Source organism: Glycine soja, chromosome 18 (assembly GCF_004193775.1).
Source record: "Glycine soja cultivar W05 chromosome 18, ASM419377v2, whole genome shotgun sequence".
NCBI classification, from domain to species: Eukaryota; Viridiplantae; Streptophyta; class Magnoliopsida; order Fabales; family Fabaceae; genus Glycine; species Glycine soja.
Window position 1 is genome coordinate 49816953 of NC_041019.1, and position 72089 is coordinate 49889041.

Sequence of the window (72089 nt, forward strand, 5' to 3'; positions counted from 1 at the left end):
ACATGATGCATAATTAAGTTTTTTAGTTTACGGAGAAGAGTTGATAAAAATTGATTACGTATCACCTCAAAATTGACCGAAACCACGGTGATCCAAAACCATATAATAGTCGAGTTTAATGATTATGTATTATATTGTCATTCTGTCAATCAATAAAAAATCATTGTTAATATAATTTTTAAGATACTTATTTTGTTAAAATCAATAAATTTACTCTACATAAAGATGTGTAATTAGATGATACTGAAAACTGTCTTATGGAGTTAATGCATAAGCTATTTTCTTGTAATAATTTCTCCTTTCAACATTTCAAGTCTCTTACTAAAAAATTTATTTCCTATACAGGGCACACAAGACATGTGTTCTTCCCATTCGACACATTAAAGGACACGGCTATTCAGGTGGCAATGGAGATGGTGCAAGAACTTGAGATTAGCCACTTGGAACCATTTGAGATTGGTGCAATGATAGATCATGAGGTATCAGCTCTAGTTCCAACTTGGAGGGACAGGGTGAAGTGTCACCACCAACGACAGTACAGCTTTAATTACGAAGAAGATGAAGATGTCAATAACCATCACCCTTTCTTCTTATCATCTTCTCCATCATCCCCTCGTGGTTCTGGCCACATGTCTGCTTCCAACTCCTTCAAGACCCATTTTCGTGGAAACCATTGCCCTTTTACTCAAGAATGGCCTCAAGGTACCTACTCCTTTTACCTTACATCTTAAGACTATATTTTGTATGCATGAACTATCTTTATCTCTCTTTTCTTTTATAACTTTCATACATATATAAAAAAATATAACTAAAAATCATAAAAAAATAAAGAGTTTAATGTCACACTATCATCCAATCACAAATTATCATTTGAATTATTTAAAATAATTATTTTAAAAATAAATAAACTTATCACATGAATTAAAATTGAATGATTATACAAAAAAATTATCCTATAAATACATAACTTTTTTTCCCAAAAAAAAATGATTTACCATCTTAATTTGAATAATTGCATTAAATTCTAAGTCTAAACCCTGTTATTGTAAAAAAAAAAAAAAATGTGTTCAATCATTCACAAAAAATATGTATATCCATGAATCTGGATGTAATAGTACCATTTAAGTATTTGTATATCTTTTTAGTTGTTTTTAAACTTATTTGTATTTTTTTACTTCAAACCTTTTTTTTTCACAAATTTTACTCAACAAATTAATCTGACCTAATTTGTCCTAACTTTTGAGAAAGTTACAAATTTTATCTTTTGTTAAGCTAACGTGACATGCTAGCATAATTGTTAATTCTACATCAACTTTTTAAAACTTTTGCTCTAAACTAGTAACTTCTCTTTGAGAATGATAACTCACTTCCAACACTCACTCTTGGCAGATGATCCATTCATGAACGACGACGCAAGCTCTCAAGCCTCAATGAACTCCTTCAAGTGTTCGAGTTTCCAGTTCTGCGACCCGGGCCACGAAGATGAGCACGCCACCCCAACAGACGGACCCGAACGCAAAAAGTGCACACCATTATTATCGTACCGTATCGAAGAACCAGAACCCAATTTCACGAAACCGTTTAACTACTACCCTCCTCGTATGAACTCTTCGTGCGGCTGCAGCAGGTTCGGGTCGAGCCACGCGTGTCCGAGGCTTACGAGGATCCGGTCGTGCCCGCACGAGCGGAGGAGCCAGCAGCAGCGGTCGATGATGTTGGAGGAGATGTACAAGTATAAGAGACGCTTTTTCAACACCGTTGGCGCTGTTGAGAACATCGGTTTTCAGCATCCAGATCGCGTGTAGATTAAGAAAGAAGCTCTTCTTCAGTGTCTCAAGGTTATTGTTGTTGTTGATGATGATACTTGTGTGCAATGCAAATATGCGCATACTTAATGAATCTAATTACGTGTGTTGTATAAGTTTAATAAGTTATTTGAATTGTGATTGTAATTGTGTTAAAAAATGAAAGATTTCTCTCCTATAGCGGTTCTGTCTAATTTCGAACAACATTATCTTCCACTGTTAAATTATGAAGAAAAAAACAAATTAGTTATTAATCAGATATTAGTTATATGATTATTGTTTACTCAAACAAATTTTACACAAAATAAAATTACATTCATGATTCATTTTATAATATTTTAAGAGAAGGGATCCGTTTTGTACATTATGTGATAAAAATATTTAATATTTCTGTCACAACATGACTCTTAATTCATTCCTTTTGGATATCTTACGGGTATTATTATTTATGATGTTTGTATTGATTTGAATAAAATATTTAATGTTACTCTTTTAACCCATATTTTTATAACTTACAGAATTTTAGCATAAAGATACTTCCTGAGTTTATTGAGAACAGTACTTACAAAATGAGAGTATTTTACTAACAATGTAAGATCTTTTAATACCCAATTTTTACACTCACATTACATTTTTATCTGCTTATATCTTTTTTATCTATTGTATCATTCAACATTTTTGTTATTTTCTCTCTTATTTTTTACCTTTTTCTCTCTAAGGTTGTATACATTCTGTAACGGTATCAACCAATCTTTATCCTATTAACAACCCGTCAATCACAGAAATATGTCAACAATGAGAAATTTCGTTACAATTCATACAGTCATATTACAAAAAATTAAATAAATAAATAAACATACACAAATCATTTTTAATTTTAAACATCCCATCAATATTTCTTTATCTTTTTTCTTCTTATAAAATCATAAATTTTATTATATATATAATTTTCTCTTTTTTCATTCTCTTTAGATGTTAGATAACACATTGGGTATCAAATATTTTCCAAAAATACTACAAAACACTTCACAATTCACACTAGTCATACAATTACATATCATCTCTAAAATACAACAGGGTGACGTTATTCCATAGCTATTTTCAATTGAAAAATAAAATCTGTCCTTTGCTTTATTGGTTTTCTATTTTTCTTTATGCTCCAAAGGAAAAGGTATATATACATTGTTTATAAGCTATCTTTTTCCTTTCGGTTCACATTATTATTCGTTTTTCTGACTGCATAAAGCTTGCTTTTTGGTGGCCCAAGCCAAACGGAACCTACACAAAAGCAGAAACAAGCTAGGCCCTTTAGCCAATAAATAGAATGGAGAAAAAGCATAACAGATTAACAGCACAAAACAGCATCTGCAGCCTTTTTTTATTTTATGGGTGCAGCTAACCGGTCGTTTTTATCATTAATTAAGAAATTAAAAAAGAAAATATTTATTATAAAAAAATATAATAGAGCTTAAAATAAAACTTATATAAAGTATAATTTTATATATTTTAATGAATAAAAAATTATTTTTAATTTTTTAACTAATATTTCAAAGAGATTGGTTAACATTTATTTTAATTTAATTTATTTTATTTTATTTTAACTTTACGTTCCTCAAAGTCAGAGACCATGACAATCCGATAGCAGTTAAAGCATACAGCAACCTCCACTTAAAACCCGCTACGAGGCCCCACACAACCAACCCAATTTTTGTGACAAAATTGTAAATTTGATTTTGTAATTTGTCTCAGATTTTGATTCTTCTATACTTTAATTTATCAATTTAGTCTCTAATTTTTTTAATCTTTTTATGTCAGTTTTCAAAAACTAAATATTGACTATTGATTAGTTTACTTAGATCGTCATATGTCATGTTTTTTTATTAAATGTTAACTAATATATATCATAATTTTATTAAAAGTTGATGTTAATTAGATATATAAAATTAACGTCTAATTAATATGTAATATGTGACGATGATTGACGTTTAATAAAAGCATCATATGTGATGATCAAAGTTAACTAACAACGGTTAATATCAAATTTTAAAATAAAAAATTAAAATAACCAGATTATAAAAGATTAAAAAATTAAATTCGTAAATTAAATTATAAAAAAATCAAAATAAAATATGAAATAAATAAAAAATTAAATTTATAATTTTGTTGAATTTTTATCCTCAAATACACACTTGGTGCTATAACAGGTGCACGTAGATGATACACACCATAGACCTCGATTGCAGGAAAGCACGTAACTCAAAAAGTCGTGCTCCCCACGCGAAATGGAGTGCACCCATCAAGGGTCCCTCGCGTTCCAATTTCAGCCTTCGAAAAAACCTCCTTTCTAACTCCAACCACCATTGCAATCTTCATCTTTATCGTTTTTCCTCCAACGACGTCGTTTCCATCGCAACGCTCCATCATCCTCATCGATGATTTTATGATTCATCCAACACACTCTCACGGCATAAATAAACGACGTCGTTATCGCAATAATTCTTCGTCATCGGCGATTTATTAAAATCAAACGCCTACTGAAACGACATCGTCACCATTGCGATTCTCATCGGTGATTCTGATTCATCTAATTCACGCGTGGAACGTAACTTTTTCGAAACGACGTCGTTGTCGTAGCAATGCCGTTCGCGCGATGCAACAGCCAGATTCCGGCGCCGCTGCCGTCGCCGATTCCTACCGGGAGAGGCACGCGGTCCGCCGCGAACGAGATCTTCAGCCAGTTTCTCGAGAAGACGCTGCAGATCCCGGAGCTGACGCTGCCGGGACCGCACCTCCCGCCCGCGCCGGCGGAGATCGACTTCCGGTCGCTGACTCTTGTCTCCACCGATCTGATGCTGCGCTCTGCCAGGGAGTTCGGCGCGTTCCGAATCCGGTGCCACGGGATCTCCGGCAGCGAACTCGGAACCATGGCGGACGAAGCCGAACGCGTCTTCCAGAAATCGCGAAACGTCGTCGTCGTGGAGCGCAACGGAACTGGCGGAGAGATGATTCCCTGTGTTCGCTCCAGCAAAGGTGCACTGGAATTCGCCGCTCAGACGATTACCGGCGACCAAACGCATCGGAACTTTTGGTATACATACACATACATACACACGCTCTTTGATTTCGAATGTTTTGTTTTGTGACTTTCGGATTCTAATGAACATTTTAACGTACGGTATATGTACGTATATTCTACTTGCTTTAACCGTATAAGTTTAGTGGCTTCCCTTGGTGACCACCACCATCTTTGCATGCATATTACTTTGTTTTTTGCATTGAAACTACTTAGGAGAAATCCTTGATCATTGTTACACTTACACTCTCCACTTTTACATGGATTCTATTCATTTTCTGTAGGTATATATTAAAACGAATAAACTATATTACTTATTTCTTAGTGATTTAGTTTAAAGAAAAATGCTGCAAGGACATCCATTGTGCTTTTTAACACCTAAAGAAGAAGAAAGATAAATATAGATATGATAGGATTTATAATGTGAGAAAAAAAGAAATAAAAACAAATGAAAAGTGTTAGAAGAATGTCTAAAATGATAAGATATTTGTACATAATTAATGTTTTAGTTTAAAAACACTTTATTAGGTTTATGAATTATGAAACTTTGATACTTATGTTTTAGAATATTAAGATTTATTTGGATAAATTTTTCTAAAAACACTTGTAGGAAAAGAAAATAAAAAAAATAAAATGAATTTTTTTATAAGTTAAAATGAATTTTTTTATTAGTTAACTATTAGTTAATTTATAAGTGCTCTCATCTTTTAATTTAAATAAATTATATAAGAGAGTTTCTATAAATTAACTCATGAATAATTTATTTTAACTTATAAAAAAAACTCATTTCATTATTTTTTTTTGTTTTAGGAGTGTTTTTAAAGAAACTTATCTAAATTAACAAACACTAATGCATCAAAATTCAACCCTGAAAAAAACAATTAATTTTGATAGAGCGGAATCGCCTTGTTCTTTTCTTACTTTTAATTCAAGTTTCATTGTTATTAACTGGTGTAGAGAAAGGCAACTTGTCAACGACATTGTCAATTGTCACTAATGGAGTTGTACAAGGTGCTAATTTATTTATTTTATATACCAATATATGATGCAGGGTTCACATGGGGAACGTTGCAAGTAGATTGGATACTATAGTTGAGCAAGTGACTATGGTTCTACAACACAAAACATCTAAAGAGTTTAAGGAGCGGATTCAAGATACAGAGTCTTGGATTTGCTTGTGCAGGTATCCGCATGATAATGTTCGCAAACAAAACGAAGACACCTCGGTTAAGAAAAAAGACAAATTATGTGATCATGCTTTGCGCTTCTACCTTCCTATGGAGCAATGTATATTTTACGTCCAAACTGAAAGAGGTCCCCTATCATTTGACGCAGGTCCAGAGAACATAGTTGTCACCGTTGGCAAACAACTAGAGGTAATTAATTTCATCTTTTGTTTCATAGTTTACTCAAATGGGTGTTTTCATATTTCAAGATCAAGTTTAAATTTCACGTAACTGTGACGTTTTTTATGCTATTACTTGAACAATTATTAAAAATGTTAGACTGGTAGCAATTGTGATGGTCAATTTTTTTTTTTAATGATTTGATCATACATGATAGAATTGATAGTGTAAAACGCTTTACAGTAACCAATGCATGGAAATTAAAGCCTTATATTTGATGAGATTAAGATAGAGATATTACCCCTTTCAAAAAAACTAGAGATATTACCCTATAGGAGCTATTTTCAACGAGTCACTCAACTTAAGAAGATATGGTAATTGGTACTTGGTAGGAACAAAACACAGAAAATAGGTAATTATGCTACTATTAATTTTTATTATAATTTTTTTAAAAGTCATATCAATTATAATTTAAGATTGATTAATATTAAAACTATTTTATATTATGGGTGTAAAACTATTAAACTCATTGCAAAAATTGATTTCCTATTTCTAAGTAGCATGTAATAATTAATAGACGCAAAAAAATAGAGGCTAAACTGCGGGAGGAAGTAAGAATTAGACATTAACTTAAAAAATTCAACTATTTTATTTGATCATTAGTCAGCTGCATATATAGTATCAAATATGTTCTGCACTGAGCAGAAACTAACCAAAATTTCACTTTATGAATGTAGGAGTGGAGCCACGGTGTATTCAAATGTGTTCCTGGGGAAATGATCTTCATGCCGAGTTTCCAGAGTAGCCCTGCCTCTTTCTCCATAGAGCTTGTGTGCTTGGCCTCTTCAAATGATCTAAGTCACAGTTTAGACAATTCTGACAACTGTGACAAGATAATATCCTTGGCTGATCAAATCCTTATTGTATTTTGTCTTGTATTTTTATACAATTTTTTATACTTCGTTTTTTCCTGATTCTCAGGACATGATTGCACCGTTTTCATTTATTTGGATGCCTGTTGCGTGGTCATGATGTAGCTCTCACCCAGTTACACGATTTTTTTTCCCTGTATTTTATTTATAAAAGCCATTCTGGTGTACAGTTTGAGTGTAAAGATTATGGGTAAAACACCAGTTACGACATGTTGACATGATGTTGTGGGTTGAAAGTAGTGAAAATGCTGTCTTCTTACATATTGAATAGTGTAAAAACACAGGAAGCAAAGATTTGTAGATTGACAATTTAATTAATTTTATCAATCATGGTTTGTATTATTATTATTATTATTATTATTGTATGATAATTGTTGTATCAGTCATACTGTGAGTAGCTCTGGGTGTTCTGTTCAGGTTTAGAACAATTCTCATTTCTTCAATCTAAAGGAAGTATACACCTTCAGTAAAGAGAAAGATAGGAAACGAAGAAAGAAAAGGAGTATAAATGTACTAAGTGAAATAATGAGAAATAAAAAGTATACATTTCAAACAGGTCATCTTGAAAGTAGACATGTCAAACGGATCAACTTGACTTGTTGGATCCGATTCATTTCGACTCATCTTATAAGCGGATTAATCCAATTTGACTCATCTCTTAGTGAGTCCTAAAATGTTGGTCTAGATCGGTCTATCATGGGTTGGTCCACCTAAATTCAATAAAAAAATCAATTTTTTTAAAAAAATAAAATCCACCAAAATAAAATATATTAATGGTTGCATTTTGCTCATAATTTGTTCTTAATTTGGCAATTCCAATTTCAAAAGAAATCAATTTTTTTAAAGTTAAAAATGAACCATTACAAGTTTAACAATTCAAATAATTCTATCACACAATAATTTTACGGTAAATACCCATTTAGTCCTTGAATTTGTAATGCGTTGACGCTTGGATCCCTAAATTATGGGGAAAAATTATCTCTCAATTGGTAAAAAGTGCGACAAATTCATCTCATCATTTATTTTCTCTATTAAACAAAATGGTCATACCTACATGGCATTGTTGGACGTATTTGATAGTGAAAACTTTGTTGTTTCTATTGCTGACTCGGAAGAACTAAATTGCTATTAAAAACTTTGATAACTAATTTGACAGGAAACTGTCTATTTTTTTTTTTATAGAAATCTAACCATTGAACTCCAACGGTTACTTCCTCTCCCCCAACTAAGTTTTATACCTTCATTTTTTTTTTGCACAACTCCTTCTCCCCCAAATCAAGCTTTATTTGTTCTTTTCTCCCAAAGAGTCGTTGTGTAACCCAAATCTCTCATTCTCAACGCCCACTAACTTATTTTCTTCTCTGGTTGTTACCTTCTTCTTTTGTTGTACAAATCAAGTGAGAGCAAATAGGTGGTGATGGTGAGTCGTCCAACAACGGTGTTGACAACCATGGTTGTGAAAGTCATGATTGTTATGTTGAATGTCATTGTTGGATGAAAGTTGAAATTAGAACTTCAAAACCCTTAAAAAATTCAAAGAGGTTGTTTTACACTTGCCATTGCCAAAGGTTGTTTCCAACTTCTCCTAATACTTTAACTATCCCATTTTTTTATTAATTGATAAACTGACTATTTTTTGTTGATTTGCAGGATGCTAGAAAATATAATTTTTTTATTGAATGAACAGGAGCGGCTCAAGGATTTGAGAGGCCTAAAGCAAATTTAAGAATGAGACCTTTTATTTACTCATAAAATAGTTTATTAAAATTATCATTATTTTATTTAAAATTTATTTTCAAATATAATTTTACAATAAATATTTTATGTATATCAGTACTAAAAAAAGTTGGGGCCTTTTTTTTGGGGGGCCTAAAGCCCTTGCTTGGACTTTAAGCTGACCCTATGAATGAATACTATTGAAGAAAGGTGGATGAGAAGTTGAAGGAGAGGATTGATGACTTGCAGTTAAAGATTACAAAATACTCAATTTTTCTTTGTCATGTATTATGATGGTTTCTTTATGGTTAATTTAGGGGTGATGTCTAAGTTCTTAGAAAGCACAAAAATGGAAATGTAATACTAGATCCAAGGTGTATTTTTCATGGTGAACTAATTTGGCATTTAGTTGTTAAATTGAGGAATTTAAATGACATTAAGCAATATTATTTAAAGACTGGTTTGTTAGTTTTTTTTAATAAAAAATGAGACATTAAAATTTTATTTCTTTTGCATCTTGCAACCTTGTTAAGTTTCTTTAATGGCAAATGAAAGTTCATTGAACTTAAGGAGTTTAACATTAATATTAATCAAACATAACATGGATAATGTCATTCTTAAACTATTAAAGATAGTAAAAAATTTCCACTCTGACAATACCAAAAAACATCAAAATTCTAGACAATGACAACCATAACACCTCCCAAAATGACAATAACGGAGATGTCATGGTGAAAATTCTCCAAAAAACAAACATATTACTACTTGTTGTTCCAATCAACATATATATCCCAAAAAAAACGTGAACAATAAAATATTATCACTTCTTCATGTCTTCCCTTTGTAGCAGTCCGAGTGTAGGAATGAAGCTCATGAAGTTAGGTTGTATCATCCTTGGTGATGATTCAGTTGGGAATGGTATCATCATAGGTGTAGGAGGCCTAAATGCAGGGGTTAGTTGTACAGGCATGAAGTTTATTTCGTGCAACGGATGAATTTAATGAAAATGATTAGTGTAGGTCATACATGCTGCAATAACAATTTCAAGTGTAACTCATAGGTTGTGGTGGAAGACTTGGTGATTGTGGTATTTGCATCGTTAATGGCTGAGGTTAACCTTTAGTGTCAATCATTGTTGGTGATTGTTCTATAGTGGATGCATATTGAGAGTTTTCAATCTCATCCTACATGAGTTAAAAACTAATATAAGTAAAGCTCCAACATGTATAATACAACATAAACAAAAAAAAAAAAAAGAACACAAGCTATTTTTATAGCTTGTTGCGATTGGGTGCTATCAAATTCCTATGGTGGTAGTGGTTGCCAATTTTTGGGTCTTGGTGGAACACCACCATTTGTGCATCCACTATTGTTATGACCAAAAACACCACATCATGTGCAAGTGGTTTCCTTGTAAGTTTTTTTGGGTCTACTATTGTCAACTTAACCTTTATTTTGATTCCTTCTTCTAGTTTTCTTTGGACGCTTAGGTCTTCTTTTCAGTAGGGGTGGTGTTGGCTTCTCAAAAGGAGTTTCTTTCCAATATTGTTGGCTCTTTCTTGGGTTAATGTAATACTCATAAGATGTATTGTAGAATTCTATAGTCAACATATCATCATAGTAATCTTCAAGTATGTGATTATTGAATTTGATGGCAGCAATTGCATGTCTACAAGGCACATTTTATAAAAGAACACATGATTGCCACATTCTACAAGTGTAACTATCTGTTGCCACACTCTACAAGTACATGTTAACTAAGCAAGTCCATATCTAGTTTGTTGTCATAAAAATGAACTTCAAACTTATTGCCTTCTGAATCACCAACCTAATATGGAGTCCATTTGTTTCTTTTCAACCCTCGCTTGCATGCATCAAGACACACATAAATTCTATGAAAATGTGGCGGTTCTTAGGGTATGGGAATGCAATTAATTTGAACTAGAGTTTCCCTATTACTTCTCTACAACTCATGTAGTAGTCCCATATATTTTCATATTGACGCTTAATGCTACCCTCAACCATATTCCTAGCTTATTTAAATGCCCAAAACATCTTCCTCCCATCAATGTGAATACCATTGTCCACCTTCATGTGTTCATGTGCCTTAACATGAGACAAAGTAGGGTGAACCCTTAATTTGTCAACCAACTTTTTAGCAACCTAATTCATGGTTGCTTGGTTGTTTTTAAACATTATAACGCAACTGCGTTACTCCACAAAAGGTTTAAACTGAAAACTTTTTTATTTGTCTGCCCATGCACAATAAATCTCCCAAGGACACTCATTCACTTTGTAAACAAATGTAGCTCTAATTAGATCCCTTTTCTTCCAATTAATATCCCTTCCATGATAAATTGTGTAATCTCTAACAACCTCAACAAAAACTTTGACAATGTCAAATTTCATCCCAATCTCCAACTGCACATTATCAAAACGACTTGTTGCATTAAATTGAGAGTAGACAACTTTGTTGTTACGATCTCCCTCATCTTCATTGTTGAGTAGAGAGTGGAGTTACTTAGAATGATAATTATAATAACTACTGTCAGTTGAATGTTAATCATCATCAGATAGAGAAACATACACATAATCAGGGTCACTTTCTTCAAATTCATTTGCAGCATCAGCCTGGTTTTAACCTTCAAAAACCTCCTCCATTAATTTGTTATCATGTTGATGTGCAACATGTATTTCAGCTTGTTTAGACACAATTCTACCCAAATATCAATACTTTGCTCATTTAAATCAGTTGTTGCATCATTTAAATAAGCTTCTGATTCATTTAAATCTACCTTATTACCAGACACAACTTCTACCCCATGACCAAACACAACATCTACCCTAGGCAAACCATTAACTTGATTACCATCTTTTCCATCAACATTATTCAAATCATCAGACATTTGTACACAATTCCTCCACCAAAGGCTCTTCTCCATTTTGTGTATCATCAATCACAAAGTCATTAACTTGATTCCAGATTTGGTTAGCATCTCATTAATGGATAGGATGACATAGTAAAGTGATTAAATCTCATAAGATAGTTGAATAAAAGCATTTTACTTTCACATGGTAAGAATTTATTTCATCATCACATCATATTATGATAACACATGCAAGACAACCATTATAATTCTAACAAGGCAACAAATAATTCTGACAAAAGTATTTCAAAATTACAAAATAATAGTTATTTTTAGGTTGGTCAGTTCGACCCACCACAGGTTCAACTCGGGTAGACAAGACCGTAGGTGAGTCAGATTCAATTTCCTAATCAATTGTGATTTTGATTTTTTTTTTATTGGCATGACTAGCCTAAACCCGTGGTGGGCCAGATTGACCCATGGGTTTTGGTTAGTTTTGAGGAGTATAATAAAAAGAACCATAAAAGAGTTATATATATATATATATATATATATATATATATATATATATATATATATATATATATATATATATATATATATTATACAACTATCTAATGAAATTTAATCACTTTACCATGTCATCCTATTCATTAATATGATGCGGTGATGAAATAAATTCCTATTGGATATATGTAGAATTATTTTATATTCATAAAATACATAAATTAAACTCATTATAAAAACATAAATGGTGAAAAAATGGGATATAAAACAAGTTTTTGTTGAACAACTTTTTTTCATTTATTGTTCTCACAATTTTTTAAGTAACAAAACAAGATAAAATAATCAAAATATTTTTTTTCTCAAACAAAGTAGGTGGAAGAAAACGTGAAAAAAAAGTTGTGTAAGACAATTCTTCCTTTCATAAAATTAACTAAGCTAAGTAAATTACAAAATAAAAAAATGCTGAGCATTGGGCCGAGAATATTTTGTAGATCTAAGATCTCCTGTTTGGGCTTTGCTAGGTGCACTAGGCATATTGCTTGTGCATCCAGCATTAAAACAAAATTCCAAAAATGCCCTTAAATATTTTTTGTTTTTAGGTATTACATAATCTATATAACTCATACGGATTATGTAATCTGTATGAATCACACACGTATTACGTAATCTATATGAAAGTGATCCATAAGTATTTTTTTTAATTTTTTTTCAATTAGCTAATCTGTATGTTTTTTAATTTATTAATAAATTAATTTTTTTAATAATAAATATTTTTTTATTTATAAAAAAATATACGGATTAAATAATTCATATGAGTTATATCAAAATTAATTATTTAAAAATTAATTATTTAAATTTAAATACTTATTAAATATATATTAAAAAATTTAGTGTTATATATAATAACATTATTTATTTTATAATATAATTGGTCTATTAGCTCAAATGGGTAGAGTGTTGTGTTAATAACCTGAAAATCACAGGGTCAACTCCTGCTTGGACCATTAATTTTAAATTACGGCTTACGGAATAGTTTATCCGTATCCCTTTTATAGAAAGGCAAAATTGGAAAATCCAAGGGTACACGTAGCAATGCCCCTCCTCTTTTCATTCGAAGAGGAATGAATGATGGACCCTGGATTCGGCCCATAATATCAGGTCTTCAGTGCTTAGGATGAGGTTTAAAAAGGTATTATTTTTCAAAATCTCTTTTCTTGTTATGCTTTTTTTTTTTTTTGAGACAAACAACATTAAAAACATTATGTAGTTGACAACTTGACATGCTTATGTAATAAGTAGGTATAACTCATTTTGAGTAAAATGTGTGAATTGATATAAATCTTTTAATATTTATTTGTCTTTTATTCTTACAAATAATTATATATAAAAAAAGATATGGTTATCTCTGTTGTTTATTGGAGTTGTTACCGAAAATAAAAATTTTGTATCGATGTGTAAATATTTCCATCTCATATTAATTGTGAAGTACCACTACCACCACTCTTAAATATATTTTATATTCATAAATGATTGTACATATACTTGAGGAGACTTTGTTTGCTTTTATAAAGCACAAGATTTGAGTAGTGTGAATTAGTGTAAATCTTCTAATATTTGTTTGTCTTCAATTCTTATAAATAATTATTATAAAAAAAAAAGACATGCTTATCTCCCATTGTTTATTGGAGCCTGTTTGACAATCAGAAACTAAAACCTTCTGTATTGACATGTAAATCTTTCCATCTCATATAATTGAGAAGTACCACTGCCACCACTCTTAAATTTATTTTATATTCATAAATGGTTGTGCATGTACTTGAGGAGACTTTGTTTGCTTTTATAAAGCATAGGGTTTAGAGGGGCTTAGAGAGGGAGGGACACACTGGGGTTATTAGTGGGGGGACCTTCATAGTTCATAGTTTAAAAGCAGAACTGGAAATCAAAATATATAGGAAAGTAGAGCAAAAAACTGGAGGACAGGGCTACGTTATTATCTCTTAGAGACCATGGCCCCCAAATTTCTTATTTTTCTTTATATATGTAAGACAGAGAGTTTTATTAAAATTTTATTTATTTATATGTAAAATTCATGATTTATGAATTAGTATTTTTTTTAACACATACATGTATTGTAGCATGACTGGTAGATCTTTTTGAGTTGGATTGATATCAGTGTGTTCATAATTACTTTTCTAAATTAAGCAAATTTGTTTTAGTGTGTGAAATTTGTGTGTAAATATTTACAATTTTTTCAAGTTTAATTTACTTGTTTTTTTAATTAACCGCACATATAAAATTGTTCTATACGTGACCCTAGTTATTAATATCAAAATTCTGAATTTATAAAATAATTATTATTCACAATATAAAATTTTAAAATAATAAAAGATCGAAAAATCTCTTGTTATTGCATTCGGTTATTCCAACAAAAATATTCTAGTTTTTCCATTGCCAACAAAAGAATGTGGAGATTATTTATTTTTCTTCCCGTTTTGGGTAAGGGCTGACATTCTACTCTAAAGATTGGACAAATATTCCCCACATTAACAAGGATCTCAGTGGTGGGTGAAAGCCTTGTTATTATGCTGGAGACGTTTTGAATTTAATTTTATAGAGTAAACTGGCTAGTTTATAATCTTTTTAATACTTTATTTTTATATTTACTTTACTATTTTTTATCCATCTCTTTCTTAAATACATCATATCATTTATTATTTAAAGATTGCTTTCTTTTTTCCATCTTTTATATATATATATATATATATATATTTCTCTTCCCACTTGAGGTACATATATTATACTTTCGATAAGTGTGAAATTAATTAATTATTCTAAAACTAATTACGATGAATAGTAGTTTGCCGTAAGCATACAGTACATTCACACTTAACATGAAATGACATTTTCTGAAAAGGAGAATGTTATATCACTAAAAAAAATCAATGAATTATCGATTAAATTCAATTATCAAAATTATTTTTTTCTCACAAATTTTAGTTACGAATTTTAAAAAAAAATATACATCACTAATTTGAATTTTTCCTTCTAGTGTAAAAATATCTTTAAGATATTAATTAAAGAGGGTACACAAAAAAAATATATTAATTAGAGAGCTATAAGTGATCGAGTAATTTTTACAACAAAAATATTAGGTTAAACAGGTTTCAGTCTTTTTTTTTTTAACAACAGGTTTCAGTCTTTATGAATAGAAAAATATTCATTTGTAATACTTCAAAGTAAAATTGTCTCGTTTTATTCTTTCATTTATAGAAATATTTGTGGTCCTTGTCTTTCATAAAAAAATCTTTTTGTCTCTTATTTACAAAAATAAGAATTTATATCATACATTTTCATAAATAAGAGACTAAACACGAGAATTTAATTTTAACTAACTAAAAGTGAATATTATCCTATTTGTATAAGAACTAAATAAGTTTAATTTAAATATATTTCAATATTTTTTTTTTTAGAAATGATACAACTCTTACTTGAGCTAAGTAGAATTACTATATAAAAGACAAAGTTGTTGACTTATATATTTAGAATCCGAATTTGAAATTACTATAGTTAATTTAGAACAACATTATGTCATTTAATTCATGTGCTTAATTTATTTTTTCTAATATTTCTAATATACTCTACTATAATTTTTAATACATTTTATCATAATTTTCAATCAAAATATTATATATTCCTCTTAAAATAGTTGCTTATGTGGGTGTTCAAATCCAAATTGATCAAAAATAAAAATAAAAAAACAGCTAAGAAAAACCCAAAAACAAACTGTTTGGATGATTTAATAATTGATTTGTTGGATGATTTTGTGTTCGAACTAGTTCGGTTTGCGGTATATGTTTCTATAAGTGTATCAAATTGAATTAAATCGAAACATTTATATTCTACTTTAGTTATATTTTTTTTATGTGTATATCACTTGAGTTTTACGATATTTTATAATATTATATATATGAAACTTATATCATGTATATGGCTTATTTTTGCAAAGAATTTTGTTAAAATATGTTTAATTTAAAATGAATAAAAATTTAATAGATTTTTATTATTGAATGTTTAGCCTATTAATAAGTTTTGTAGATTTTCATTAATAATTTTTTAATTGTAATTTGATTTAAAAGATGAAAAGAAAATATATAAATTTTAATGAAATATTATTTACGTAAAGATTGCAAAAGAGTGAATTTGATTTGATTTTGATTTATTAATAAATAGAAATTGAATCAAATGAAATCCTATATAATTTTTATGTTTAATTTGGAATGATTTTTGTTTAAAATCAGAATCAAATCACACCCATAACAGCCTGACACCTCTAGCAGCTTACTAGTTGGATCCTTCTTCTGAAAAATAGTAGTAATGTAATTTAATTTTTGTATGGGGAGACAGAAAGTTTCATTAATCGTGCAAATAATTAAGAAAACGATACACTTTTAGCTGTTACGATGTCATAGTTAGAGGCCCCATGAGAATCTAACATGAAATAACTGTAGTTTCTTGCAGCACCTTATATTACGGGGAAATTTAGAAAATCACACCATTATCGTCCTATGAGATTATGGTATCAACATCTTGAAAATTGCCTAATCGATGATAACTTACTCAGCAAAACGTCATCACATCAGACAAAGATGATAAGTCTTGATCGAAATAAGAAAACAAAAACTCCACTATTATGATCTAATTTCACTATTAGGATTTTTTATATTCACGCATGTGATGTGTACTGTGTATATGTGATGCAACTTAAGAATCAAACCTTAATGAAAATCAGCTAGATGCCTAGATAGATGTTCTTGTATCTTCTGGTGCTTTTGGATTTACTAAATAGCCCGTTGTGTAAAACATAAAATTGAACTTAAAGAGTAAGATTTAAGAACGGGTGCTTGAAAATTAGTATTTTATAAATTTTTAAGAAAACTGATTTGTAGAAAACAAGAACAAATGAAGAAGATAAGATAATATAAAAAAAAAGAATATAAATAATAGAAAATAAGAAATAAGAGATAAGAAACCAAAATAAGGTAGAAATATTTTTAAAAAATAAAAATAAAACGAGGCATTATTTTTTTAAAATAATATTAAAAAAATAATATCATTAAATGAATTATTTTTTTTTAAACAGAAAATAATTTAAAAAAATAAGAAATAGGGATGCCCAAAATCTCGAATTTTGTTACATGTTTAATACGTAATATAAGAAATAGAGATGCCCAAAATTTAATATGTCGAGGAATTGATTTTATATTCATAATTAATTCTAAGTTAAAATACTACACGTAGCTTTTGTGATAAGATAAAAAATATATCTTATATTTTACTACTAATTTAATTTTATAATAAATTTTTTCAAACAAAATTATTTTAATTAAAAGAAATGTGTGTTTGGTTTCTCCTTTGGCAATCATGATTTGTGGTAAAACAAAAGAACAACCAGATTAACTTAAGTGTAATTTTATAAGCAGATGTGAATTTTAGATGAATTTAGATGAATTGATGTGTATTTAAACACAATATCAATTTTATAAAATTAATGCTTAAATATTTTTTTATTCTTAATAATTTTTTTATATTTGTTCTCTAATAAATTTTTGTTTTGTGTTGAGTTTTTAATTAAATAAAGAAAAATTAATCCTTAATATTTGTTTTAGTCCCTAATAAATTTTATTTTAATCCTGATTAATTATAAATGAAAAAAATTATGAAAAAATAACTACAAAATTCATTAATTTATCATGAACTAAAATATTTTTTAAGAACTAAAAATAAAATTATTATTTTATTAACAACTCAACTCAACAAAAAATTATTAAAAAAAATAAACACAAAAGTTTTATATTTATTAAGAATAAAAATATATATTAAACCTAAAATTAATTTCATTAAAGATTAATTTTACAAATATTCGTCCATACACAAACAATATATGAGGAGGAAAAAAATGACGGGTGGGCAGTGAAGGTTGAAGCCATCTTGTGAGCTGGATATGACATTGATACAAGGCAAAGATACTGACAGTGGCTTTGGTTACTGATTTCAGCAAAGCATGAATGAGATTCTGAAAGCAGAGTACAAAAGCATGTGGCAAAGTGAAAAAAAGGAAAAGGTTATCTACAACAGTAAGGTCAATGCTATTGGATGAAGTATAGACATATCCATTATCCAATATAAAAAAAGTTCAAAAATGTATTACAATAACAATCATGAAATTAAAGTATTTGAATTAACTTAATATTGCCTTAATTTTTCATTAATTGTGTTTATAAACATATATATAGTGCTTTGTACAAGATTTGTGTATCTTTGAAATAAACCTCAATGTCGTTTTTGTCAATGTTATGAAAATGGTTATTAATTTGGAAATTTTGGACTAGTGATTACGAGTGTAAATTTGAGTTGACTAATTTTTGTGTTTGGATCAGACTAGAATCAAACTAATTAAGTTCATTAAATTTTAAGTTGGATTACGAGTTTTAATATTTGAACCCACTGATATATTAATTTGTATTAAATTATTTTTATTATCATATGTAATGTATAATATATATTTTTAAAATTTTAAAAAATCAAATACTATTGACTATTAATTATATAGACTTATTGACTGAATTGAATAATGATCAACGCATCTTTAACCTTTAGGATCAAAGCGACAATGGTTTTATTGATTGAAGCCACTTCAGATGGACTTTTAAAAATATTTTGAATCTATTTACAAAGAATTGGTCTCGTAATGTTCTATTGGTTTTGGTAGTAAAAAGTGTTTGAAACTCATCCTTACTTTGTTTATTGAAATTCCTTATACCGAATATGATATGTTTAGTTTTTCATCCCCCGTGGATAAATAGATAAATAGAAGTCACTAGACTGGAATGAAGTATGACGACTGTATCACAAAATATATTTTTTTGATAAAAAAATCTAATAAGAAACAGTTGTGTTTGATTCATTCAATGAAAAAATTAGCTTATAAAAAATATTGCGTTTTAAAAAATATGAAATTAAATGTTTTGACCTGTTGACCAACTCAAACCAAACCGTTTTACGAATGAATTGATTTGGGTTGAGTTTCATTTTTTTTTCTTAGAAATCTAACTCAAACCAATTCGTTTAAATTTAATTGGATTGAGTCATGAGTTTGATCAAATCTACTCCAAACTGACTTGCTTACACCTTTAATAGTGATGCATATAAGTACAATTAAAGATAATATTAAAAAAAATTAATATGAACTGTTAGACAAATGACCTCAGTTATCTTAAGAAGGGGTGAATTAATTTTCACTGACAAAATTTTAACCTCCTCCTAAATGATAGGCTCAGACTGTCGAAGAAGTAACAATCAATTTAATAATGTTCTTTAAACATGCAAGACAAAATTGATTGCAATAATAAATGAGACAAGGGAAGAGAGAAATGCAAACTCAATTTATACTGGTTCGGCCACTTCCCGTGCCTACGTCCAGCCCTCAACATGCACTCTGTCACATATAACCAAGATTTGGTGAACCCAACTCTACTTGCTGAATGGACGAAACTTAGAGAATTCTATGAGCTCACTGGAAATTGTCAGGTCACCTTAACCCATTATGGACAGAGTGTTTTTCTCCTCACCATCTTCGAAAGCAACTCTAAACCAAAAGCTTTCCCTAAATGATACTCCTTGTACCACCAAGTTCCTAACTCTATCACCTTTAAAGTCCTACTCACTGAGTACAAAGTGACTTGCAGCAGTTTGGTGAGTAATTAAACACTCCTATTTGTATGTCAAATTTTGATATCATATAGTAATCTAATGTGAATTTCTTTTGCATTTCAAGATGTGTCGAGTACCATGTACTCATTTATGAAAGTTGCAAGATTCACTCATCTGAACTTGGAAGGGACGGAGTGTAGAATAGTTTATAATCATCATAGAAAGACTGTAAAAATTGAAAATGGATGGAGGACTTTTGCACAAACACAGAATTTGCTTCTTGCAGATGTAGCTTCTAACTTTGTTTTATTTTGGCTTTGTTTGTAATTAAAGTACATTACTACTCTAATAGATTATCAATTTGTAAATTTTTGTTTATAATATGTTATTTTGTTTAGAAATGTTTATAACTAGCCTTGGTGTATGATATATTGATATACTATGTTTATAACTTTTGGTGCATGGTTTATTTATGCGTTTTTATACAACTTTGAACGATAAGTTGATCTAAACTAATTACTACATGTTGCTAATTAAAAAAATAAATATGATATTTAAAATTAAATCATAAAACAACATTGATTTTTAGGAAAACCGATGTTGTTTTCTACTTACCAACATCGGTTTTAGAAAAACTGATGTTGTTGTTTACTGACAACATCAGTTTTTCAAAAAAACCGATGTTGGTAAGTAGAAAACAACACCGATTATTTAAAAAAATCGATGTTATTTTTTGCTACAATAATATCGATTTTTAAACAATTGATGTTAATGTTGATAAATTAACGTCGGTAGTTTCAACATCTGTTAATAACCGATGTTGAAAATCCTTAATAACCGATGTTAAAAGCGTATTTTTTAGTAGTGCATTTACCATTTTTTGTGAAAAAAAAGTGACACCCAATTTTTTTTACATAATATAATTATATGAAAAATTAGACATGCAACCCATTCTACGAATCTCCGTTATGTAGAGATAATATTGAAGGTGCGTGAGAGCCAAAAGTCCATTTAGGTTCAAAACAAATTATTGATATTTAGGTCCAAAATAAATTATTGACATTTTTCTTCAATAAAAAATATTAACATTTTTGTCCAACAAAAAATTACTAATTTTTACGTCCAAAAATAGTATCTTACTGATATTTTCATTCAATCTAGTCAGCATGACCACGTTGACAATCATTTTAGTGACAAATTTATTCCTCTGTACCACATAAGTTATTTTATTAATGATAACGGACGGAAGTTAACGGTCGAATATATTAATCGCACTTTTTACATTTTTAGAAATTAAATTTTATATTTTTATTTTTCAATAATACATTTATCAGTAAATTACACCTTTATAAACAAACATAACTAGTTAGCATTAATACTATCACCACTCTTCCCATTACTATCTCCAAGATTTTGCCTCTGCATGCAGTTAACCCCACATTTTTTTCTCCATTTTGTCCCTAGTTTACTTTTTTAATGTACATGGATAGACGATAGCAACTTATACCCAAAATTAAATGGGATTTTTATATTATTTTTTATTGGTAAATGATAAACGTTAGTTTATTAATTTTTTAGAAATATTAATAAAAAAAATTTAAACTCACGACTCTCTCCTCCTTCATTCTTTCCTCAACTAATGAATTAACCTTATATCTACAATTAAGTAGGATTCTAAGGGAAAGAAAACTCTTTCACGACCTCCTCAACATTGTATTTATCTGTGTTTCTCCCCTGATTTATTATTTAAGTACTGAACTTCAAGCCGATGATAATGATGTATTCGTGCTTGTGGCTCACAAATTGGCTTTTGAGAAACTCATCAAAGATTTGCATTAGTTTTCCTGTATTATTTATAAAATACATCTTATTCAAATGGAAATGTTAATACTACTATATTTCTAAAATTTGACCAACGAGTATGTGAATAAATTGATAAGAAATTGTTTCATCTTAGCTAATGACGTCCAATTTAATTGTGTTAGTAAAATCGGTTCAATGGTAAGTTATACCTAAAATAAACTGAAACAAACTTTTATACTTTAAATAAGAGAATTATATGTTGAACTTTTTTTCCCTCAATATATAGTCTTTTTACTTTATAAAGTAACAACTGATTTTTTTTATTAATAAGCTTAAAGCTTAATTTTTAATAGCCTTACTCTTGCATCAATCCTGCCGAATTGAATAGGCTGGATTACTTCTTTTGAATGATGCATGTCACCTCTCAAAAAAATACTACTAAAAATTGTTTCATCCAAAGTAGAAGGAAAAGAGATTGGAAAAAAGAAAAAAGAAAAATCTTAATTTTGTCTTGATAGCTATGTGGCCAAACCCTAGGAAATGTGAATTGTGAAGCGTGCTGTGCAACAAAATTGATAGCGATAAAGCAGCAGCCGCACACACACATGCAGGAGTTTGGTAGTGGCATGTTCCACAATAATTGAAAGCATTAATATTTTTATAGGGTAGTAGATATAGCTACGAGGAGCCTATGCCCTAGCTACATTTGCATGGATATGTCTGTTTCTTTTCTATTCTTCTTTTCTTTTATGGTTTTTTGTTTCTTTGTGAGTGCTGTCTAGATTTGCTAGCTACAGTATTTGCCTATTTGGTGTGGGGTGGTGTGGTTCACTTTCAAGTTTTCACCATTACAGTAATAAATTTCTGAAACAGAACTAGAAGAGCGACAAGACAATATACCCTTAGCGAAATTTAAGCAAAATCCAGAATCTTGCAGATTTTTCATGGCACAGTACTGTGCATGTTAGGGTTACTCTATAGGTAGGTGTTATGTTGGATCTGACACTACTTTGTCCTTTGACAAATGAGATTTTTTGGGGATCATATATATATGTCTGCCAACAAATTACAACTATTTTGCTTCTGACATTAGTTAAACAGACTCACCTGGGAACAGTATCAAACATTAATCCTTCGTCATTGTTACATTATGAAACGTAACTGTTATAATTTTATTTTGATTTGTTTGAACTTTTAAAAGTGTAAAAACAAAGTCAACGTCTACAGTAGATAATGTAAGTCATACGTTCTTAAAATGTTTTGTTTGATTAGAAAATAGTGAAATAAAATAAAAAGAAAGTAAGGAAAAAGAATATAAGGTGAAATGATTTTCAAGTTGTTCTGATATGAAAAAAATGAAAACAATGAAAGATATTTTTTCTTGTTTTATTGTATAAAAAGTAAAATAAAAGAAATGATATGCATATATATTTAATTACATAAATATTTCTAATAAAAAAGAAGTATTAAAAATAAGGATAGTACTATAATTTAGTATTTTAATTACATAAAATGTAATTTTCTTTCTCTTTCTGCCCAAAATGGACAGATCAAATTAGTTATTGATCCCCATTTAATTTTTTACACTTCTTTTCTTCCTAAAATGTTACGAAACAATGGAACGATTGTTTTTTGTTTTTTGCTTTCCGTCACTCCATGAATTGATTGTTCTAAACATATGCTAAAGGTTAGACATTTTCAAATTCATAGTGGTTATTGATTACTTCCTCCTTCTCATGCATATCTTTTGATGTTTAAAATTATTATATATAGATTAAAAAATATTTAATGAGATTAAAAATTATTATGTTTAGACTAAAATATTCTTATTTAATATCTTGGTTATTGATACTTGTATGACTAGTAGTAAGTATTAAATAAAGGTATATTTGAAAAAAAAATGTATTATTTAGATTTTGAAAAATTCTGAAACATTGATTGTTTTGAAGAAAAAAAAAGCTAAAATAAAAAGAAGATAGTAATTTGATAATCATTATTCAATTCTCTTTTTTTTTAAGTCGATCGCCATTGATTAATTCTTGTTCTTTATTTAACATCGATTTTATCTTCATGTGATATGTGGTTAAAAGTAACTCCTTTATTTGTTAGTCTCTTTTACATATTACTTTTTAATTGAGACAAAGAAGACTCGGAGACAAATAATTTGGTTCCCATGCATCTCACCATCATTATTGTTTCGTTTGAGATTATAGTAGCACATTAGAGCCAATGTTGCACCATGTTCTAGAGTTTGCGTCTTGAATGTCAACTGTTTCAGGTTTTGAGTAATTTTTCACATTTTGGATGTGATTTGTAAAATCTAATAGTTATATATTTCACGTCTTAAAACATGATTATTTCATTCTCAATGAGTTTTTAAACACATTAGTAAATTGTGCACGTTTCTATTGAGTGTAAGAAGCATAAATTAATTTCTTCTATGGTCCTGCTACTGATAACCAGTGCATTAATGATACTAGTTAAAAACTATAAGCAGCAAGTTTTATTAAAATTTATGTTACGGTTGCATTAAAAATCATGAAGAGTGCATTTTTTTTTCCAATAAAGGCTCACTTTTGAATCCTTAACCATAGAATACTTAATAATTTCTCTTTAAAGATACTAATTAACATTTCTTCTTCTGACTCAATTGTATTGAGGGAATAAACCGTGTTATATCAATAAATTACAAAGCAAATCATATAAATGAGTTTGACATGATATCTTAATTTAAAATTTTAAAACTCAAATTTGTGTATTTTTTTCACGCTTATATAATATTCAATTTTCTCATTATTATTTAATATGAAATTTTATGTGACAGTTGTATTTCAACATTAATTTTAAATGTAAACACCTATTTATTGTCTGTTAATCAAGAAAAACCCAAAATTTGAACATAAACTACTCTTAAGTTAAAGTTTGCACTGTTATCTAATTATCCGAGCAAGCTTATTTATTGAATTTTTGTACCTCTCAATCAACAATTATTGTCTAGATCAATCGTTAATATTCGAAGCAAAAAATTACATGCTTCTTACATTCTTGATTCTTGCAAGAAATACATGGAGTATAGGGAAAGATTAGAACAAAAAGAAGAAGAAAGCAACATGGGACCCGTACGTACAAAAACAAAGGTACGTAAAGACCTTTTGTCTTTATCTATTTGCTTAATTGTTCCTTTGCGGTTATTATATTATATTATATAGTATACATGTATGGTCAAAATAATAGGAACGCAGTCGAGGATGTTCAATAATGTCAATTGGTCACTACCTTATAACCCTAGTTATTGTATAGGTTCGCAGTGCATTTCCCTAGCTAGGGTTGTTGCTATCCTTGAACAATCTGTCTTTTGTTGACCCATCACTGAAATCTTATTTTATAAAGAAAAGAAGACAAAAATTAAAAAGATGTGTGTGTGAATCATTTCCACCGTTGAGATGTGGACACAATACATACTATGTGTGGACTATATTTATTAATTCCACGTACTCCATTTTTTCTCCAATATTTTTCATTGAATCTTCTACATAGTAAACAAATGAATGTTTTGCACGAAAATATCCATCGGTATCGATTAAAAGTGTTCCATTTTATTTTCCTTTTAAACCATTGAAACCAAAACTCTCGCCAGGTAATGTCTATTAATACTATTATAGCATTATTGTATGTTAGAATCCTAGCTACAATGTAATGCAGCCAAATTGTGCTATAGTTACGTTCTGCGCGCGCGTCTTGCTTGAATTAAAGGATACGTGATACGTCATTCTCCCTACACCACATAACACCTTGAAAACTTCAATTCACTACTTCAAAATGGAATCATACACCATGATAATAAATGAGAGATGCCATGCCTTATTATTTTTCAGAAAACTGATGAGGAACATATATATATGATTTGTCACCACCAATAATGAAAATGTCTTTTCTTGGCCCTACTTCCTCCTTTCATATACACACACATTCATACTTAACCATTTTAATATATAAAATTTCTCTTAAATAAATCATATAAAATAAATACATGAGTTATGACTTTTTTATTTTAGGAAATGCTTTTGCCATAAATCTTGCCTCTCCCAAGTGGTGATACTCCCCTACAATTAAGATTGAAGTTGCATTTTAAATTTTCCCGCAAAGACAAAGGAAAAAGCCTTAATCACAATATTGCATCATCTAATACTCCATTATTATAAATGGTTGAACAAACCTCTAAGAAGTTAGAGACGTGGAAATCATATGTTCGACCTCATTTCTTGAATTGATTCCACTTCACTATATTCAGCGAAACCAATTGGATTTCAATTTTTTTTTTTTTTTATCAATAATAGGGAGTTGAACAAAGCTAAACACGTGTTGGTTGGGGTATGACACTATGACTGACATAGTCACCTAGGGTACACGTGGCTTGATTCCCTTGATTTTTCATGATTATTAATTAAGGAGTTTTATGGAGTAGGAGCGTAGCCTTTTTTTTTTCTTATGAATTTTCTCGTTATTGTACTTCTTCTCTTTAGTCTTCTACCCAGATGTTCTTTCAATCTCTTATACCATCTCACTTACACAAGGAAAGAAGGAAGAGGATTATAAGAATCCAAAACAAAGTAATTGAAATAAAAAGAAAATCAGTGGTGAATCTAGCAGTCTTAATATGATATTGTCAACAATCCCTAGAAATGGCATTAAAAATTTGATGAGAATTTTGTTTTAACCATGTTAAGTATACCAATCATGCATATTGAGTAATAAAAGAGTAAGTAGAATATCCTTTTCAGATTGATTAAAGTATCAACTACTTTCTCAAAACAATATTTTCGAGTAAATAAAAGATAATTAGAAAGATTACGAATTATTAAAAACCAAACAAAGAAAATAAATTAAAATAGGAACTACAGAGTTTTTTATTTTAATTTGAATTATACTCTAGTTCTATTAATTTGAATTTTCATGAAAAAAAGTTCCATTGTTATTATTTTAATTTCTTTTTCAGTTTAACTTTTTTCACCTGTATTCCTTTAGATGCAATTCAATTTAAGGTATGGTCAGAGTCAGATACTAATATGAGCATTTAGTCCTGTAATATTTTTCATTTTAGTTCTTAATTTTCATTTTTTTTCAAAAAATAAATTATTTATTAACTCTTTTTATATATTATTTTTACTGTCGAATACCATTGCCAACAGTGTACTTATAAAAAAGGTTAAAATATAATTTAGTCTCTTTCTCATATTTTAAGTTTTAGTTTGATTTTTTATGTTTCAAAATTTTCACTTTGGTCTCTTAAAGTTCTCTATCACATTAATTTGATAATTCTTTTTTAGTTTATGATACCAATTTAGTCAATTTAGTGGTATATGATAAAATGTAAAAGATGTCGCGTTATGTAAATTGGCATCATTAGTGTAAAAATCTGATTGAACGATGAATTTGGTGTAACAGAGACATTACAAGAGAGAAAAAAAATCCATTGGTGTACTTGACACGATGAAAAAAAAAATGCCATTAGTTATACCAATCAAGGCGTACTGATCCAATATGACAATTTTTTAGTGTATGGACCAAAAGATCACTCACGTTTTAACAATAATTAGGGGACTATAGTTTAATTGTCGACTGTGTATTCTAGCTTGTTAAAAAAAAAATATGTTGGGGGTAGCAAGTTTTAAAATTAAATAATACCAGTATACTATGACAATAGGTTGAGGCTTCGAAAAAACATTATGAGGTCTTTAAATATTTGGGAGAGCCTCCTTTCTCTGGTATGCGGCAATTGAATTCTCCGATCCAGTTCTCTTATTGCATCCGCTATCTCAGTTTTCTAAAAACTCCTATCTGTTTCTTTTATTTTCTTCCAATCCTCTACTTCCCTTCCCTTTTGTTCCTTTTTTCTCCCGTGGTCAGCACAACTCAACTCTTTTTCTTAAAATTGGTGTTCCTATAGATTTATTTCCGAAATATATTCCATAAGTGTGTAAATATGTTTACCAAATGATCTTTTTGGGAGGAAAAATCTTATTGAACATCTTTTCCGTAAGCAAAAGTAATACTTCTAAAACGACCATTCTATAACATACAAAATGCTTTTTTGGAAAGACTATTTTATTAGATTGTAATTTTTTTTTTAAAATGTCCTTTTCGAAAGATACAAAATACACTTTTAGAAAGACTACTCCAAACTACAGTCGTTACTTTTGGAATAGACTTCTCGTAAACACAATAATGATTTCCGGAACTCCCTTTTCTAAATATATAAAATACATTTCTAGAAAAAACTACTTTGAATTTAAAAAATATGTTTATCGAATATTCTTTCCCTAAGTAAAAATACTTTTAGAACAATCATTCAAAAAGTATTTTTTGTTTATGAAAAAGTCATTTTAGAAGCGTTTTTGCTTATAAAAAGCTCATTCCAAATTTTTTTTAATAGTTAATTAAATTTGATAAAAGGAAAAAGAGAAAAAAAAAAAAAAAAAAGATGAAAGAGCCACATACCTTCACGGAAGAAGGATGAAGGAGTGCGAGAATGGGAGAACAGGGGGAAGGAGGAGTCACTGTGGGAAGGGAGGGGTATCGTTGTTGTGGGTGTACCGTCACGAAGGTGTGTCATATTGTGTTGAGAGAAGGGAAAAGGAAGTGTTAGAGTTAAAAGATGAGAGATGAAAATCTTATTAAGGATATAATTATATTTTACTAAAGAATGAGAGATACACAATACACATAGAAATGTGGAGGATTCAAGTCCCGTGGTATGCCTATGTCTCGATATGTAACCACACTTTTTAAAATTAATTAAAATAATTATCAAAAAAATTAATTAAAATAATAAAAAGGATCAAGGTTAATACAAAGATATAATAAATTATTTAGTTTAATAGAAAGGAGTTAATTCTAAAAAAATTTACATCAACAAGTGAGATCTTAAACTCAGTTGCAAGTTGGAACTGCCAGAATCACAGGCAGTGTCCTAAGAAAAATAAATATCCATTTTTAGTTTTTAAATAAATCTTTTGGTCTGATTGTCAAGCCAGAACCTCCTTTTGTCGTAAAAAGAGACAACATTATCAATTGTGGCTTTCTTTCAACTGTGGGATTATACCTTTATGTCCTCATAAAATGGGTAATGTAATTCAATTGTGGCATATGTTTAGTTTCATCTATCATTAATATTAATCTTTTATAATTGTATTCACATGTTACGATGCACAAAACGATTAAATGATAAAAATGAGTATTCAAAATATGAATTTTGTAACAATTATAAGGTTTGATAGTAAAATTAAAAAAAATAATAGATTTTATTTTTTATTAAAAAAATTAATAATTAACAACTAATATTTATTGATAAAAAAATATGAAATTTTTAACATGAAATATCCTGAAATGAGAAATCAAACTTCTAATCGCATGCTTCATATACTTAATAACCTCATGTCTCTTAACCACACTATGTTAATGTTTATGAATATATTTTTATAGAGTACATGATATGTTACCAAACATATATTAATTTTGATTGAATTATTTTCAGAATATTAAATATTTTTAAATTTAAGATATCAATTATTTATAGATTTTATTTGAATTTTTAACGAATATTGTGCTGCTGCAATAACAAAATTACAAAAATTTATTAAACAATATAACGATTATAATTAAACCTCTAAGCTTTATCTGATAGTTTAACCCAAAAGGAAAAAAAAAAAAAACTTTAGCAAAATGACTTATAGACATGTTTATTTGACCCAAAAATTAATTTTTGCATTATGTAAGTATTTTATTATAAATTTAAATTATTTAGAATATCCACTTTAATTATGTTTAATCAGAGGTTTAAAATCAGTTTTATTAAAATTAATTATACTTGATTTAAAACAACCCCCACACCATATGTTATAGCACACTGAAACTATTCATATAATAAGCCTAGGGCACACAAGGTCCCGTCACTAGTCACCAGATGAGCCTATGCCTCTAGTAAAACTGTTCAAGTCTTGGTACAACTTTTGTAATAAACGAAGTAGCTTTAGCTTTTGAAAATCAAACTTTCACCTTTGGACAAGCTTCGGGATATTAGAGAGCTTTTTTGTATTTTTTTTTTCTTATTTCCTCCACAGTTCATAGGGTTTAACGCAAAAAATAAAAAAAATAAAAATCTGTAGCAATTTGAATTCTCAAGTTCATGATTAGGGGGGAAATATCTTCTATTTATAAAAGCATACAGTGTTGCGGAGAGGACAGTGACATCTAGTTATCTACATATTAATTTAACTTCAAAAATAAGAAAAGAAATTTAATGAGAAAATGACAAACTATTATATATAATAAATTTATTAATTTTTATAATAATCATCTTAAAAGTCATATAAATATTAATTTCTGATTGGTTAATACTTAATAATAACATAAAAAAAATTACACTAAAAAGTATATAACCATTAAACTCAATTTATATTTTAATTAATATTCACTTCGATGTTGTTTGTATTACAAGGTGGGGTTAAAAAAAAGGTGTAAAATAATATGCAATAATAACTTCTTGTGAATACATATAGCTTTCTTGTCGGTAGTTGTGTGTTGTTGAGGGAGAACTAGCATACAAGATCTTAAAAGCTGCATGCTCAGGCTAGGAAAGAAGCCCCTTTAAATTTTGGGATGAAAAACGTGAAATCAAGGGGTTGTACTTAAAGTGCAATTTCTTTTAGATTAAAAGAAATAATAATAATAATAAAATCCAAAGTTTAATGGAAGAAGCTGTCAGTTTTTGCACCTGGTTCTGTCTCTTACAATATGAACAATTTATACAACTTTGTGCCAGTTATGTCTTGTTCCCAAACAACTCTGGGTCCATGAAGGTACTAAAATTCAGAAGCAAATTTTATGCTCCAAGTTTTTTTTTTTTCTTCTTGAGGAAGATGACAGATAGCTAACAATACAATGCCCCGTTTGTGGCAAACTTTTCTGCCTTTCTAAATACACAGAAAAATGGTCCAAAATTCCAAATAAAGCTTGTGTTTAAAAACCATTTTACACGTTTGCATGCCAAATGACACTATTGTAGAGTCATGCGTAATCTGAACTCTGCAGCTCATAAAAAAATTAATTGAGCTATTCCCTAATTAACAAAAATTCCTCAAACCCATTTTATTTTCCTATGGACCAAGGCCTTAACAGAGTAAATTTCATTCTATTGTGGTCCAATTCCACCACAAAACCTCTGAGATGATGTGTGCAATTGCTGCTCTTGGTTGCTTCATTCAATTTCGTTTATCCATTTGAAAAAAAAAAATGGAAACATCTTGGACACTGTCATGCTCAAATATTGGCTTAACACTAAGGTCTATGTATCAAACTAAAACCAAGATATTAATATTACTTACGTGTGAACATAAATTGTGTTGAGAAACAGAAACTAGAGAAACTCATTTAGAATGGTCTCAAATCTCAATTGGTTACTTAACTTGTTCTACTAGTTATTATCAGTTAAATCAAACCATATTTGCTTGAACACTTTGATAATGAGATCGTGATACTCATCTGAATTCAAAGAAAGGTAGCAAGCAAGAAGATCCTCCAAATCCTTTGATGTCCTTATGTTGTTCTGCACAATCATCTCCACCATTGATTCTCTGAAATCCCTCTGTGGATTCAGTGATGACTTCACAACTGCAAAGCTATCCGAGAGGCTTCTCCGGGGGGCCGAGGACACGCTTCTCCGGCCATGTGCCTGAATTCTCCGGCTCGCAATTCGCGGCGAGTTCATTCTAAGCCTCACTCCCGGAGAGCTCACAGAGAATCTCCTTCCGTAGGTGTTCTTATGTTCCTTCATTGATGAAGTGTCTTCCTTCACAATTTTAACTCTCAGAGGCCCCTTATTCAGGTTTGGCTCTTCATGTGCAGCCATTTTGCTTCTTGGTTTGGTTTCTTTCTTCTTGACATCACTGAGCAAGTCATTGAATATTGCAGGCTTGGTCACAATTGGTGGAAGCACAAGGTCTGAGAAGGAATCACATTCATACTCATACCCTTCTAGCTTACCATCTTTTCTGGCTATGGAATTGTTGTCAACATCAATGATGATGTCCTTGGCGTTGGAGTGTACCCTGCAGGCACAAGAGTTGGCCCAAGGAACCGTTTCATCGAATGATTCAGTTGGAAGAACACGGTCTGTTCTGAATTCTGGGTCAGGGTACTCTGATTCAGTGGAGCTATCATTTGGTGATGAGGAGTTGTTATTGTTAGAGACAACAACAAGCTTAGGAGAAGAAGTCCTTGAAGTTCTTTTCTTGAGTCTTTGTTTGGATGATTTTCTGGGGGGTTCAAGGGAATTGGTGTATTTGGCATTTTGGTTATTTGTTGGTGTTGGTGAGGAGTAGATTCTATCATTTGGGGTAAGCTCCCTTGTGAAATAGTAAGACTTTCTGAGATTGTATTGGTGTGGTTGCTTTGGTTTTGATGCTTTTTGGGTTGAGGCTGGTGAAGGTTGCTTTTTCTTCCTGGAATGAGTTGTTGGGGTTTGCTTTCTTGTTTTTCCCATGTCCTTGAGTTTGTAAAACCAGGCATTGGGGATCATATCTGATAATCTGAACCTGTAGTTACCCATACCCTCTTTGTATCTATGTTTCTCTTCTCTCTCTTTTTCTCTATGTGAAGGAGTTGTGAGGGAAATATTTTCTAGTTCTCTCTATGATGAATGAGGGATGAGACTTCAGGTAAGACCATCAGTGTGTTTTGGTTTGGCACTCATGGTAATGTGAGATAAATACAAGAGAAATGAGGCTTTTGGAATTGGAGGTAGTAGGGGCTGGGGTCCACAAGGGAGGAAAAAAGGTTGGCAAAAAATGAAAAAATTAGTGGGGCTGATGTGGTGATTGGTGAATGAATGACTATTACCTGATCCAAAAAAACAACAAAAATAACATGTTCTCTTCTTTTACCACTATTCAAAAGGATCACAAAGGTGAATTAAAGTTTAAACACCCTTCTATGTATGTGATTGATTCCCAAGTGGATTACATGCTTACATGTATCTTCATAGGAAAACAACAATTGATTGTGGCCCATTGATTTGGAGTGCTTACCCTACTACTGCTTTAGACCCGAGTGCAGGCTCTAACACTAATAGAGAAAAATATGAGCCAGACCAATTGGTTATGTTTTCAGATGTATAAAAGTAAAAGCACTATACTTTTGTGAGTGGAATAGGAGGATGCTATTTTGCAGAAAGTTCATTGGCTCATTGCAACCAACAAGCAATGTGGTTTTGGTTAAAAAATTGTTCTGACGAGAAAGGGAAAAGGAACACACTGAGATAACTGTGCTGAAAAGAATTTGAGGGGCAGGAAAAAAAAGAGAGAGAAGCTTTTGGAATTGGAAGCTTGTTGAGTGGGTCAGGCATACATGCAATCCAATCTAGAAAAATCCCAGTGGCCCATTTAATAGATAGATTTTGCAATTTTGGATTACTCAACTTTTTGGTTATATTCTTTTCTTATGATTGCTTGCTTCTCTATCTGGCTTAGGGAAACTAGAACATGGGTTTTGTTATATGGTCAAGAATCTTAGTTTAGCCCTGTGAGTCTATCCATCATTTTCTAGGTAAACTCTTGAAGTACCATGTCTCTTAAGGTAAGAAAAGAAATCAAATCTTTTTTTTGATACAAAACTAAATGTATTCTTTAATGAAAAAAATCTTATTTGATTTTGATAAAACTACTATAAGTGTCAAAATTCTCTATATGAATAATTGACATAATTACATATCTAAAACTTAAATTAAGATTATTGATTAAATTAGAATAACCTTATATTTCATGCATTTGATGATAAAGAATCAAATTCCTGTAACATATAATAGATTCCCATAATTAATGATGATAATAATGTAGAAAGAGAGGATATGAGCAAATGGATTGGTTGTGGGTTCAACTAGTGTGACCACGATCAGAATTTGAAATTGATATATACTTTAAATCCGTGGAGCTATTAATGATAGCATGATACATGATGTACATAAATCATGCCAGAGAAATTAATGTTGGTTACTAATCTTGTAAATTTGCATTGGGAACATAATTTGTACAATCATTGCAGTATTGAGCAGCATAAGAATATAATGGTATGGCACCACCATGTAATGGATGGGGTACATAATAACATTACATCCATTCTTTCTTCCCAAAAGCATATGCAGAGAAGGTGAGGCATTGTTGCTATGCCCTTCGGCTTTGGGAGTAAGGTTGAACCTGGTCAAATGGTCCCCTTCCATGATCCGTGCAAAGGTACAACCTCAATAGCCACCCTAACTTTGTGCACGTGTCTAAACTGTAGGCGATATAAAAAAAAATTATAAATTAGACAAATAATTTTTTTTAGTTTAGGGGGTGACCCTAGAGTATTTTTGTCACGAGTGAAATATATATTATGGTGGTTGTATTTTTATGAAGGACAGCATAGTCTAATCTGATCCCCTTGTTTGCTATCTCTTTTGTGTATTAGACATCATCCACCTAATGTTGGACTAGCCATAATCATCATCTATGATGGTATTTGATTTGATTGACAAGAATGCTATTTTTTAAAAAGTTTTGGACTTTGGATGAGAATGGGGAAGACCAGTTTTTTCTCCTATTGGCCCATTATGATAATCACTGTTACCCATGTTGTCATTGTTTTGTGATCGGTTACACATTTGTATTTCTAGGCCCAAAATAGCTTTTTGGTACCAGTGTTAACTTGGTCTAATATCAGGATACACAGGGAGAGAAAAGAACAAGACATGTGGGGTAATCAAATTAATTGATCCAGGAATTTTCATCAGGTCCTGCTGCCTCTTGCCATTGGGACCATACTGGAGAGGGAAAGGGCACTTTGTAAGTTCAAAGTTTGGGTTTAAAGTGAAAGAATTTGAAATATCAGCTTATCTCGAGTTATCAAATACATGCAGGATAAAATGATCTTATATCACATCCTAAGCAAATCATCATTTATTTGAACATTAGCTTTGTGTGCGTGTTTTGTTTAATTTTCTTTTTTATTTTGTATATCTTTCGACGTATTTTGTTTGTGGGGCAAGAAACAAGTTGAAATGCTCTTTGATCCTAAAATAAAAAAAGTCAGTCAAGACCAACAGGATACAAATCTGGAGAGAAACATAAAAAAAGATAAAGAGATATAAAATGGGTTTGATGGTTAAGAAAAAAGAAAAAGAGAAAAAAGTTGTTGTTTGATCTCTCTTGTTGAAAAAAATTAACAAACTAACAATTAATATTTGTTAATAAAAAAATAGAAAAAGAAGAAACTTCATAATCATATAGTAAGATGAGCAGAAATGTTTCCAGAAAAATAAGACTACTTGTAGCTGCCAACAATTTTGAGACAAGCCTATACTTCATATTGTGCAACAAAACAAGTCAGGAGGGAGCGAGGAGGATCTAAATCTTCATATTGGAAAATTTTGAGAGATTTGTAATACAATTAAAATAAATGTGGAGTAATATATGATACTATTCGTTTAGACTATTTCCATTTTCTCTGTGAGACAAATCAAAACGTGTCTAAAATCTCAACCCAAAGTATCATCACATGAAATGAATTAGAAAGCAAATGACTGAGCATCAAAAATTAGTGTCACACCTTATTTAAAATGTATAAAATCTATTTAAAGAATTAATCTTTTAATAAATATTTTGTCATACTGAAACATGATAAACATAGCATATTTTTTGGCCAGAAACAAAAATTAATTTATCAAAATACTGAAAATTATTTAAAAAATTCATCTCTTTTAAAAGATATTTTTTCATACATACATAAAGACTCGAATATCAAATCTCAATCACATACTTAAATCACAAAATTATTTGTCAACTAATATATCACACCAGATTGATTAAAAGGGTCCTCCTTGTGTAGTGCCAAATATAGTTCACTCACTGCCTCATGCTTTGCAATTCGCATCATCATAGTCCTATTCTATGTGTTTCAAGCTCCAAGAAACCAGTGTGCTGAAGGGCTCATTAATAAGGTGTTTGTTATTTGCAGTGTTCTGATGAGGTCAGAGGGTGCTTCTTCTGGCCCTGATCATGGGTTAGTTTGTTGGGATCTGTAGGTTCTGTCAAATGTTTCTTTGGCTAGGAAACAACATCAATGTATCGTTTCCTGGATGGTACATGGTAGACATTACTTTTACTTTATAGTTTACGTACACTTTGTGTGCATGTGTTTAACATTATTTCATGATTGCATAAAGGTTTGTGCCATCCAAATATTTTAGCACTAAAGTGACAATGCATATACACAGTAATGCTATGCTAAGTATATTCAAGAACACCTCTAACATTTTTAATTGTAGATCTTAACTTGAAATTTTGAGACAGTTTTTGATGGATACCAAAATATCACATGTCATTTAATATATTTCTCAGTTTTTACTTTAATGATAATTTTATTTTAAGATCTTAAGTCATTTATTTTAGGTCACACATTAAATCTCACAATTGTTTTTTTATAATTGAGCTTAAAATAAAAATATGTAATTAATTTAATAGATTTTAATTATCAATAAATAATACTAAGAAATAAAAAACATAATAAGAATTGAAATATTTAATTACGATCATAATTTAAAATTACAATTATTACAAGAAATTGATCATAAAAAAAAACACAAACATTGACAATGAGAAAAAAAAATTGAACATTATTATAACCGAAACATCCCAAATATATTCTAGCAAATTTACTTCAAGTTGTTGATTAATTTATCTTGTATGCATATAGCATCTTGAATTAAAAAATAATAATAAATACTCAGTAAAAAAATTAACAACAGTGATCATGGCCTAGAGATTGAAAGACAACGGTAGTTTTTGTCGTGATTGAAAGACAATTGTTTAATTTTTTCTTCCTCGCAACGTTCATTTTTTTTTTAAATTAATATTTTTAATTTTTTTTCCTTTCAACTCAACAGCCAACACTCACCCTCTCTACTTACCCGTCACCCTCTCAATGCTCACTTTTTATTTCAATTTCCCCTTCACTCTAAGCCACACAATCCCTTCACTCAACAGTCAGTCCCTCACCCTCCACAATCTATTAGGAAGAGAGACACTAAAAAAAACTTTTTTTAGAATAGTGAGGATTTTAAGAGGTCTTGTAGAAGATTTCATCCTTCATGTTGGAGATCTCAAGTCTCTCTCTAATGGAAGATTTTGGTGAGATCAAATCTTGAGCTTAAGATCTCCCAATAAAGATACTCTAATAATCTCAATTACCCACTAAAGATGCTCTAATAATCTCAATTAAAAGGGTGTTGACTGTTGAAAAATCAAATTAAATCATTTCAAACGGTTAAACCAATTTTAAAATACCAAAAAAATGAAGAAATTGTCAACCGAAAAAATTAGTACCCCAAAAAATCATTTATTTATTCCATTGACATACCCTCCTCAGTTCTAGATCCACCATTATGATACCCGAATACCGGGTGCTAGCCGTCACCTGACCAGTGACGCCTGATGAGAGCAATATCACAACCAAATACACTTAATTAACTAGAGTAATTCTCATAGAGTAATGATGTAGGTTCTCTCATAAAACATGTAGGGCATTCACAATTTTCTTCTCCCTCTAATTTCAAGTTTTTTATTCTCAATCAATTGTTTTAATTATGTCCCAAATATTTCTAAAGATTTACTGATTTTGGATTAGAAATAAAATAAAGAGAGAAAGACTTGATAAGGGTAGAATTAAAATAAAAAAAAAGAAATAGAGCAGATACATTATTTGAATACATAGAAATAAGAAGCCAGAAAAAAAAAGTATTTACTTTTAATTAAATATGAATATAAATTATTTGCAATTTTTTAAGCTATAAAAACTATTTATTTCTGTAAAAAAGTAAAACAAAAAAAGGTAAATGCAACAAACATTGTCCCCCAATTTTAGGAGGAATTTTGTTTATAAGTAGGACCCAACATAACTTGTTTTCTAATCTCTCCTACTCAAACATACAAAAGGTTAGTGTCTGAGAACTTGCAAAAGACAATGGTGTATTTTTCATATTTTTCTCTTATCATTGAAATGTTAAGCATCAGGAAACAAAGAAGTCCTTCTCAACAGGACACTTTAAGATGAACTTTATGTCTTTCCTCAGTTCAAGTCTACTCAGCTTTCCTCAGTTCGATGTTGGGAGCAAAAATAGTGGTGTTACCGTGAATTTTTAGAAGCGCAGTGTGTTGCTTTAGCTCCACCATGGGATTGGCCACGATTTTGCTTCATAGCCTCCCCAAACATACACTAAATATTATTAACTAACTTGTTCCCTTAACTTTTTTAATTTTTAATTTCTAACACTTGTTCACAAGCTAAAGCTTACCAAACTTTTAGCTTGCTGCAAGAAAATAATTCATTTGCCCGCAAATAAAAATTAATTAAAAATATAAATATTGAGCTCCAAGAGAAACAATTGGTGGGAAAGACATGACCACTAATATGGTTCACTTGTCTGAAAAGAGTCAAGATCAAAGTGATGGTCAGTGAGAAAAGAATTACTACTAATGTTTTTATCAAAATTCAAAATCGTGACACGTTAGGATGGACGTGATTGAGTGGGTCCTGAACTTCATACGTCAGCTTAGAGATGTGTCTTTGATAAGAGGGAGTAAGAATATGAGTTAGAAAAGAAAAATAAGTATATGCTTAATAAGACTTGTATGAACGAAGGAGAAAAAGAGAGGGGCACAGACTTGTTGTCGTGTGCTGAGTGTGTGTTGGTTGTATGAGATGGTCATGCCAAAGGGTTCAATAGAACCTATATTTACATTAATTGAGCATGATTGTTGGTCCTCGTTTGTAGGGGCTTTTGTAGCCTTGTAGATAATTTCTGGCTTGTAGATAATAGCTGAGAGCTTATAGATAATGTTAGAGATAAATATTTGCTTATAGATAAAGGTGGAAGATAATCATACCTTATAGATAATGTGTGGCGTTATAGATAATTTAATATCTGCCAATGGATAAGATATTCAAATACATTTGAATATAAGAAGGTTAGAGATAATATGTCTGTTGGGGAGCCCGACTGCTAAGGGCCAAGCGTCCACGCTCCTGTAATAGAACTGACGTGGAGGGTTGACACGTATCTCTGAGTGTCAAGTAGGATGTCACGTAAATTTTGTGGGTCCTGAACAATACAACTAATATGATTCATTTGTGGGAGAAAAAGTCATTATCATAATATCATCTTAGATACCATATTGAAATTTGAACTTAAGGCCTAACTCAATCTCACAAAATTAATTTGTACAATGAGGACTGTCCAAATTTTGTAAGCCCTATCTAAGTCATATGTGTGTGTTTATTTGTTGAAGGTTTAATTACCCATTTAGTCCCTATAATTTTCAAACTTATCCATATCCTTATAATTTATAAGTGAACTTTTTAGTCTTGAAGTTTACATTTTAATTCTCAAAAGGTTCTTGCCGTTAATTTTTTTTAACTCTGTTAGTTGAAGAATTTTAATGGGAGAGACCTTGTGAGAATTAAAATGTGAAGTTTAGGGACTAAAAGAGATAAGTTTAAAAATTATAGGAACTAAATGGATAATTAAATATTTGTTGAAACAGTTATTTGTTGAGCTGTTTCACGTTAATTGTTGTCTTATTAGGGGATTTATGTGAAGAGGAGTTGACATGGTTTTGTCAATTTTTGTCATTGATAGTAAATTCATTGAAAGGGTTGGTACTGAAATAGTTTTGCTTCAGGTTAAAAGATGGAAGTTGTTAATGAGAGATCCCTTTTTCACCAAATATGCCAGGTAACAATGATTTACTTAATTGCTGAGACGATCTCCAGGGTGATCATTACTGCATAAGATCATAGGTATTCTCAAGTTACCCCTTTGTATACCGCTGCTACATATAATACGAGAACAAAAAAAAAGGAGCTAGAATAGAAGGAATGTTTTTGAAACATTGGAAAACTTGGAATCTAAGGTGCAATGTCTTCCAAGCAAACCTGCTTCTACTTTGTGTGAGCTTTGTCACAAATTTTTTTTCTTAAATATTTTTCCCCATTTTCTCATCAAAATACATGATAATATTTGAAATAAGAGAAAGTCATGTAATTCTAAAACTCGAAAAAGTAGTCATAAGAAACCAAAATTTCACAAAACCTTCTCCTCCTTAGAGTCAAAACCGTTTAGGAAGAAGGCACATCAATCCCTGTTCACATTTTCAATCCCCAATAAGACAATTGACATAAAATAGCTCGACAAATAATAACTCCAAGTTTCATCAACACAAATCCCTTCATTGACTCATGAACCACAAAAAACAAACAGCAAAAAAAAATCTGTTGAAATTAAAACTTAAGAAGTCAATTGATTACATATTAACATATGCACATGGAATAGATAAAACTGGTAAGAGAAATCAAAAGATAGTATCTAATGATATTATACAACTAAAACCAAAATATAATAAACTACATAACCCCACTTCCTTACCCAATAATAAACACATTTCTCAATGTTTATATTTATATTGCCTTTGTTCTGCTGTTTGGCTTTTTCCTCCCCCATCTGACATTGCTTGATAAATTGTCATGGGTATTGATGGGGATTCTGCAAAATTGTTTGGACATCTACAATTTCTATTCTAAATATGAATTTTCTTCCGAACTTCCATTGACAAAAGAAACAGCAGTTCCAATTTGAAAAGAAAAAGAAAACGGGAAAAGAGTCCCAACCTAAAATCCAACCAAGAGACCATATCACCGTACTAGTTAGTTAAGACTAATATGCATAGATTCAACCAAGTTATAGTGATCTTTCACGGGATGTTTACAAGCTTTGCACGTCTGGTTCTCTGATCAACTTCCACTCGGAGACCAAGTGAAGTAATTTCAGGCACATCAGCAGATCCTTGAATCTCCAATTCAGCAACTACCTTTTGGTTCTCATCGTTGCCCTCCAACATATTCCTTACAGACCATATGCCCCATTCTCTCAGGAAAGGATTATCTTCATCAGTAACACACTGCTGCAATAGAAGTAGAATTCCATTCCTGTGTCGGATTTCATCTTGTGCATGCTTCCTTCTATAAACACAGTTGCCAATAAGTGCAACTATGTCTCGCCTGAAGCCCTTATAAGGGCATGGTTTGAAGGAACAACTAGCACCATCTTGATTCTCACATTGTTTGAGTCCTCTCCTGATTATTGCTGGAGGTTCAAGGGCTTCAAGCAAATACAAAAGCAACTCTATGAGGCCATATGACAATAGCGCATCAACAACATCATTTGAATCCTCTGTATTACCTCTCACACCATCTTGAGCACAAATGTCCCTCAGTATGGTAAGAGAGTAGCCAAGAACATCAACCCCAACAAAGCCACTAGGAAGACCAGACTTCCCTCTCGTTGCATGTTCAAGAACCCCAATAGAATTCTTGAATATCCCAAAAACAAACAATGCAACATCCTTTGAAACAGTAACATCTTTATGCCGTTCATTCAAGATTTCTGATAGGATTCGCAGAAGAAATGCTTGTTCAAATGAAAAGTGATCATCTTTTGACTCAGCAACTTCAACCTTAGGAACATCCGCAAACTGCAATTTGGAAAACAACACGGGCAATTGAGACTCTTCGAGGCATATTCTTGAAAGAAGCAACTTCAACCAATCCTCACCAAAACTAGCTGGTTCAGTAGAAACCAATAAATAAGAAAAGCGCCAAAAAAAGAATGAAAAAGAAATAAAGTAATCAATGCCACAACCTAAAAATTATCATAATCCCATTTGCCACTCATGACAGCATACAAAAACGTCAAAGTATACAACCAACATACTGCAGCAACAAATAAGCAGTGCCCCACTAGATGAAGTCAGCTAAATGGAGCACACAAAGTCATTGTGTATTGTATTAAAAAGAATCAAAATTTCAAAAAGACCATTTAAATCAAGGAAAAGAATTACAAGCAAAAAGGAATAAACAAATGAAAAAATATTATCATATGAATTAAATAAAATCAGTGATATAACTTAAAAAACCCCATGGCCCCAAATGACAGGACAGAATAGAGAAAAGAACAAAATACATAAAGCTACTACTAACTCACCAGAAGAGGCAGTTCTCACAATTTCTGCCATTACAAACCATCCATCCTCACTGGACAACCGTTTAAACCATTCCGGGTTTCCATCACAACATGTATAAATCACCATACACAACGGGTCACAAGTCTCCTTGGTGTGAAGTCTAGCAAGTGATACAAACCCATCCAGATAGAGCTCTTCCCAAATAGCACATTGATGCTGTTTTCCCGCCAAAGAAACATTTGCCAGAACCTGCAGACCCCACCGAACCAATCCATGATCAGGGCCTGAACAAGCAGCCTCTGACCTCAGAACACTACAAACAACCGCCACCCCATCAAGCTCAAGAAATGAGTCCTGGTTTGCAGCTTCTCCAGCACACAAGTTTCTGAGGAGCTTGAAAGACAAACAAAGAATATGATTATGCTGATGGTGATGGTGATGTGAAGCATGAGTGAGTGAGTGAACTATATTAAGTACTGCAGGGAGAATCCTTTTAGAAGCTAGTTCCAAACGCCCAGAATCAGATTTGGCATTCTGAATGAGAATCTCTAAGGACTTTTCCATGTTAGAAGAGTTGGAGGCTTCAAAGAGTAACTGAAGTGTATCTTCTGATATGGGGTGCTCCAAAAATGCTGTATCACCACCCATTGCTTGATTGAAAAAAGAGAAAAATGTGAAATTTCAAAATAAAAATTTGATTTTGATGAAAAATTCAAACACCCCACAATCTAATTGGTCAAAATTGTAGCAGAACAGTGAAAAATTCCAGAAAATGAAAAAAAAATAATAATAGATGAAATATGGTTGAGATTGGCGGTGCCAATTACCATCTAGAGATCTATGAAAGTTTTGCCCATACTACAATCCAATACAAAAATAAAAGATCCAAGCAATTCAATTTAGAAATTAAAGAAAGTAATCTTACTCATGAATGAAAAAAATGTAACTGTTTACAAACATATTAAGACTATTAGCCAATTTGAAAGTCTATTTCATATTAAATAGGCCAAGAGACCTATCTTTAAATAGGCCAATGGACCTCTAAACAAGCTAAGTTAGGCATATGAGCTAATAGGCTAAAGCATGTAAATAGGTCACTAGTGCATGAAACACTTTTGAAAAACATGTGGACCTGTTAACAGTGGCAATAATCCAAAAAGCTTAAAATAGAAATCAAAAGGGAGTGAAATGTAAAGGCTAAAATCATGGGATTTCAGCAATCAAGTTATTAGGACAGCAACAAAAGTGAGATTTACAGCCAGGAAAATATGAATGATAATACTTGATAAAAGGGACTGTCTATGTTTTGATAACCATAGGAAAATAAGAATGATAGCACTTGATTGATCCAAGAAAAGCTAAAAATAAAATGTTGTACTGAAGTGGAGAAGTTGTGATGATGTTTATGTAGAACAACAGAAAGGCAGATAAAGGTAGAGCTATGCTAGAAGCCTAGAACAACAGATGAACAGAAAGGCAGTGCCATATGGAAGGTACAATTGTTGCCACGGTTCAGTGGGTGTAAGTGTCAAGAAAATCTGTGGCACATTCTAGCATTATTGGAGTTCTATACTTTCCTCATTGTGATGCTAATTCCTTACTACTACAGTACTTTTTCTGATGAGCCATATGACAGTGCAACTCTTCCACTTCCTAGATGTCAAGAAAAAAAATAATCTACAAGCCTAGTAAAAGGGAAAATCATTTCGAAGAACCCAAAAGCTTATCTTTCAAAGAAACATCTATTGGGTAAGGCTGGCATTTGGCAATATATCGTGTCATTACTCAGATTATAAAATTCACAATTTGTTTTGACCATCTTTTGGTCTCTGCCAATAAATTCTATGAATCTTCAAGGCTTATTTACAGGGCTAATTATTGGTAAACTATGTTCTATTTCTTGTTTGCTAATTTTACAAAAATCTTCTACCAGTATTATGACTAAGACGAACAACGAAAGCAAAATGTAGTGGAGTTATTGAAGGAAACAGGACTGAGAAATATATACTTACGAATACAATTCCGTGATTTGTATGGGTTCATTTCTCTTGATATTTCCCATATCTATTCCACATCCTAAACTGTATATCTAAACATTTCTGCTTAATGTTTTGTTTCTTTCGATTTTGGATTTGGCCGACATCATGTGCCTCTGATAGATTACCATCACTCATTAGCTATCATTATATCAATCAAGAGTAAATTACACTAATTCTCACTGAAATTCCCCCTGATATCCCTCTTTTTTCTACTCCTACACTAACCCTCTTAATTGTTTGCAAAACATTACACTAATATCCTTGTACATTACACTATACCATTAATTGATTGAAAATCATTACACTGTAAGAAAGCAGCTGTAAACGTTAAAAAAGCAAGGGTTTTGTGCAATATCAAAAACTTTTAAGGGGAGTTAGTGCAATTTAATCTTATATAAAATGTAAACAATTTTAATTCAAAACAAAAGACGCGTGATTTCACAGATAAATTGTTCCAATGAATCAGAACGCCTTGCCACTTTCCAGGCTTGAACTCTTTTAAGTCAATTTATGAGAACACACTCATTGATTGTGCAGGTATTGTTGTTTTAGTATTTAGAAACTTAATGAGAGAAATGACAGTGAAGAGTTACAAAGTAGGAAACATATCATAACAGGGGAGTCCATGTCCACCTCAAATGCAATAAACAATGAAACTATAACTGATAGAACGAACGCAGGCAGAAGGTACCTTAGATTGAACAACACACGACGGTGGCCTCTGTGTTCTGCTGGCAGGAACGACGACGTGCGATTAAATTAGGGATCTTTGGTCTGGTCATTTGAGAGATAGTTTAGATTAGGGTTTATAGTTTTTAAAATGTAAAAAAAAAATACATATATATAACTATTAATTTAATCAAGGGACGAAATTCAGATCTAAGGATGAGAACCTGCAGAAAATCACGGTGCTGTGACGGTGTGAGTGTGACTTAGGGAGTTAGGGTGTTGCAACTGGAGGATATTAATCAACACTCTTATTAAATTAATCTTCGGTTCTCTGAGGATCCTCCACACTGGGAGGCGATGGAGGACGTCGTGGTGGTGGCGGTGGCGGTGGTGGCGGTTCGAATGAGCTCACGATTGAGGACCAGAGAGAGCTCAGAGCTGTTCCAATGTTGTTGAAGACAAGATGTTTAGAAAATTTTGTTTTAATTTAGATCATTAAAATTCAAATAGGGGTAAAAAATAATAGAAAAAGCATTGTGGCAATAATAGCCGCCAATAAATGCTAAGAGCAAATAAACCACAACTGTATGCTTTGTGAGGTTTATAGCCAATGTATTTTAATTTTTAAACCGCGGCAATGTATATACTGTGTTTGGATAAAACACAACAATCCATTTTATCCCACAAAATTATGGCCATACCATAAAAAAAACAGAAACAACTATTTATCACTTTGTCTTTATCATGAAAATTTAATTGATTTTTTTCACCATGAATTTAATCCAAACACACTAGTAAGTTGATATCATTAGCGACAGTACTCCATTAAATAAGAAGAGATTGAATTCACATATTTTTCAAGTATAAGGACTAAAACATTAATTTGAAAATACAAGAAAAAAATACATAGATAAAAAACATACTTTATTCCATTATTAAAATGCCATATATTATATGTTTTCTATTTTTAATTACTATGCTAGTACTTTAGTTTAGTCTTTATACAAGATATTTATAATAAATAAATAATTAATTTAATTATTCATTTGATTTTTATACTTACACAAATTTTATCTTTTAGTTGTATTTAAAAATTATCCATTTTAATTTTTATACATATTATTTTCAATCATTTTTAATTTCTAACAATTAAGCATACATGGAATAAAAGAGGTTTAAAATAATATATATATATATATATATATATATATATATATATATAAGAGATTATTTTTAAATACAACTATAAAAATCAAATAAGTATTTAAACTTAAATAATTTTTATTATATAAATTGTTATAATTAAAAATTATAACAAACAAATACTTTTTAAATATATAGATTATATTATAGGTTTATAATGAATAATTTTAAAAATATTAAAATTTAATTTAGAGATAGACATAAAACGAGATGAAGTATTCACATAAAGATAAAAAAAGAGAGTAATACGATGATTTGATTGAAAGAGAAATTTTTTTATACTTTTGGGAATACTGTGTGAAAAACACCTCCAAGGAAAAGAAAAAAGAATGAGAATGTCTATATTTTTTTTAACGAAATTGCCTCATTGAAAGAATATGAAAAGTTATAATTTTATTTCTAAGATAGGAGTATCTTATAAAATAATGCTATCTAAATATGTTGGCTGATAATTAAGGGAAAGCTGCAAGTGCATGATCGTCTTTAAGTAATAAAAATTTAAGATGGTATCCATAAGGAGTTAAGGACTTTGGCGTAACAATTAAATGGGGAAGGTTTAAGTTAGACGAGAAAAAAAAATTAGAATGAAAGAGATTAAATTGAAGATAAAGACTTGATTAAGATCAAGCAAATATTTAACGGGTTGCAGTTAATGATAAGAAACTTTCCAGGATTTGGGGTTGATACAATGATTTTCTAAATGATTAATTGTCTTGCGTAATGTCTTATTTGATTACCATTGAAGGAGAAATAACCTAAGATAATCTTTAAGATACATGAACGTATCTAATTGAATTAACTATTATTTATTCTCATAGTGGTTATGTTTAATTAAATTTGTATGTTTTTTTTTTGTAATTTAACTGATTCTCAAAGGATTAAACCTATTATCGCAGTTTAAAGCGCAAGTCTTTTTTTATAGGTCCAACGATTAAGTTCATTCTTCCCTAAGTGTTTAAGATTGTGCAAAATGATGATCAATCTTCTAACTTAGATAAAATAATAAGAAAAAATCAAGAGGAAAATCAAATAGACATATAAGCAATTCAATTAAACCAAACAGTCATCAAAGGCTAAGTCCAAACCCTAGAAAAATAGAGTTCTACTTACACAAGTTCATGGTAAAACTCCAAAAAGAAAATAAATAAAGAAAAAAAAATAGGCTGGAAAACAATTAAAGGGAAAAAAGTTACAAGCCTCAATTCTAAGCTTTTAAAAATTAAAATTAAAATTCTAAATTTTAAGAGACATTAACTAGTAAAAAAAAAATTCAAGGAATAAAAATGGAAAATCCTAAAAAGATAGTAAATCAATTTTTTTTTAAAAAGTTTTTATTTGTTTGGATCTTCTCGTTCACTTGTATGATGTTCAATTTTTTTATTTTACTTTATATTTGACTTTAACTCACACTTGTATTACAGGAATCTCTCCCTCAAATGTAAATATTCTATATAATAGTCACCCACCCAATGATGTATAGTAAATTAACTTAAAAATTTCAGTTACTAATTAACTCTTCAACTTCCAATAAAAATCAAAGAAAGATAATAACAAATGAAGACCCAGATGCCAAACTAACTCCAAATTCCGTTTTTTTATCTCAACCAAAACTAATGGAAGGATACATCTATTTATGAGAAACACAACACTTGATTTCGTTTCTAATTATTATTATTATTATTATTATTATTATTATTATTATTATTATTATTATGTTAGACTTTCTTGGATCAGGTTTGAGGTGATTCTGAACCTAGAAAATAAACAGAAAAGGCGGATAAAGTAAGGAGGAACAAATGGCCCAAGAGCTACCTACCATGCACGCTGACGTTATTCATTTCTAGCTTCAAGTTTTGTGAGAAACAAAACAACCAACAACAACGTTGCTGAGAGAAAGCATTGTCCTGTTTAGAAATAACGGTCATGGCTTCTCTGCTCTCTACAACTGCAACCACACTTCAACATAATCACACAATCTGCTTCTCCCCTGTCAAACCCACCACCGCAAATACCATTCCCTTCTCAACAAACCGTTGTTTCAAGAACAACTCTGCAAAGTGCAATGCTTTTTTTGATAAATTCCCCAAAGACTTGTTGGAGACCACTTTTCATTTGGACCAGTTCCCTGTCTTCCAATCAGTGATAGTGAAGTTTCAGAATGTAACTGAAGACTTATCAGACGTGCAGAGGTGGGGGCTTGTGATCCTAGCAGGGCTGACATGGGCTTATTTCACCGCGAGGCCCGGTGTTCTCGTCGGCGCCATTGATGCATTCCTCTTGGCTCCTATCCAACTGGTTTTGGACAGTTTATCTGGAAGGAGGAATCTGAAGAGGACTGATTTTCTTGTTGGAGATAAGCTTGGAGAAGGGTCATTTGGTGTTGTTTATTCGGGTGTTTTGGTCCCAAGGAATGTGGATGTGCAAGAGTGGATGCAGAAAAGTGGAAGGGACAAGGTGGCTAAGTTGGATGCCAAATCTAAGGATAAAGTCGTTCTTAAAAAGGTAGCATTAAGATATTCGTTTATTTTCCAATGCTTCTTTAGCCTATGATGGGTCATTGTTGGAATAGTGGTGTTATGTTTTATACTTCATTTGAACTGAATTGATGCGATTTGCTGAGCTTGTTTGAGTTGTTTCTTACCAACTCTTTTTTAATCTGCTGTGATCGTTTGTTCCCCTTTGTTTCTGTTAATGTGCTGTGGTGGTTTTGCTGTTATAGGAAGCATGAGGTGCATTTAATTAGAGCCATTCCATCTTGCATGGGATAAAATGATTGATGTAGAAGAGTTGAACAGCTCTTGAGGATTATTGATCCTTTTGTTCTTTATTTTTCTCTCTTAATATTTTTTCCTTTTGAAAATAAAGAGAAAATATATATCTAGATGTTGGAATATTTAAATTGAAATCCCAAACTTATGTGCTGACTTTACCTATCAGTATCATCTCATAATTTACATATGATGATGTAATTGATTTTCTTTTTATGTTTTCAATTATAATTGCAAAGCCTGTCAAATGTATTCAAGAGCTGACTGATGGCACATGCAGGTAAAGGTTGGAATTGAAGGAGCAGAGGAATTTGGTGATTTTGAAGAGTGGTTCAATTATAGACTCTCTAGAGCAGCTCCTGAAACATGTGCTAAGTTTCTTGGTAGTTTTGTAGCTGATAAAACCAATTCACAGTTCACAAAAGGTGGAAAATGGCTTGTTTGGAAGTTTGAGGTACTCTACCAAATATTCCTATTAGATAACTACAGCCATAGATGGCCAATGCATGCAACCATGCACCACTTTATTAATGAGTTTTGAAACAATATTGTAATGCTGGTTTTAATTTTTATATGTTGTCATGAATATATTACAAAAAAAAAGGTATAGTATTTATTTTAATGGATTGCATAACTTAAAGCATACAGATAAGCTCCAAACATATTTTATATATACCAACTATTCCACCACTAATTGCAGGGTTGTCCACATCACAGGGAGGCCGATCTCTTGCTGATTACATGGCTGATCAAAGCTTCCCTTCAAACTTAGAGTCTATCATGTTTGGACGTGTCTTGCAAGGCGTCGACTCTTCTAAACGAAATGCATTGATCATCAAGCAAATAATGCGCCAGATAATTACATCTCTTAAGAAAATTCACGACATAGGCATTGTACACAGGGATGTTAAGCCTGCCAACTTGGTGGTTACCAAACGGGGGCAGATTAAACTCATTGATTTTGGTGCTGCGACAGACCTTCGAATTGGAAAGAATTATGTTCCTAATCGTACCCCTTTGGATCGTGACTACTGTCCCCCTGAGCTATACGTGTTACCAGAAGAAACACTAAGTCTCCCACCAGAGCCTATTGCAGCTTTCCTTTCACCCATCTTGTGGCAGGTTTTATTTCTATACCTTATTTATGTAGCCAAAATTAAGGTTCTTCTGTAAGGGTGACATTGTGTCATTTTTAGTAAAACTACATAATACTGGCTTCAACATTTGTCAAAGTTGGTTGAAACAGTGTAGAGGCCAAAAATATTTTCACAGAATAATGTATAATACTTTGGAGAATGTCAATACCGGAACTCTTAGTTAAGAGACTTTGCTTTAGTTATGTTAACTACCTAAATGAATGTTTCAAGAACACATTGACTTAATTAGTTAATTAAGTGCTCTTGTGGCTAGTGTTATTATATTAGAAATATCTTCACTTCAATTTCTAAATTGCTCAAAGCTCGACTTCTTTTTCCTATGGTTTTTGCATCAGCTAGAATTTCCAAAATTGTGGCATGACTGGCATCGTATAGTAATTAATCTTCATGGAGTCATTTTGTTTAAGTACACACAGTTTTTAATGTGTATGCATTATCCTCTTCCCTGTTTGTTTTTTGCAGTTAAACAGTCCTGATCTGTTTGATATGTATTCTGCCGGGATTGTACTCCTGCAAATGGCAATACCAACCTTAAGGTCTCCAGCTGCTTTGAAGAATTTCAATTTGGAGATAAGAACATGTGGATATGATTTGAACAAATGGAGGGCATCTACTCGCATGAGGTCTGACTTCCAAATTCTTGATAGTGACTCTAGTAGAGGGTGGGACTTAGCAACAAAGCTTATCTCCAAGAGAGGTTCCCAAAGAAGAGGACGCTTATCTGCTGCTGCTGCCTTGAGGCACCCTTATTTCCTTCTGGGTGGGGATCAGGCAGCCGCAGTTCTTTCTAAGTTAAGCTTAAGCACAAAGTGAGCTGCTTGCAAATGCTATGTAAGTATATATATATATATATATTATTTTTTTTTTCCATTTTCTGATTGTTTCATTTTTTACACCTGGCTGATATTTCTGACCATATAAACTTAAGCTTTGAGCAAATCCTTGTTGGCTCCTGAAAATGTGTCTACAGCTGTATGCTTAATTAGATTTTCATTTGAAAACATGCTGTCTGTTTGACTTAAATAACAGGATGTGATTGGATCATTTGTGCAAGTAACTTGCACTTTATATGATTGTCTTTTGCACCATAAGGTGTTATGGACAAACTCTTAAAGAAGAGGTCTATCTCATTTGTTATGTTCTTTTGCAATCAAGAAATACAATCTTTTCTTTTCTCTATTTTCTAATCCAGCTTCTTAACAAAATGTGTTGTAAAATTTGTTCATTGAGAAAGTAGTGTCAAATCTAAGATAACATGTTTCTATTGGCCCATGATTACACTGATAATATGCAGGGATAGTATACCTAATTCTTTTTGCTCGTTTGGTGTGAAAGAACCATATCACTGTCAATTGAAGCTTTGTGGCAATGTTATTACAAAACGTCTGTTTCCTTCAGGGGGAGCTCGTATGATATGGATATAATGGCATCCCATCTAAAGGCCAACTAATATATAAAATGGCAAGCAGAAATTCCTAGATTTTGTTCCTTTTTTTTCTCTGTTTAAACCAGAGAACCTCCAGAAAGATCTGAAAGGAAACTTGGTTTCAGTACTATGATACAGAAGGCAAAAGCTACACTTGCTGTCTTGCCAGTCTAAATCTATACCTTCCTTGTTATCTGTCTGTCTATATGATAGAGCATATCCCCTCTCAAAATCAGTGGCTTATTAAAACTCAGGAAGGAGTACTTAGTGGTTTTCAAAGACATAAGCCTTCTCCCATGATTTCTTTCTTCAGAAGGTAAATATTCAGAACTTGGCAGGACATGACCAGTAATACCAAGGAGCTAGACACAAAATAGAACTAAAGGAAGCCACAATCTATTGGCTATTCTGATATGTAAGGTTTACTTATTCCATGAAATTTACTTTCAAGATTGGATGGTTTATTCAATTTCATTTGACACTTCCATTCAACTAGTGCTCTTGAATAAATATTGCTTCTCCATATTCCAGTCTAAAACTTGTGTTTTCCAAATAGGAACGTTATACTCAACACTTATAATGCTACCTTACTTATTTTACCAATGGCCATATAATGATACAAATGTGTATATATTCTTAACGTGAAACAATGAAGAATGTTGTGGTGCTTCTTGTTTAAGATGGTGGTGACCTTGCATGACCATAATGTCGCAACATTCAAATTAAACACATTGTTGATGTTGATATTAATACAAACAAAATTATATGGTGAATCACATATTTATCCATGCATGGTTTTATATGACCTTAGCATTACAATTCGAAACTTTCCACATATGGTGTCACAGTTCGTCTCGATAGAGTATTTCCTCCAACAATTTCTTCTTCTTACAACCCCAATTGCATTTAGTGTTGCACAAGGAATTAAACAGTGCAAGCCTAGTGGATTGAAGTTGTATAATGCCTGAGGTGGAAGGGGATTTTGAGAGAACAATTGCATACCCATCATCCATGTTATCGGTTCCATCAGGAAAAAATTGCCACAAAAGGCTTCCAGCCCCACTCCCTCCTTTCTTTGTGGAGTTTAGGATGGTACTGTACACAGTGCTTATAACTGTGTCTCTATATGATGAATTGTAGCCAGGGTCTTTGGAAGATACACCAAACTCAGCAAAAACAACTGGCATTCCAAGATACTTTTCAGCATCCTCTATGTGGGCTTCCATCCATGATTTGATAAATGGGATATGTGTATCAGCAATTTGTTGTGAAATCCTTCAACCAGGTAATTGATTGAGTTAGGAAATGTAGTATATGTATGACAAAAAACATCATCAATAAAAATATTAGTGTTTGCATCAGACTAGAGTAATGTGCACATGCATATGAATGCAATATTGATATAAAGTAACACTGCATAAGAACTTAATTTAAATGCATTAAGTGTAAAGGGTTTTTGTCATCCAATCACAATTATGGTAAGTTATACCTTAAAAGTCAAACTTAAAAGGATTTTTTTTAATTGACAGTATAAAAATCTTTATATTGACAGCATATGAAAATTAAACTCTTTACATGAATGGTTGGGACAAGTATGTTTTATGGCAACTTCACATTTTTAATAAAACAACAGCATTGCTGAACAAACTTACCAAGAGTCAGCATATATGTGAACAGAAGCGAAGTCCACTCCAAGAACCAGGTGGTTCCTGATAAAATCAGTTCCAACCTGTGTAGCATATGTGTTGGGATTGAACTGAGTTCTCTGAGGTGTTGATGGGCCATAAAATCCTTCTACTCCAACCTCCACTAGGTGCTTTGGATCAATTTTCTTCACATGGAATGCCATTTCTTGTATCCAATCCTAGAATACATGTTCAAGTAAGTATTTGAGTTTAGCAGACTATGTGACATCATGGAAAGAACTGACTACTAGAGAATGCAATTGTTCAGTGTGATGTGATTATATGACATCACAAAATGTGTTATATATTTTAGTTTCAATACCACAAGAGTCAAGACTCTAGACCCTTCCCTTGGGTTATGGAAGCCAGAAGAAGTTTTCAAGGGACAAACCTGTAACTTGTCACCCGTGGGATCTGAGGTGCAACGAGGCTCATTCATCAACTCCCAAGCGAAAATTGTTGGATCTTCCTTATAAGTGATGTTTGTGAATGTGTTAACTCTATTGAGCACAGTCTACACAGTGGAAACAGTATTGAAACCAACTTAGTATTCAGGAATTAATCAAAAAGAAAAATAATAACATAATAAAACAGCAGTCCTTATCAGATATAATTCCCAGGTAGTTTTAGTTGTTGGAATATATAACAAAACAAACTTTAACTCTAGTGTCCAATTGAAAGTAACCAATGGTGGTTTTGACCTGTTGCATTAATTTAAAGGAACTTGCCTTAACATGGGCCTTGTAGTAGCTTCTAAGAGTTGGATGTGAGAAGAAGTCATCATCAGAGGTCAAGTTAAGGCCAGCAGCATTGCCCCATTTCACATATTGTGCTTTGCCTCCATATGCCTCCCAGTTGTTGGCCAATGATAAGATAAGCCTGATTTTGTATTTCTTTGCTTCACTTACCACAAAGTCCAAAGCCTGGGACTCACCAATAGTAAAAAGGAAAAGAGTGCTAATTAACTGCACTGATAACTAATAGCTTTGAAGTTTGATTGTACCATTATCTGATTTCAATTACCATAGTAAAACTTACACAAGCAAACAATTCATAATTGTTGGGGTCTAACTCATTTAACATGCTTCAATAAGAAGTAAATACTAGAGAAGTTAAAATTATAATGGTGTGTGGGGTTTTAAATATAAATGATATTTTATGTTGTAAACTGTATAACAAGTTAGTGTAGTATTACACAAAATAATAAAATAAATAAATAAAGGAGCACCTTGAAAACTTCTTCATCATAAACTGATGGGGATTTCTGTAGGGCCCTCCACTGCCCATCATTGAATGCCCAAGTCCTACAAACTGTCATACCAACTGAGGATGCTTGTTTGAACACCTCAGTGACCTTTCCTCTGGTGGACTCATCTGCAGCAAATACCATAAGCCAATATGTGTTGAATCCATTGACATAGAAAGGCTTGTCATTCACCACAAAATGGTTTCCCTTCTTTTGCACCATCTGCCAATCATCATCTTTCATGCCCCTCATTTCACTGGAAACATCAAACATATGTAAGTGCCAAGTGAAGATAAGATATAATAACTAGAGATGAAACGGATTTCAAATACATACTCATAATTTGAGAGAGAATTTTCCATTTCATTTTGGTCTTCTTTGAGTCCTTCCTCATCCTTCATACTGTCACCAAGTGCATTGGAACTTAAATTTTTAGTAAGCATCAAAAGAAGAATCAAAGAAATAATGCGTACTCCAAATCTCTCCATTGAGCTTTGTTAGCTAGCCACGGTGTCTATGTGCTCCTTTGAACCATAATATATATGTGAGCATCTCAAGTTTTCCTCCATAGAAATGTGTCAAATACAGAAGAGTAGTGTGCAAGTGGAGATCATGTTTTTACACTACCTTTTAAGCAAAGAAAATTCTCTATTCCATTGTTGAGCAATGGATAGACAAGGTAATTAAAGGGTAGGAAGAAAGTTGCATATACTTCACGTCTTCACCCCCTAACTCTTTAAGGTAAGTTCAAGTGGGTTCCACTAATTTGATATCGGTATACAGAGAGGCTTTGTTAGATTTGAACTAGTTGCTTTTGGCATTATAGGAATCATGTTAAGATTGTTAAAGCATTAAATTACAGATTAAACATATACATAGGATAATCTAGTACAAGGTGCTGATAATCAATTTCTAGTTGTGATGTCTCCATCACATACATTTTTGGAAGAACTTCATGATAAGAATTTGTCCAATGAAGAAAATAAATGAGCATACTGTGTGGTCTCTTCCTTGCTAAAGTAAAAACTGCTTGGAGGAAGGAGGATGTTGTTTCTTTGATCAAGAGGGGTTAGAGTAGAAGAGATACAAAAGAAGGGTCGGTATGAATTGACACTTTTCGTTATCATTATCATGTGATGCTTATACTTCACCCACCCACCTGTGATATATTTTGATGTATAAAGTATAAACAAATGTCCTCCTTCAAAGTCAACAAAATTCTAACCGGTGGTGCTTGTGCTAGTTATTCCCTCAGTCCTATTTTGGTATGTGATTAGTAAATTAGATTTATGTGAGAAGTTATATTTATATATAAAATCTAATTTCTTAATTTTTCAGATTATTTTTAGGAACTAATACTGACACCAATTCCAACTATTTACAACAGAATTAGTAAGATTGAAGGTTGAAACCTCCGCTCATCTTTTTGGGATAAAATAAATGTAAATATCTTTGTAAGTATTTATTGAGAGTGGAGTTTTTTCTTGTCTAGAACTGGAAATCATCCACTCCCCCTATATTTTAGAAAGGAAAAAAAAAAACTATTTACTACATAATGAGATCTATTCGTTCTATGTAGATGTGGGAATGGCATGATCAAATTGCTTCAAACTACCAAACGATCAGATTTTGATCAACTTAAGCCAATTAAGCAATTGCCCGTTCATATAGAGCCTTCCAATTGATGTGAACCTGAGTAGGAGCGGATCACTTGATACAGGTTACGAAGATTTGGATGACGCCACTTCCAGTGAAGGAAGATAAGTCAGGATAGACGCCACTTCTGGTGAAGGAAGATAAGTCAGGGTAGACGCCACTTCCAGTGAAGGAAGATAAGTCTGGGTAGACGCCACTTCCAGTGAAGGAAGATAAGTCTGGGTAGACGCCACTTCCAATGAAGGAAGATAAGTCTGGGTAGACGCCACAAGGATTACCTTGATAAGTCTGATAATTGGTTCAACAAGGAACCCAGAGAGAAACTCTCACCCAATTTTATGAAAATGCCAAAAGTTTTTTTATTCAAAACAAAAACCAATACTTATAGTGTAGCTGAACAAAAAGATAAAAATAAACATGGGCCTTCTAAACAGTTTGGGCCAAAATTACAATAAAAATAAATTATAATTAAAAACATATTTAACTTGGGCCTTCAAATTAGTTTGGGCCTTTAGCAACAATTAATTGTCTTGATAGTGTCTCTGCCTCTGGGCCTTCATCCTTCTCCACTTGGGCCTTCATCCTTCTCCACTCGGGGGCTTTGTCCTTCTCCACTTAGGCTTTCGTCCTTCTCCACTTGGGCCTTTAGCCTGTATTTGGCCAGTTTCATGATTCTCATCATTCCCTCCTTGGAAAACATTTGTCCTCAAATGTCCAAGATTATCACCAGGTTCAAGTACCACTTCCTTCCTTTTCTTGTTGGCTTGCTTAGTATAACTTTCATTCTTCTTTGCAATTTGCACCTTCACTTGGTCATACAATCTTTTCACATACTCAACTTTGACCTGTGCATCCTTATGCTGAGTCTCTTGGGGCTTGCTGTTGTAAGTTGGCTTGTTAGGCAATGAAGCTTCTAGAAGGAGATCAACTTGATGTTCTATGCTTCTTGAAGGTGGCAGTCCATGAGGAATCTCCTTGGAAAAGACATCTTTAAATTCCTGCAATAAGGGTTGAACACTAGGAGAAACATAAATAGTTAACTGATTAGAATTATCACTCTCTCTCTTTTGTGTATCACTCTTTTCCTCGGGTGTATCACTCTTCTTTTTCATATTCCTTTGTGGAGCCTCACTATTTTCTTTCTCTTGTTCTCTCTTTTCTCTCATTTTGATTTGGTCATCACACACTTCTCTAGGGGATAGAGGTTTAAGAGTAAACAAGGAAGATTTGACTATTCGTCTGTAGGGCTCTTCTTTGTTACGGTTCAACAAACGTTGCATTTGTGTAGTCCACGCGTCCAGAAATAAGCGTTGAGATTCGTCCAGTTGATGATATACACCACCATTGTCACCAGCTCTTGCCATGATTAAGGAACAAAGAATTTTGCAGTAAATTAAAAAAAATAAAAATTCAGGACCTCACCACACTCTACTCACGTGTTTCTCTCTTTGATGGTAGTTCACGCGTGTTTGATGCTCTCAATATAGGCTTTTGTGTGATGTTTTCACTCTTGCCTTTTACCACTCACTCCCTCTTAAGTTCCTGGATGGACCGAATTAGACACACAAGGTAATATAAAATAAAAGGAAAGACAATATAATTATCAGAGTAACAGATTTGATTTGGGATAACAACTTGGACTTGATTTGGATAGCAGATTGGATTTGATTTGGATAACAGATTAGATTTGGATAACAAATCTGATTTGGATAAAATTTTTTGATTTGATTTGATTCGGATAATAGATCAGATTCGGATAACAAATTAGATTTAATTTGGATAACAGATATGATAACAAATAAGATAACAGATAGGATAACAGATAAGATAACAGATATGACAAGTAAACTTCAAATGCTCATAACTTTTGCTACGGTTGTCTGTTTGAGGCCCACTATATATCAAAACGCTCAGAATTCAGAGGAGAATCTATATAAGGGGATTTGTTCCACGATTTTCTTTCAAAAAAACACCTCTAAATGCCTCAATTTCGTGTTCAAAGATCAAACACCCACTTTTTTTTTCAAAATTTTTGCAACTTTTTTTTTTGACACAAAGTGTGAAAGACACAAGAAACAAGAACAAGAACGTGACAAGAACAAGAACGAAACAAGATGTAAACAAGAACGCAAATAACAGAACACAAGACGCAAACAAGAACGAAACAAGATGTAAACAAAAATGCAAACAGAACACAAGACGCAAACAAGAACGAAACAAGACATAAACAAAAACCCAAATAACAGAACAAGGACAAAACACGAACCTGGACAAATTACAAAGAAAATAATAGGATAGGATAGAACCTGTATCAAGAGCCGAAGCTCTGATACCAAATGATGTGAACCTGAGTAGGAGTGGATCGTTTGATACAGGCTACGGAGGTTTGGATGACGCCACTTCCGGTGAAGGAAGATAAGTCAGGGTAGACGCCACAAGGATTACCTTGATAAGTCTGAGATTGGTTCAACCAGGAACCCAGAGAGAAACTCTCACCCAATTTTATGAAAATGCCAAAAGTTTTTTTATTCAAAACAAAAACCAATACTTATAGTGTAGCTGAACAAAAAGATAAAAATAAACATGGGCCTTCTAAACAGTTTGGGCCAAAATTACAATAAAAATAAATTATAATTAAAAACATATTTAACTTGGGCCTTCAAATTAGTTTGGGCCTTTAGCAACAATTAATTGTCTTGATAGTGTCTCTGCCTCTGGGCCTTCATCCTTCTCCACTTGGGCCTTCATCCTTCTACACTCGGGGGCTTTGTCCTTTTCCACTTAGGCTTTCGTCCTTCTCCACTTGGGCCTTTAGCCTGTATTTGGCCAGTTTCATGATTCTCATCACCAATGCTCCCGTTCAAATTCAATTAACTGATTGTGAGTTATGAATTTCAAAAAGGGAAGAAGAAGAAGAGAAAAAAAAAACATTTGCGTAAACTGGTTTATTGATTCAAGTTGGATTAATTTGATAAGATAGTTTTACTTCAAGTCAATGGTAAATAAACATTAATTATATTCTCTTCTGACTTTGAACGTTTTTCTCAGTCTAGAAGAGTTAAATGCGTCATCCAGTTATGACTATAATAATATAGCTCAACTTATATAATCAATCTAAGAAACCACATGAACATCACGGGAGTCTAGTATGGTTAACTAAATATCAATATTTAATAATTGTATATTTTGCCGATAAAAAAATTAATTACATACTTTTTTTTTATTCTCTAGAATCAAGGAATTTGCAACACTTTTTCAAATAAATAAAAAATATTTTAGTCCCTAAAATTTTAAAAAATATATAATTTTAAAGAATTATAATTTTGGGGTATGATTTTTTTCTTTCTCTCTTCTGTTCAACGTTCTCTTAAGTTAACAAAATTATGTTCAGAAACTAAAGTTTAAAATATTTTAAAAATTTAAGGATGAAAACCAATTGTTTTTAAAGTCGGAGATTAAAACCAAAAATAAAATATTTTTCAGGAAAAAAAAACTATTAAACCCAATATATAGTATACGTGATTTAAAGGATATGAAAAAAAAAGTAAACTAAATAAACAAGAATTGCCTCTTGCATGTCATTCAAGAGCTTTAAAAGTACCCTTTATGTAACATCAACATCAATTATATATGAAGTTAGAATAATAGTTATGCCAGCATAAAAAAAATAGTTATGCAAGAAAAAGCAAGTGGCACGGTTTCTTTGAAAGAAACACAACTCAACACAAGTCACCCACACAAAAGAAACAAATACTATAAAGGGGGAGACAACAAGAGATTGAAATGAACATATGAAAAAAAAGAAGAACAAAAGATATAAAAAAGACGATAGGAAGATTTGGGAAGTCAAATATGCATCCTTAACTATGAAATTCCAAAGGAGGGGTGCATCCTCGAATCATACTATTTGGCTGTATTATGAGTAGGGTTCACCATCATACTACATGGCTGCCATTATTGAGGCATTATTATATTTCTTTATATTGGATTTGGATTGAAATATAATCAACAAATGAAACTTATCAAGTATGCATGTTTGAATTAACTGATATAAATTATTTTAATATAATAATTTGAGTTAAGTTTTCGATAACAATAAGTAGTCTTAATTAGATTCAATGATTAAATATTAGAGAAAAAATAATTATATACTTTACACAGTCATCTCATTACAATTTTTTGTGTATGATAAATTTGTTTACACTTTTACAATAATTATAATAGTTCTACCGGTTTGTGATTAAAACTCTTATTATTATTTAAAAAAAGTTCAAGTTTTAAATGAGTAGTATGGTCAAATTTTTAGTTTAAATTTATTATCACTTATGTATAATAATTTTATCAAATTCGAATGAAATAATCGAATAATTATAAAATTAAATGAGTTTTTAGCTTATTTAAAAAAGTAATTAATTGAATTTTGTCTTAAATTTGTTGGCAACACCGGTAACCGATGAAATTAAAATCTGATCGGGAGTATTGTGCTGGATGAGGATGCATGTAGTGATTTGGGATGCATCTTTGGATGGAAAATATTCTGCCTAAACTGCCTATGGCAGAGTAGTTTAGATGTTAATGGAAGTTGGTATGGTCTCTCCAAATACCAGAAAATATCATGTTTCTGAATGGATATAAGAGTCAACTGTACAGGAACCAATGGGGTAATCTTTGCTGTTGTTTGCGGGTATATTTGGAAGGCAAGAAACGTGGACATTTTTCAAGACATTGTGTGGAGCTGTGTAGTCGCTCAAATTCATGGACTTCTCCGAGTTATGAAGAATCTTAGAATCTTAAAATGTTAATTTAGATCTAACTTATTTTTAAAAGTTAATTCATTAAGTGAATAGTCCCTCATTCACTTATTCTATTTTTACTTTATCTCTAGTCAATGTGATATTTGAACTTTTTCTAATATTATCCTCCTCCACATGCTTTGAAGTTAAACATAGATGGGAGTTCGTTTGGAAACACTAGAAGGTCTGATTTTGGTAGAGTAACCAGGGATTCAAATGCAAATTGGGTTATTGATTACTCAGGTTATTGTGGAATTGATGTGACATCCTTTACTTTGACATATATATATAAATAAATAAAATATATAAAAAATCAATAAATAAATTTACGTGGATAAAAGGTTCACAATTACTTCATTATTATTAATTAAAACTTATTAAAAATATATTCGACTCAAAATAAGGCCGTCAAAATTTACAAAAATATTTTGTTAAAACAGTGAGGTAAAATAAAATAGACTAACATCATGCAATTAATATAAAAAATTATGCCCCAACGTCACATCCTATCAGAGCATTGTATTCCGACGTCCTTCAGCACAAGGTTCCTTAAAGCAATTCACCTAGTCATCTGCTCCCCGAACATAAAGTTCAAGATCATCACAGAATCCAAACACAAATAACACACGGGGAGTGAATTATCACATTCCTAACTAATAGAGAGAAATAAGATGACATGTAGATATAAATATCATATAAACAAAATAAAACTTACTTAAACATAACTCACACATTTCACCCTTTTGTCGCCTAACATCACATCACAACACAACACATTTCATTCATTTTCACAACATTCACGTACTCAAGGATCAAAACACAATATCATCAAGTCAATCAATATTGATCAATACACAAGCGTTATGCAACATATACACTAAGACTCAACCCTATATGTAATGTGGTATCATTGATCGAGACCATACCCAAATCAAATAAACATTAAAATACAGTATCTAGGAAGTGATCCTAGTTTGTCTCCCAACGAGCAATGGTCAACCAAACGTTCATAACAGATAGTAATAAAATAGTAACGAATTGGGGAGAGTTGTTTGTTTTTGTAAATTAAACAGCAAGTAAATTTGAATTAGAAAATATCAGAATTAAAACATGTTGTTTCCCTTGATTCACAAGCAAGTCTCTTATCCTAGGTTACGAGAATTTATCCTTTATCAGTTCAACCACTTAATCCAACCCTAAATTAAATTACTAAGCGAAATTTAACATAAGGCATTCATTATGTGATTAAGCAACACATACACCAATTAATCATGAATGAAACTGATCATTAAGCATGAACGTAAATTAAGCGCAGAGACCATTAATCAAGCACTAAGCATGCATGGATTAATAGCAACAAATACAGAGTAATTGGTGAAGAGGAAAAACTGATCAGAATTCAATAGTAATAATAAAACCTCAAAGAGAGTTGTGCTTGATCCTCAAGAGAAAACAACGCTGGAGACTTAGCCTTCCATTAATCAATAGAAAATGAAATTGTAGTAGAAAACGAAGAAAACTAGAATCATTCTCCAAAACGAAAAAGCTAAAACGAAAGAGAGAGAGGAGAGAGAGAGCTAAGACTAGAACCTTGGTGTTGTTATATAGTTCTCAGCCCCAAAGCTTACAAATTTGTTTTAAGTCCAAGCCCATAAATAAAATAAAATCGAGATAAGATAAGATAAGATAAGACAAAATCTAGATAAAATAATATCTAGATGAAATAAGATAAGATAAGATCTAGATAAAATAATATCTATATGAGATAAAATCTAGATAAGATAAGATTTGGTAGAATAAAATTGTCTGCTCTCTTCAAGTCCAAGCCCAATTCCGGATTCAAGCCCAATTACTTATAATTCTCCTGAAATTAAATTAAAAACACAAAATTAATCCAATAGGCCCAAAAGATAAAATTGCATAATTAATTTGACAATTAAGGCTAATCAGTAATTAAAATGGTAACAAAAAGGGTTAAGAAATATGAGAAAATGATGACACATCAATCATGTCAGTGAAAAACCATGTCGAGCGCCTAAGAGTACATGACAAGACAAATCACACACTAGCAAGTCAGGTCACTTTCACTAGGTAAGATCATAGGGAGACCAGTCAGGGTCATAGTGTTTTGCGAGAATGCTCCAACCATATGGGATCAACATAGACTTAAAGGAGCACTCAAACCGGGTGACCCCCAAGGCCTACACTCCGAAGAGTTCGTCAGGGTCTCTCCCTCCTGATTCAGGTCCAACCCAAAAAACATTTTAGCACACAGACTATATCTATGAACTGTACAAAACACACGACTCCTCAATTGTTCTCAAATAGTTTATCTCGTCGCCCTTAAAGGGTCTTAGCATTAACTCGTCACCCTGAAAGAGACTTAACATTAACTCGTCGCCCTTAAAGGGTCTTAGCATTAACTCATCGCCCTTAAAGGGACTTAGCATTAACTCGTCGCCCTTAAAGGAACTTAACATTAACTCGTCGCCCTTAAAGGGATTTAGCATTAACTCGTCATCTTTAAAGGGACTTATAGTCGTGTGATTGTACAATTCATAGTTCACAACTCAATACACACAACATCTCAATCACATACATACACAATTTATCACATACACTCGATCTCGATCACAATAACACGTTATCACACCTCATGAATCATATACACTTTACCTATGAACTATGCAATACACACAACTACTCAATTATTTTCAAAATCATTTTAACTCGTCAAGTTCCCACAGTGGATCCCATCACAATACTCATCGCCCTTAAAGAGTCTTACAGTTGTGTGATTGCACAGTTCATAGCTCACTACTCGATACACACATCTCATCTCAATACACATGTATTTCATCATTCATCACATGTTCAATTTGTTACATACTCACAATTTGAATCACCATTTCACAATCTCAATATAACAATTTGTACAAAAAAGTTTATCAAAACTTGGGGAGTATAACCCCTCAAATAATTTCACACAATTATATCAAAATTAATTAATCCAAACTATAGGTATAAAAAATGAAAACACCAATAACACTCAATTTTATCAATCAATTCGCATCATAACATCAATATTGTATTTATAATCATAAAGGAAAAAATTATAATTCAATAAACATCCCAAAATAAACTCAATTTAATTTTCTAAGGATTCCTACACATGTTCATTCTAACCCCAATTGTGATAAACTCATCCCTTACCTCTAAGCGGGCTCACGTGTCTTCCAATAGCGATAGCAGCATCTCTAACAAGTTCCTGATATTCCTCAATTTTTTCCTCTGATTGCTCTGATAAAGTTCCCAAACGTCAGAGAGAAAGAGAAGGGATTGAAGCTTCCATTTGTACTGTCTTCATGCGATGCATCTTTCTCCATCCAAAGATATTATTTTGCATATCCCAACGCTGAAGTCGTTCGGAAATGAATTCCGAACCACATATCAAAATTTGACGACAATCCAAAGATTAACCAATCCGGGATCATAGTTTTACCGAGACAGTTTTGGGTTTCTGCGGGAAAATAAAAGGCTACGATGCGAAGGTCATTTCTCTCAGCTCATACATGATTTCAAAATTTCCAATGGCGAGAATGCTCGGAATTGGTTTTCGAACCTAGTGCTTAAATTTCACGACGATCAAACGGTGAATGAGTTTGAAATCGTCGTTTTTCTGAGACATGTTTGATCGTCTGTGGGAAAGAGAGGATTTTGGGAGGAAGAAAAACAAAAAACGAGATTGAGAGGCAGAGGAGGCTAAGGAGTCAAAAAACTGACCTAACATGTCGCTATTTATACCTAGGGTACTTACAACTTATTATTTACTCTATTTATTTATTTATTATTTTATAAAAACAAACTCTATTTTATTTCTTATCAAATGAGAAAATCAAATATATATTCCTCGTACCATTATTTTATTATAACTATTTTTCTTTATTTATTTAATTATAAAACCTCACCGTTATTTAAAACTTTATTTATTTATTTATTTATTACTAAAAAACATTTTTTAATTTATTTATGAAAAATTAGATGTTACGGGAACTACAACAAATTTAGTTGCTGAACTTCATGCAATTTGGAAAGGTCTTCAGTTAATTAGCTCACAATAGGTTTCACTCACATAATTTGTGAATCAGATTCAACAGCAGCTTTGGGAATGATAAAGAATGATTGTTGCACTACTCATCCTCAGGCGGTGCTGGTCCATAAAATCACAACTCTTTCAACGAGAATATGCATGTCATTTTTCAGCATCCATAAAATCACAACTCTTTCAACGAGAATATGCATGTCATTTTTCAGCATATATTAAGAGAAGGCAATCAGAATAGCTTGCTAAGAAGGGTGCTACAAAGACAATTGCTTTGGAGATATATGATATATCCCTTATGTCCTTCGGAACTGTCCACTCTTTTGTTTGCAGATTCCATAGGGACTGTCTTTCTAAGACAGTAGCTTTGTTCTTTTTCGTTTCTGTTGCTTAGCTTTTCTCATCTATCCAAAAAAAAAAGTTAGCTTATTTGAATAATTGAGTCTGAAGTTTGAATTTATTTATTTAATTAAACAAATGAGTTTGATTGAATATTTAACCAATTAAGCTCAAATAATTTGTTTATTTACACCTCTTCTCATAAATCAAATTCTATATTATTAATTAAGCTAAAACAACTACACACTCCATATACACTCGATGATTAATATTTTGCAATTTGTTTCCTACCTAGGATTATTTTTTAATTCCACATTTACTAGTATTTTATGATTTGTTTTCTTACTTAAGGTTATTTCTTAATTTGCATGTTGAGCCATTTACTTCCTTGTTTATTTAGGATTATTAGTATAAAGAGGCATATGGAAGTGTTTTGTAATTTGTTTCCTACCTAGGATTATTTTTTAATTCCACATTTACTAGTATTTTATGATTTGTTTTCTTACTTAAGGTTATTTCTTAATTTGCATGTTGAGCCATTTACTTCCTTGTTTATTTAGGATTATTAGTATAAAGAGGCATATGGAAGTGTTTTGCAATTTGTTTCCTACCTAGCTAGGATTATTTTTTAATTCCACATTTACTAGTATTTTATGATTTGTTTTCTTACTTAAGGTTATTTCTTAATTTGCATGTTGAGCTATTTACTTCCTTGTTTATTTAGGATTATTAGTATAAAGAGGCATATGGAAGTGTTCGCAAAATTGAGAGGACAAAAGAAACGAGAGATGAAAGAAAATGTCGCGAGGGAGAAAGTTTCTTAAAGATTGAAAAGAAGAAGAGGAATACGTAGGAGGAGAGCTCTTGCATCATTGTAATTAAGTACCAAGTATGAATGGGAGAAACCACTGTGCAAAATTAAAGGTGCTGAAAGGAATCTGGTTGAAGAAAAGTGTCAAAGTGAATGCAAAGACATTGTAAACAAGATTTACAGGAAAGAGATAGATCAACTTAGAGTTAATTTATGTTGGTGAGCAAAACAAAACTTAAGAGTTTATGTTTTCAATTACAACAAGAGGTATGATTCTTAAATCATCTTTGCATTCTATTTTCTGGTATAATAGTATATCTTAGAATCATGTAATGACATTTATATATATACAATTTTATTAATTTGCTGAAAAAAAATATATTCTAAAGCACAAATATTGAACCAATATTATAATTAATTTCTAATACAAATTTTGATCTCTTCTCTCCCTGTGTTGTGTATTTCACACCTACCCATTCAAAAGACTAAATATATTTTTCAACTATCTTACACTGCCATTGATTTATCTTCTTAATTGTTTATCCATTTCAGATTAAAAGTAATTTTATATCATAATTTAAATTATTTATTATAATATAGTTTATACACTGAAAAATATTTTCGTGTTATAAATTTTAATTACATAAAAATATACATTTATTCCTAAACTAAAATATTATTTCAACTATAAATTATTTGCCACGACTGAACGGACAATTCCTAATTTCCTATAAGTTTTGTTTTTCTTTTGGGCAGTTAAAGTTGAAATTCAAGAGGAGAGGACAATTGGAAAATTTTACAATGTAAAACAAATAAGTCACAAATTTAAAGAAGAACTTATGGTAAAATAGATTTTTTTGGTACAGAAAAAAATTAAGAAAATCAAAGAATTGATAACAAAATTTAGTGATGAAAATTACTTTTTTGTCAATAATGTTAGAGTAACAAAAATTTTAGTGACGATTTTTAAAAAAATTAATATAAATTATTGTATTCTCTGTTTTAAAATTTTGTAGTAAATTATTATAAATTAAACTATAATTACATAATAACCCATAATTAGAACCAAATTCAACAACTTCAAATCATAACCATTAGTTTATTGTTCAAAAACAAAACCCTCCCCATCATCTTTCCTAGTATAATTTCCACCGACTACTCTACAGTCCAGATAGTTCTTACAAACCAAAAACATTGGTGAATAAAATATTGGGATATCCTTATCCTCTGATTTCATTAATCATGCATTGGTCAAAAAGGAAATCAAAGTCCCACTTTGTGGTCCTCTTCTGAGTACAATTTTTGTTGTTTTTATTTTGTCATCCCCACACCAGAACCTTCACTTTTGAAACACAAACATTAGTTTCTAATTTTCAATGTTAACCAATAATAACAATAATTTCCTAAAACAATAAAAGTCATATTCTATAGTAATAGACACGATGGAGATGTTACTCAAATTAAGCACTGCAATTCTGCATGTGAAATGAAATTGAGCTGCATGATGAGTGTACAACACACACCAAGCTTATTGATGAGTCTAATTTAATTGGTTGAATCCGTTTTCACATATTAAAAAAAACACAAACCAAGTTTCTTGGTTTTGTTTTCAACCTATTCCAAATAGACCTTAGATTGAGGTACACATTAATGGACATTATTGTTGAACTTATATGGAGGATGATGCAACTTAATTGTCTTTTTTCATTTTCTTTTTCATTCAAGAAAATTACCATTGTTATTCATAGTCCAGCAGATAGGGGATGGATATAAGTATCAAAATTCACATGTACTAAACCTCATAATGCCGAGAGAAACTGTTATATGGTATAAGATTCTTATGTTTTAATATCATAGGAATATATCTCTGTTGGTTAAACAGAATTATTATAAATCGTTGGTACGGACAAAAAATTCTTTTGTTTTATTTAAATTTTACGAGACATATATAAGTTTTTCTTTTTGTGTTTCTAAATAAATTGATCACTATAATATATCCTGTCAAAAAAAAAATCTCTATAATATATCACATGAAAAATGGTCAAGACCATAGTAGTAAACAACGTAATAATTTCTTGCGGTCAAATTATATGTAGCACAGTTAAAACACAACCTTGGACTGAGGAGCACAATAGTCAAGATACTCTGTGTATAAATAGATAAGGGATCTTGTCTTTCTCACAGCAAGTGAAGAGGTGGTGAAGTGAACACAATGGAGAGAAGGGTTGGCTATGAGGTGCTGGTGGCTTTGGTGACCCTTTTGGTTTTCTCATTTGCTTGTGCCACTGCTTCATCATCAGGACCAACAAAACTCCACCACCGTGTGGAGCAATTCAGGAGGAATCTGCTTGCTAATGGCCTTGGTAGAACTCCTCCAATGGGGTAAGTGTGTGATTTGTGTTCAGTATCATTATGTTTCTTCTCTATGTGAGAATGAGTGCTTTTTTTTTTGTTAACTTGTGCTGAGTCTCTCAGTTTCACTGTTTATCACTTACAACACGCTCAACCGAGTTGTCGGTTTATGTTGTGAATAGTGCTAGCAAGAATCTTAGGAAAACACTCCTTTTCTTTTTCATTAATACCTTAATAATAAGTAGTTACAACTTACAACTAAACATGGCTCATTCCTGTCTGGTTCCAAATTCATACATCAAAAGATTTAATGATACTGAGATGTTAAACATTTCCTTTTGGTGCAGGTGGAACAGTTGGAATCATTTCAGCTGTCAAATTAACGAAAAAATGATCAGAGAAACTGGTATTTGGTCATATGTGTGTATTATGTGAATTTTGTATTTATCTATCATTTATCAATTAATCATTTTACATAAAACTATGTGTACATCCGAGAAATTAGAATTTTTCTTTTATTATTTAGCAAAGATCCACTTAGTTGAGAATTTAGTCTGATTGTGAATTTTCTTTATGGGTTTTCAGCTGATGCCCTTGTTTCTACTGGTCTGTCCAAGCTTGGATACACTTATGTCAATATAGGTACATGAAACACATTTTTCAATTCTCTTATTATTAAAAAATTTATTAATTTTGTACTTTTTTACTTCGCAAAATGTCATAAGCACAAGCAGTTAACCTTAACCTTAATCCACAATTTTCCATTATTGCAGATGATTGTTGGGCTGAATTAAATCGGGATGCTAAGGTATGGTTCTTATGGTTTTTACATGCTTCATTGCATTTGAATTTGCTTACTGCCTCCCTGAAAGTTATCACATTCAATTAATTTTTTTTTCTTCAAACATTTTTATAGGCTATTGTTGTTGTATTGTTATAGGGTAATCTGGTAGCAAAAAATTCAACGTTTCCTTCTGGAATCAAAGCTCTTGCAGATTATGTTCACGGCAAGGGTCTTAAGCTTGGAATTTATTCAGATGCTGGGTACATAGACTTGGCCAAACACCTAACTTAGTCCCATGTGCTTTTCCAACTCTTTTTAAACTAAGCTTTAGGTTGGTCAATTTTGCAGGTATTTTACTTGTAGCAAACAGATGCCTGGTTCTCTTGGTCATGAGTTTCAAGATGCCAAGACTTTTGCATCATGGGTATGAAACATTGTGCTTATTTATTCATGCTTTTCCTTGGAATCATCATATTTAATGCAATTAAACAAATGGTGATTTTGGTTTATTTACAGGGTATTGATTATTTGAAGTATGATAACTGTAACAATGATGGATCAAAACCAACTGATAGGTAGTCATAACTATATTTGCGACTTAGTGTTAATTTTATTTGATCAAATTGAATATTTTAACATAACACTTTGTTCTTTATATATAATTTTTTAAAACAATTGTCTTCATATGAATAGATACCCTATTATGACTCGGGCTTTAATGATGGCTGGTCGTCCAATCTTCTTCTCACTATGTGAATGGTAATTTTATTTGTTTTAGTATTTCATTTTATTGCTCCTCCAAATTTAAGACCTTCCCTCTAATCACATGTGCTTTGTTTGTTAGGGGAGACTTACACCCAGCTCTATGGGGTGCTAAAGTGGGAAACAGCTGGAGAACTACCAATGACATTAATGATTCATGGGAAAGGTGAACATTATGCATTTAATTTGTTGATACAAATGGAGAAAATTTCTGTTGCCAATATCATGTGTCTATTACTACTCCTATTCAAGCTAATAACTTGATTTTATAAAATTTAATCAAATAAGGTAGACAATAGACACATTCGAGTAGCAGTAGACATTCTAATTGGCCTTGACATGTGATCAAGCGACAAGCAGGGCATGTATCTGTTCACAAAAATTGAATTAATTTGGATTTGTAAAGAAATTGTATGAAATTTAACTGAATAAGAGAGATAATAGATACTTTGGAGTGACAATAGACACTCCTTGATTGGTCTTGAAATGTGATCAAGCAGGGTATATAGCTGTTCACCAAAATTGAATTATTTTGGATTTTAGCTGATAAAGGTAACTATTATCTTTGGCAGCATGGTTTCAAGGGCAGATATGAATGAAGTTTATGCAGAGTATGCAAGACCTGGTGGTTGGAATGGTTAGAAATTCGTTAACCTTGCGTTTTTCTGAAAGATATTTTATCCAATTGAGATCATTATATTCATTGAACATGTGAATTCAACAGATCCTGATATGCTTGAGGTGGGAAATGGAGGGATGACAAAAAATGAATATATTGTTCACTTCAGTTTATGGGCCCTTTCCAAGGTACTACTATTATTCTTTTGTTTTCCAACATACTGATTTATGTTAAAGCATGTACAAGGCTTTTTTTCCTTTTTTTCCCTCATGCAAAGGTTTATTGCAGGCTCCTCTTCTTCTTGGCTGTGATGTTAGGAATATGACTAAAGAGACCATGGAGATAGTAGCAAACAAGGAAGTTATTTCAGTTAACCAAGGTGATACATAACTAGGATCATTCTGTTATTTCTTACGAAAAAATAGTTTATGTACTAACAATATAAATAGTCTGTACACTGTCATTCAATAAATAGTTATCATATATGATATGTTTATCGCCATTTACAGAAACCACTTAGAAGTCATAACTACCATGATTTCTGATTAGTTAACAGTATTAAAACCTTTTACATTGTCAATATATAGAAATTAAACTCATTTCTTATACATTGTAGTATACTACCTTTTATTAATATTTATCTCAAACATCGTCAGATCCACTTGGTGTACAAGGTAAAAAGGTTAGGATGGAAGGTGATCAAGAGGTGAGTTGAATTTGGAACACAACAATGGCTTTGTCTCTAGTGTCAGATGAACAATACATGATCATTCACAGGTAACCCTTTTTGGACAGATTTGGGCAGGTCCTCTTTCAGGGTACAGGGTAGCTGTTGTCTTGCTTAATCGTGGCCCTTCGAAAATCTCAATTACAGCCAACTGGGATGACATTGATATTCCACCAAAAAGTGCTGTTGAAGCAAGAGACCTTTGGGAGGTATTGTATTTGGATTCATTCAATCTTTTGTTTTGTAATTGCTTGCATGCTTTGTAACTTTGTTTTCATCGCAATTTTGTTGGATACTTGTGCTATAACTTAAGGTGTCTGCTAATGCATGTAGCACAAGACATTGATGAGACCCTTCGTGGATAAATTGACTGCCACAGTAGATCCTCATGGGTGTAAAATGTACGTGCTGAAGCCAGTGGCTTGAGTTTTCTGAAACAAATTTTTGGATTGCAGCTTTTGGAGTCACTGATGTCAATATTTGTTTTTCTTGCTGAGATTTGACTTGTAGACGAGCTTCACTTCAATAAACATTGTCATTTGCTTCTATTCATAGAAGCTTGATACCTTATTTAGTGTACCAGCTCAATTGAATCAGTCACTCAGATGATATAATAAAATAAAGCTGTTGACATGTAAATTGGTTTTTAGTACTTTACTTTCATACATTCCTAAAGTCTTTTTGTACATGACATGGAAAATACAGGACAAATATCTATTTTGTGGATTATGCAAGAGTGAGGTAAAGGGATATCGATAAGATAGTTGATTTCTTTTCTGTAAGTATGATTATACTTAAGATGTTCATGTACCAAAGAAAAGCCATTGAAATTCTGGTTATTTTGTTAAAATAATATTTCATATAAGATAAATTGATGAGAAATGAGATTTCTTTTCTTTGTAAGTATTTTTTTCTTGCTCTGGCATCATTGCATTCACTTAATGGTCAAATGATAATAGTGATCATTGTCACCAGTGTTTTGTGTCAGGTTCCACTATGCCTCTTCAATTCAATCATGGTTTTATGTTAAACAAGATAATTATATCTGATAATATTTTAGGATAATATTTTAGGATAAAGAAAGATA

At 31.6% G+C, this 72089-nt stretch overlaps 7 protein-coding genes across 9 annotated transcripts in view; 4 read left to right on the plus strand and 3 right to left on the minus strand.

The window, feature by feature from the left end:
* LOC114395059 (probable serine/threonine-protein kinase WNK5) overlaps nt 1-1985 on the plus strand; it is a 5256-nt gene extending 3271 nt beyond the window's left edge. Inside the window, exons 6-7 of the mRNA XM_028356748.1 lie at nt 346-702; nt 1390-1985. Coding sequence (XP_028212549.1) covers nt 346-702; nt 1390-1805 — 773 coding nt within the window. The 3' untranslated portion in view covers nt 1806-1985. The remainder of the gene's footprint in view (nt 1-345; nt 703-1389) is intronic.
* A 2023-nt stretch (nt 1986-4008) lies between these two features.
* LOC114395426 lies at nt 4009-7502 on the plus strand. The gene is made up of 3 exons (XM_028357205.1): nt 4009-4893; nt 5930-6254; nt 6962-7502. The coding sequence occupies exons 1-3, from the start codon at nt 4442-4444 to the stop codon at nt 7196-7198; spliced, it is 1014 nt and encodes a 337-aa protein (XP_028213006.1). The 5' UTR covers nt 4009-4441; the 3' UTR covers nt 7199-7502.
* A 23000-nt stretch (nt 7503-30502) lies between these two features.
* Nucleotides 30503-32496, minus strand: LOC114395903 (transcription repressor OFP2-like). Its single transcript, XM_028357771.1, has one exon. The coding sequence runs from the start codon at nt 32363-32365 to the stop codon at nt 31232-31234; it is 1134 nt and encodes a 377-aa protein (XP_028213572.1). The 5' UTR covers nt 32366-32496; the 3' UTR covers nt 30503-31231.
* A 7604-nt stretch (nt 32497-40100) lies between these two features.
* LOC114397582 (ataxin-10-like) lies at nt 40101-45060 on the minus strand. The gene is made up of 4 exons (XM_028359686.1): nt 44797-45060; nt 44595-44677; nt 41885-42514; nt 40101-41464 (listed from the first exon to the last, which is right to left on the minus strand). The coding sequence occupies exons 3-4, from the start codon at nt 42510-42512 to the stop codon at nt 40596-40598; spliced, it is 1497 nt and encodes a 498-aa protein (XP_028215487.1). The 5' UTR covers nt 42513-42514; nt 44595-44677; nt 44797-45060; the 3' UTR covers nt 40101-40595.
* A 2495-nt stretch (nt 45061-47555) lies between these two features.
* On the plus strand, nt 47556-51664 carry LOC114396815 (serine/threonine-protein kinase STN8, chloroplastic-like). 2 transcript variants are annotated; one of them, XM_028358991.1, is made up of 5 exons: nt 47556-48277; nt 48824-48997; nt 49261-49665; nt 50163-50531; nt 50995-51664. In XM_028358991.1, exons 1-4 carry the CDS (start codon nt 47699-47701, stop codon nt 50511-50513), a joined length of 1509 nt encoding a protein of 502 aa, XP_028214792.1. In that variant the 5' UTR covers nt 47556-47698; the 3' UTR covers nt 50514-50531; nt 50995-51664. The 2 variants fall into 2 exon arrangements, with proteins under 2 accessions (XP_028214792.1, XP_028214790.1); XM_028358989.1 differs by having other exon boundaries at nt 51099-51664.
* Nucleotides 51665-51823: 159 nt separating this feature from the next.
* LOC114396816 (mannan endo-1,4-beta-mannosidase 6-like) lies at nt 51824-54594 on the minus strand. Its single transcript, XM_028358992.1, has 6 exons — nt 54394-54594; nt 54040-54313; nt 53540-53734; nt 53203-53325; nt 52779-52990; nt 51824-52401 (listed from the first exon to the last, which is right to left on the minus strand). The coding sequence occupies exons 1-6, from the start codon at nt 54543-54545 to the stop codon at nt 51969-51971; spliced, it is 1389 nt and encodes a 462-aa protein (XP_028214793.1). The 5' UTR covers nt 54546-54594; the 3' UTR covers nt 51824-51968.
* A 13376-nt stretch (nt 54595-67970) lies between these two features.
* LOC114394888 (alpha-galactosidase 1-like) lies at nt 67971-71641 on the plus strand. Of its 2 annotated transcripts, none has more exons than XM_028356572.1 (15): nt 67971-68140; nt 68458-68516; nt 68696-68752; nt 68884-68918; nt 69051-69154; nt 69243-69318; nt 69411-69469; nt 69588-69653; nt 69739-69822; nt 70229-70293; nt 70381-70463; nt 70564-70654; nt 70932-70981; nt 71071-71211; nt 71316-71641. In XM_028356572.1, the coding sequence occupies exons 1-15, from the start codon at nt 67971-67973 to the stop codon at nt 71346-71348; spliced, it is 1173 nt and encodes a 390-aa protein (XP_028212373.1). In that variant the 3' UTR covers nt 71349-71641. The 2 variants fall into 2 exon arrangements, with proteins under 2 accessions (XP_028212373.1, XP_028212372.1); XM_028356571.1 differs by having other exon boundaries at nt 71336-71641.
* Nucleotides 71642-72089: the final 448 nt, after the last annotated feature.

Excerpts from the sequence above, each read along its gene's own strand:
- LOC114395426 (XM_028357205.1), top strand. The coding sequence starts at position 4,442 with ATGCCGTTCGCGCGATGCAACAGCCAGATTCCGGCGCCGCTGCCGTCG. Across the intron at positions 4,894-5,929 it reads CAAACGCATCGGAACTTTTG|GGTTCACATGGGGAACGTTG; the intron begins GTATACATACAC and ends TATATGATGCAG. Across the intron at positions 6,255-6,961 it reads CCGTTGGCAAACAACTAGAG|GAGTGGAGCCACGGTGTATT; the intron begins GTAATTAATTTC and ends TTATGAATGTAG.
- LOC114397582 (XM_028359686.1), bottom strand. The coding sequence starts at position 42,512 with ATGGGTGGTGATACAGCATTTTTGGAGCACCCCATATCAGAAGATACA. Across the intron at positions 41,465-41,884 it reads TGTGAGAACTGCCTCTTCTG|CTAGTTTTGGTGAGGATTGG; the intron begins GTGAGTTAGTAG and ends CTACTGAACCAG.
- LOC114395903 (XM_028357771.1), bottom strand. The coding sequence starts at position 32,365 with ATGGGTAACTACAGGTTCAGATTATCAGATATGATCCCCAATGCCTGG.
- LOC114396816 (XM_028358992.1), bottom strand. The coding sequence starts at position 54,545 with ATGGAGAGATTTGGAGTACGCATTATTTCTTTGATTCTTCTTTTGATG. Across the intron at positions 54,314-54,393 it reads AATTCTCTCTCAAATTATGA|TGAAATGAGGGGCATGAAAG; the intron begins GTATGTATTTGA and ends TGATGTTTCCAG. Across the intron at positions 52,991-53,202 it reads CCACGGGTGACAAGTTACAG|GATTGGATACAAGAAATGGC; the intron begins GTTTGTCCCTTG and ends CATGTATTCTAG.
- LOC114396815 (XM_028358991.1), top strand. The coding sequence starts at position 47,699 with ATGGCTTCTCTGCTCTCTACAACTGCAACCACACTTCAACATAATCAC. Across the intron at positions 48,278-48,823 it reads ATAAAGTCGTTCTTAAAAAG|GTAAAGGTTGGAATTGAAGG; the intron begins GTAGCATTAAGA and ends TGGCACATGCAG. Across the intron at positions 49,666-50,162 it reads TTTCACCCATCTTGTGGCAG|TTAAACAGTCCTGATCTGTT; the intron begins GTTTTATTTCTA and ends TGTTTTTTGCAG.
- LOC114394888 (XM_028356571.1), top strand. The coding sequence starts at position 67,971 with ATGGAGAGAAGGGTTGGCTATGAGGTGCTGGTGGCTTTGGTGACCCTT. Across the intron at positions 68,753-68,883 it reads ATACACTTATGTCAATATAG|ATGATTGTTGGGCTGAATTA; the intron begins GTACATGAAACA and ends CCATTATTGCAG. Across the intron at positions 70,655-70,931 it reads AGTTATTTCAGTTAACCAAG|ATCCACTTGGTGTACAAGGT; the intron begins GTGATACATAAC and ends AAACATCGTCAG.